Genomic DNA, 72089 nt, shown 5'->3' with positions numbered 1-72089 from the left:
CAACCAATCACATTCTCTACCTCGACGCCAACAACCTGTACGGCTGGGCTATGAGCCAGTATCTACCCACAGGGGGATTCGAATGGGTGCCACAGGAGGTCGATGTTATGAGCATCGCACCAGATTCAAACAAAGGTTATATCCTCGAGGTTGACTTAGAATACCCCAAGGTATTACACACATCACACAACAGCTACCCCCTGGCCCCCGAACATATGAGGGTTAACCCAGACTGGATGTCTGAGTACCAACATAACTTGTTAGGTGGGCGGGTGACAGACGTTGAAAAACTCGTGCCTAACTTAATGAATAAGACCAAGTACATCGTTCACTATCGCAACCTACAGCTGTACCTGTCGTTGGGTATGAGGCTGACCAAAATACACAGGGTGCTCGTGGTGTTCGACCAGAGCCCATGGATGGAGCCCTACATCAGAATGAACACAGACCTCCGAAAGCTTGCCACCAGTGACTTTGAGAAAAACCTCTATAAGCTCATGAACAACTCGGTGTTCGTAAGACTATGGAGAACCTGAGGAAACGCGTGACCGTGAAGCTGGTTCGGTTGAATGAGGAAGACAAGCTCAGGAGACTGATAGCCAGTCCGGCATTCAACCGTGAGCAAGATATTCACCGATGACCTAGTTGCCCTACACATGAAGAAAAGCCACATAAAATTCAACCGGCCTGTTTACGCGGGGATGAGCATCCTCGATTTATCCAACACCTGATGTACGACTTTTACTACAACGAGCTTAAGAAACGAGTACGACGACAGGTGTGAAGTGCTGTACACTGACACGGATTCCCTGCTGATGGAGATTCAAACCAAGGACGGTCACGAGGACATGAAAACACCTCGATTTGTACGACACCAGCGACTACCCCAAGGACCATACCATACACAGCACGGTGAATAAAAAGGTCCTAGGTAAGATGAAGGACGAGTGTGCTGGCACGCCCATAGCCGAGAACATAGGGTTGAGGCCTAAGATGTACTCCATACTGAAAGCCGACAATAGTGAGATCCGGAAGGCTAAGGGTGTTAAGAAGTACGTGGTTAAACAACACATCAAACACGCCAGATTCAAGGAAGCCCTGTTCAAGACCCGTACCTTTAGACATAAAATGAACACACTTAGAAGTGATGGCCATAGGATATACGGGCTGACTATAAACAAGACGTCTCTGTCGCCTATGGACACTAAACGTTGGATAGCTATTGATGGGATAAACACGTACGCGTACGGGCATGAGAAAATTGAACCAAGAACATAGGTATAAATAAATACCCTGTCGGGGCGACATGTCACGGAACCAGAAAAAGTTTGAGGCTATTTACTATAGCCCGCGTGGGTACTGGAAAGGAGCTAGCGCTGTAGATAAGCTGGCTAAAATGGCCCGAGTACCCCCGGAGGAAGCCAAAGCGTGGCTTGAAAAACAAGCCCTGTGGCAGATCTATTTGCCACCACCACGCTACGTGCCTAGAAGGAAGTTCGGTATTAACATACCTAATAGCGTTCACCAGGCAGACCTACTGTTCCTACCCCACGATAAAAGGTACAAGTATGCCTTAACAGTCGTGGATGTAGCCAGTCGCTACAAGGAAGCTGAACCCTTGACCACGAAAGATTCGGTCCAGGTAGCCAGAGGATTCGAACGTATATACAAATGCAGTCCGCTGACGTGGCCAACAGAGCTGCAAGTTGACCCAGGGCGGGAGTTCATGGGTGCCGTGTCACAAATGCTAGCCAAACACGATACAAAGGTCAGATGTGGCACGGCGGGAGCCCATCGCAGCAATAGCCATAGTTGAGAGATTTAATAGGACTTTGGCTGAGCTTATTCGGACATCAGTATGAGAGATGACCACCCCGGAAAAGCGATCGACTGAATGGGTCACGAGGTTACCTAAGGTGGTGTCGGCAATCAACCATGAAGTCACCCGCCTCACCGTAAAAAGCCGGCAGACGCTATCAAACTAAAATCAATAGTTGCACAGTCGGCGCTCCTTTGCGTGGGAAGGAGAAACAGATACCAGACAGGGTCCTAGTGAGGTATCTATACCAGCCGGGGAACACGAGGGTGATAGCCGTAGCGAGCCACCGATCCTATATGGTCAGTCAAAACTTACAACATAGATAAAGTGGACATTAAAGCAGACGAGCCTAACTTGTACTACTTGTGGGATGGGCGGGCAGAGGGTTTGTAAGAGAAGAATTATTGATCGTACCGTACGGCACAGTGTTACCGCATAGTGTCACGTGATCAGGAAAGTGCTAGTTCAGGATAGACCCGTTAAACCGAGATGATTCAGCTATGTCCCCGGTAGCTCAATCGGTTGAGTGGTGCGCCGGCCCATTATGTATAGTTTCGCGGCGAGCTATACATGTGGGTTAAGTATCCGCCTTTGCCTCAGGAGATTCCTTGCAACTTTGTGTGATGTGAGGTGTTTGGTAAGGAATCAAGATCATATCAGTTGGGTAAGCTTAAAGCACTTAGCTGAGAGGGGCACTCTCATGGTGAGAGAAAGGCAGCCGGCACAATTCCCAAGGGGAGGAAGCGCAACATCATCTTTCGATTTCACCCTTGGGGAATTGTGGCTGCCGGGGACATTTTACTACTTTTTAGAACCTTTCTATCTTTCTATGTCATAGCGGCACGTTATACACACTTCAGCCGCGGGAGTTCGTATCCCGCTAGCGTCCCAAACTTTTTTATAGTAGGGGTAATGGTAGCAAGAGCTAAGGGTCCGACCAAAGCCTTATTTGGGGAATAAGGCTTTGTAGAGGCTTTTGTTGGACCTGGTCCCGTACAATCATTCCCTCTACTACTTATGGTGAATGTGCTAACAAAAAGTGGAAGAAAATAACAAAGTTCACCCTGTTGTTATCCTAAATCGCATATGCGTCTGTCCCATTGCCATTATTCTCTCATTTCATTAGTAGCAAACCCAACGACGTTTCTATTCAGTTTCTACATCTAAAATCATTTTAATCATTTAAAAGGAAAATGCACAAAAGACAATTTTCAAATGAAAGATTGTAGCTTTTACATCATCAATATATTTATCGTTTTTCTGTTTGTTTTAATACGATTAACGAAATGAAACAATTTGATTAAAACACAAATATTTAATACCTGAGTTACGAAACACTCGGGATTTACTTGGTGTCACGTGATGCATGAACAGCCATAAATAATCTGGAGAGCATTACAAACCAACACTTACCATCGTTACAGGGTTTGAGATAGGTATATGCATGACGTCACATACATGTTAGACTGACTGACTGAGTTTGGTTTTACGCCGCTTTTAGCAATATTCCAGCAATATCTCGGCGGGGGACACCACAAATGAGCTTCACTCATTGTACCCATGTGGGGATTCGAACCCAGGTCTTCGGCGTGACGAGCCAACGCTTTAACCACTAGACTACCCCACCGCCCCCATACATGTTAGACGGTATTAGGGGTAGCTATATATGCTGTAAGGTATTCCGGGGGATGTTTGTGCACTACAGACACACCTTGGTCAATTCTCCGAGAAAAGCGACTCTGCGCCAGCTTATCTCTTCAGGAATTCAACGTTCGGGTGAACACAAGTAGCATGACTGTGACCACCCCGTTCAACTGTATATGCACTTGAAAGCATGGTTGCATATCGATTTACTCCGTGCAGCGTTATATGTATGCAGGCCTGTCGTGAATCATTAATGACAGAGCATATTCAATCTTTATCAGCACGCCATGAAACTTACGGAAGCCTTCAAGGGTCATACGTTTGTTTTGTGGTGTGTGTTTTTTTTCAATATAAATTTCAAGATACAAAGTTAAAATTATATGATATATGATCTTGATATTTCAAGTTAGAATTCTAGTTAGTTAGTATGTTGAAATATCAAATTAATATCTTGAAAGTTTAAGATGAAATGGTCCTAAACGGCTTTCGTAATTTTCATTTCTTCTTTTCATCAACATATTATCTTGAAATTTCAGATTACACATCTTAAAATGTCTGAAAAAAGAACAAAAATAACGAATGGCCCTCAGAGGCTTCCGTAGGCCTTAGTACCTCCGTATGAAAGAGTGGTTTAGTATGGCAAGTATGTGAAGGCTAAAAACTGCATGGAATGGTGACAGATTCAACGCCGCTTGTAACATAACTTGTACATAACATTCTTCTACAGTGGTTCCGAGGCGGTGGGGTAGAAAAGAGGTTTTGGATTGGAGAAGCAATGAGTGAGCGAGACGTACCAATAAATTTAACATTCTTCTAACAATGTCTCTGCCTTGCGAAACCTGATTTCATGGATGCACGGTAAGTAATGTCACTCCTCAGAAAGGTCACGATCAATTACCAATGGTAACACAGATCAGTATTTTATAGTGTACTGTGGAACTACCACGGTGCTTAATGGAACATCTTGCTGAGTGCGGCGTGTTACTAAACTGACTTAAGGGAACATAGCAGTTGCAGAACATGAACCTATTCAGCATATCAGTGATTACGTTTTGGTCCACATACCTCCTACATACTGACGACGTTTACAATTCTGAAGATAATTGATCCGATTAATTGATTGATCTTCAGTAACCCATGATGGCGGTGGGGTAGCCTAGTGGTTAAAGCGTTGGTTCGTCAGTGCCAAAGAGCCGGGTTCGAATCCCCACAAGTGTACAATGTGTGAAGCCCATTTCTGGTGTTCCCCGCCATGATGTTGCTGGAATATTGCTAAAAGCGGCGTCAAACCAAACTCAGTCAGTCAGTCAGTCAGTAACCCATGCTTGTCGTAAGAGGCGACTAACGGGATCGGGTGGTCATGCCCATGCTGTTGATTACTGGATTCTCTTGTCCAGGCTCAATTATGTACTGACCGCTGCCATATAGCTGGACTATTGCTGAGTGCATGTGCTTTGGAAAAATGCATCATATGCTATAACTGGGGATTACACCTTCTCAGCAAAGAACATATTCTAGGTGAGGTGAGGTGAAATTGGGGTTAACGTCGTGCTTGAGAATATTTCGCTCATATGACGACGTGCATGCGTGTGTATGTGCATGTGCGGCTGCTTGTACTAGCCCAGACTGAAGCTGGTTTTATAGTGCTAGCCCACTGAGATACCATGCCGCAGTGAAGCATGAATACCCCACTCAGACACATTATACTGACTCCGAGCCGACCAGTCCTTGTTGTACCCATTAATGCCGAGCGCCAGGCAGGGACCAACAAGTACCATATTTTAACGTCTTTTTGGTATGACGCAGTCGGGGATCGAACCCACGACCTTCCGTTCACCGGGCGGACGCTCTAACCACTACACCACGGAGGCGGTCACATATTCTAGTACTTTGGTTAGATTGAGTCCCTGTGGGGATTAATACCTTCTCTTTGAATCCCAAATTATAACATATGTGACATTTGGCCACTCTTTAAATGACTTTATATATTCAAAGGGAAAACATAACTGGATGTTTTAGATGGTATTATCTTGATAAAACTCACTTATGTAACACCATTTTGAATACTTGATTATAACAATATCCGTTACGGTTAATTATCTGTTCAGTGAATTTTGCTCATGTGTTTAATATATTAAAAGTTAAATGTGGAACTTTACTTCAAAATTCCAAGAAAGAGCTGCATATTACTGATATAATTGATGATTCATTTAATATTGAGTCTATAACATCATAAAATGTCTCATAAATCAAATTTAATAGGTGAAAAATCCCCAGTGAATTAACTGTCACTTCCACATGTGTGGATAATGATTATGATGGTCTGAAACCTGTAGCAATTCAACGAGAAATACGCGATCTGTAGTTACTCACAGCACTTACAGCACAGCACAGCACAGCACAGCACAGCACAGCAAGCCCTGCACCCCTTCTGTTGGTATTTTCACTGATTATACAGATCCAAATTTTCTGTTGGGGATGAAATTGTCTCCGAAAGTAAATCAAGTGACGTAAAGCCCCTGGCAATTGTTACAGTTGTACAATTAATTATTTCTCAGAAGATAAAGCAGGAATAACAGTTTACATTAGCCAACTGGCATGTTAGATATCAGGGGAGACAGAGCTGTTGATAACTGGCTGTTCAGGAAATGCTGCCTCACGTGCTTTGGTTGTGTTTTACCTTGCCGTGGGTCTCAATGTATAGATTAGATGAGATCAAGGATATGTATGCATTTAGGAAATATGCATCGGAGCAGCAATGTGATAATGATGCTCCATTTACTGAATTCAAGCCATACGGGATCTTGGATTGTTTCAGCAAATGCTTGCAACTTGCTAGTTGTACTCTTGTAAGATATCATCCAAAGAGGGGCGGTGGGGTAGCCTAATGGTTAAAGCGTTGGCTTGTCACGCCGAAGACCCGGGTTCGAATCCCCACGTGGGTGAAGCCCATTTCTGAAGTCCCCCGACGTGATATTGCTGGAATATTGCTAAAAGCGGCGTAAAACCCAGCTCAGTCAGTCAGTCATCCAAAGAAGCTGATCTGCCGAACATCAAAGACTGTGCCATCTGCTAAACCCAAGAACTCAGAGTGACCAAGGTTGGATTTGCCGGAATGTAACAAGTCCGGTAAGGGAATCAATGTGTTGCATCTTAACTAAATGTGAAATATGTAAGGTATACATAGTTATCTGATTCCGAGCTTTAATTAATTGGAGCTGAAGCTTTAACTGGGCAACCAGACTGCAGTGCATCCCTGTGTCGGCGGACGAAGGGTGTCAGGGCAGGCACCGGACCCGACAACAATTGTTTATTTTGGCCCAACCTTCCACTTCGAACATAGTTTTGCACAGACAGCTAGTAAAATTCAATTCATATGGAGTTTGGACGGAAATGATTAGTTCCTTTATCATCTGTTGACACTCCATAGTGTGTGAGGGGTGAGTATCGTTTAGCAATATTCCAGTGTATTTAGCAATAGTCCGGTGTATTTAGCAATATTCCAGCAAAAATACGATGTAGAACACCTGAAATGGGCTTCATACATTGCACCCATGTGGAGAATCGAACCCTGGTCTTCAGCAATACGAGCAAACGCTTTACCCAGAATTGATTGAAGTCAGGTGGTACAGTATGAACACCAAACAACACCAATTATAAAGCAATACATAGTAAGGATTCAAACACAAGGATTATCTTGTCAAGGATGTAGAGAAAGCCTGGGCCTCATGTTTGACATTCAACACCGCACATAAAATACATCAAGGATGTTGACATGCTAAAAGTCGTTTCAAATTCTGAATTGGTTAAGGGGATCAGATGTTGTAGGGGGAAGAGCCATGAGGAGGAGGAGGAGGAGGAGCAGAGGGTAGTTGATGTTTCTGTCTTCTATGTCTCAACTCCCCCCTACAACATTAAGACAATGCTCGTTCACTTGTACAGGTCATTAATCCACTCCCACATATATCCAACTGTTCATATGGACATCAAACCCATTCTTTCATATTCCAGGTTCCCTGTCCCGACCATCTGCAAGAAACCCGGTGCTTTAAGGCCAGGAGTGGTCAAACAAAGTGTGTCCCTTATCGTGCGTGTTTATGATGAATTTCATTGCACAAAACGTCAGAATGTAGGTTCGATGCTAATGTTTTATGAAAGGCCTTACTTTCCGACTCAATGCTTATGTCACAATTACACTACTGGATTCGTGAGCGGATAAATTGATGATTTGTAAACATTAAGCATTAACAGTTTGTTTAAGAATCAGCATCAAAAAGTGATTAAACCAGGTGTATAAGGTGAGCGTTCAGCTCAGCCCAGTACATTCACATGCACAGGTAAGTCCATTGTTACATTCACGTATTTTTTTTAAAAACACGAGAACATGTGGTACATGTCAAAATTAAGGAATTGAGTCGGACGTAATTCTAGTCACTTATGTGTTTAATTACGAATTGCTTTCACATGCTTAGATATTACCTTCAGCCATCACCTTCTTGCTGACAAGCGTGAAGATAATTCATGGTGGACATGCATTAGAAACTTCCAAATTTGACGTATCAGAAGCAAAACTGATGCCAAATGCCATTCCATCTATGAACCCGTATTGTGTGTTCTGGTGATTGTTTCAAGGGAAATTGCTTTTAAAATTAGCGCGTATTTGAGACGAGTGTAACTCTAGACGAAAAATATGATAATATTCTCCGGGGTGAGTGAGTGAGTTTAGTTTTAGTCCGGTTTTGGCAATATTCCAGCAATATCACGTCAAGGGATACCAGGAAAGGGCTTCACCCACGTGAGTTCAGATTGGCATTGTTCCAGTCATGTCATGACTGTGAAAGCTATATCTTAACAAACTCGGATGATCTATATATGTCAAAATAGAACAGTGCAGTAACTAGAATATCACAGATTAACATATAAAACTAGCAAGTACTCATACAACGCTATCTTTACACAGTACTTGCCTTCATTTTTTTACTGGAGCTTTCTGATGAAATAATTAAACATTTTCGTGGTTTTGTTTTAAATCGGTTCTAATATTGTGCTTCCAGACTGACAAGAGAAACTACAGAATAAAGTCAGACTGTTGAAACAAGTAGAAAAGGTTACCGAGTTATTCAACACAACACCACAAGGTAATATTTTGCACTTGCATGCTAAAATACGGCACTGACTTTAAATGTTGCAAGATACAGAGTGAGTGAGTGACTGACTGACTGAGTTTGGTTTCACGTCGCAATATCCCAACAAAATCTCGGTAGGGGACACCACAAATGGGCTTCACACATTGCACCCATGTTGGGATTCGAACTCGGGTCTTTGGCTTGACGAGCAGACACTTTAACCGCTAGGCTACCCCACCGCACATATTTACTGCAAAATGCAAATGTCTGGAAAGTAAAGGTGAGTAAAGAATTTGGAAGGTATGGCAGACAAAACTAACCTACATTGACTCGTTACAAAACAATGATACTGCAAACGATAAATCCTATGTTTATCGTGTATTTTCAATTGGAAGTTAAAAGACGGATTTTTCTACATTGTCTACTAGAAGCTTAGCGTCCATTGAATATTGCAACAACTGACTTCTTTGCTCAGTCTTGAAAATAAATGCTTGGTTGTTGGGTTGGTTTGCTGTTTAATGCAACATTTAGCAAGTTTCCAGCTATATGGCCTGTAGAAAATCGAGACTGGACCAGACAATCCAGTAATCAACAGCATGAGCATCGATCTATGCAACTGGGATACGATGACATGTGTTAACCAAGTCAGCGAGTCTAAAGCGCATGTCGGGGGGTCTGAGGTGTGCATCGAATGATGCCTCTGCTCGAAATCGTTAATTTATACTTGGGTCTGGGAGCAGAATTGGCATATAATGACGCTCAGTTGGCCTGTAACAGAACCTCCATTCTGTATACTACTCGATGTGACGTAAAGCCCAACTCAACTCAATTCAACTCAACTCAGTCTTGTCATTTCAGTCATGCTTATCTTCTCTGTATCAAAATGCGAAAATCCTAACGTCCCTCCCTGCTTGTGGCGTAATTGTGGCGTAATTATTTACTTTTACATAACAATAATTTGAAGCAAACATGTTCCCCATTCCATTATCTACAGTTTGGTACATGAAAAATGAAGTCCATTGTGTTTTCGCAGAGCTGTGAACCCTTTAAAAATGCGTTTTGACAACATTGCCCAACTTTCTAAGGGCAATAACTCCGACACTATTCAAGATGTCGACATGCCTTGAAGGGTTTAGGTAGTCCGAAGTGTGGGCTTTGATACGATATATCGAACATGATTTTACTATATGCCGTTCTGGAGAAGAACATTTTTAAACACAGGCAATGTCAAAACGTGCGGAAATGTGAAAAATCGTAAAGTTTGTGTTTGTGTCGTAATTGTGACGTAATTATTGATTTTTACATAATAATAATGTGAAAGCAAAACATGTTTCCCATTCACTTATATCTACAGGTTGGTACCTTGAACAATGAAATCGATTGTGTTTTCGGAGAGCTGTGACTTTTTTGTAAACCCTATGAAAATGCGTCTTGGAAAAATTTACCAACATCCAAGGGAGATAACTCCAAAGCTGTTCAAGATATCAACATGCCTTGAAGGGTTTAAGTTGTCCGGAGTATGGACTTTCCAACGGCGTATCGAACGCGATTGTACTGTATGCCGTTCTGGAGAAGATCGTTAAACACAGGCACCGTTAACATGCGAAAATCGACCAAAATTTCAGTTTTTTTCAAAATTGCGGACAATCCATCATTGCGGCCAACTTTCGCTATGCGTTGAATCAAAGAAGAGTGATGTTGTCTACATTGAGTGAAAATTTGGTCCATTTATCTCTTATAGTTTGGGAGATATTGAGGTTGAACGATTTTGACATTTTGGGTTATCAACCCTTACCGGAAGCAATACTGGTGTCTGGAGAGGACAGCGTTCTGGTAGTGACGGGGTGCAGGTTACTGGTGTATGGAGAGGACAGTGTACTGGTAGTGACGGGGTGCAGGTTACTGGTGTATGGAGAGGACAGTGTACTGGTAGTGACGGGGTGCAGGTTACTGGTGTCTGGAGAGGACAGTGTTCTGGTAGTGACGGGGTGCAGGTTACTGGTGTATGGAGAGGACAGTGAACTGGTAGTGAAGGGGTGCAGGTTACTGGTGTATGGAGAGGACAGTATATTGGTAGTGACGGGGTGCAGGTTACTGGTGTATGGAGAGGACAATGTTCTGGTAGTGAAGGGGTGCAGGTTACTGGTGTATGGAGTGGTAGAGTGTACTGCTAGTGACGGGGTGCAGGTTACTGGTGTATGGAGGGGACAGTGTACTGGTAGTGACGGGATACAGGTTATTGGTGTATGGAGAGGACAGTGTACTGGTAATGACGGGGGTACAGGTTATTGGTGTATTGAGAGGACAGTGTACTGGTAGTGACGGGGTACAGGGTACTGGTGTATAGAGGTGCACAAAGTACTGGTAGTGACGGGGTACAGGTTACTGCTGTGTGGAGGGGACAGTGTACTGGTAGTGACGGGTGTACAGGTTACTGGTATATAGAGGTGCACAAAGTACTGGTAGTGACGGGGGTACAGGTTACTGGTGTAAGGAGGGGACAGTGTACTGGTAGTGACGGGGATACAGGTTACTGGTGTATGTAGAGGACAGTGTACTGATAGTAACGGGGTACAGGTTACTGGTATATAGAGGTGCACAATGCACTGGTAGTGACGGGGATACAGGTTACTGGTGTAAGGAGGGGACAGTGTACTGGTAGTGACGGTGATACAGGTTACTGGTTTATGGAGGGGATAGTGTACTGGTAGTGACGGGGGTAAAGGTTACTGGTGTATAGAGGGGACAGTGTACTGGTAGTAACGGGGTACAGGTTACTGGTGTAAGGAGGGGACAGAAGTGTACAGAAGTATGGTGTATAGAAGTGTACAAATTACTGGTAGTGACGGGGGTACAGGTTACTATTGTATAGAAGTGTACAAATTACTGGTAGTGACGAGGGTACAGGTCACTGGTGTATAGAAGTGTTCAAATTTCTGGTAGTGACGAGGGTACAGGTTACTGGTGTATAGAAGTGTTCAAATTACTGGTAGTGACTCGGGTACCGGTTACTGGTGTATTGAGAAATACAGTGTACTTGTGTATGAGTGTACTGGTATATGGAGGGGTAGAGCGTACTGGTGTATGGAGGGCTAGGGTGTAGGTGCATGGAGGGCGTATGGAGGGCAGAGTGACCATGATGTATGGAGGAGGTTGAGGAGTGTACACAACCACACAGGTGTATGGAGGGCACAGGCACAGTACAGTGTACTGGTGTATGGAAATGGAGACACAAATTACTGGTAGTGACGTGGGTACAGGTTACCGGTGGCATAGAGGCACAGTACAAAGTGCTGGTAGTGACGGGGCTACAGGCTACTGGTGTAATTGAAGTTCACAAATTACCGTTAGTGACGGGGTACAGGTTACTGGTGTATGGAAGTGTACAAATTACTGGACAGGAGTGACGGGGTCGCAGGTTACTGGTGTATGAAAGTGTACAACCACTGGTAGTACGGAATACAAGCAGGTTACTGGTGTATGGAGAGGACAGTGTACTGGTAGTGATGGGGATACAGGTTGGTGCAGACGTATTGGTGTATGGAGGTACCGACAGTGGCACAGGTTACTGGTGGCGAGGTGTACAAAGCACCGTGGTAGTGACGGGGGTACAGGTTACTGGTAACGGCACAGTGGCAGAGGACAGCAGCAGTACTGGTAGGATGGGGATACAGGTTATTGCGGGACAGGGTACACAGTACAGTGGTAGCACAGTGTACCGGTGGAATGTACGGGGAACACATATACAGTTAGAGGTGTAGAGGTGCACAAATTCACTGAAAGTGACGGGGGTACAGGTTACTGGTAAATATAGAGGTGTACAAATGTACCGGTAGTGACGGGGGCACAGGTTACAGGTGTATGGAGGGACAGGAAGACAGTGTACCGGTGGAAGGCAGGGATGGAATAGTGACGGGGATACAAGTTACTGGTGTATGTAGAGGACAGTGTAATTGGTAGTGATGGGGCACAGGTTACCGGTATATAGGGTGCACAGTGTGGATGGGGAATAGCACGGTATGGAGTGACAGGTACCGGTAGTGATGGGGTACAGGAGGGGACAGTGTACTGGTAGTGTGGTTACGGGCACAGGTTACGGGTGTATAGAGGTGTACAAATTACTGGTAGTGACGGGGGTACAGGTTACTGGTGTATGGAGAGGACAGTGTACTGGTAGTGATGGGGCTACAGGTTATTGGTGTATGGAGAGGACAGTGTACTGGTAGTGACGGGGATACAAGTTACTGGTGTATGGAGAGGACAGTGTACTGGTAGTGATGGGGTACAGGTTACTGGTATATAGGGGTGCACAGTGTACTGGTAGTGACGGGGATACAGGTTACAGGTGTATAGAGGTGTACAAATTACTGGTAGTGACGGGGGTACAGGTTACTGGTATATAGAGGTGCACAAAGTACTGGTAGTGACGGGGGTACAGGTTACTGGTGTAAGGAGGGGGCAGTGTACTGGTAGTGACGGGGATACAGGTTACTGGTGTATGTAGAAGTGACAGTGTACTGGTAGTGACTGGGGTATACAGGTGGTACCTGGATGTACCGGTAGGATGGTATAGGAGCGTTTACAGTAAAAATTGGTAGTGACGGGGATACAGGTTACCGGTGTAAGGAGGGACAGTGTACCGGTATGACGGGGGCACAGGTTACTGGTGTATAGATAATGACAGTGCGCACCGGTAGTAACGGGGCACAGGTTACTGGTGTAAGGAGGGGACAGAAGTGTATAGAAGTGTAGAAATTACTGGTAGTGACGGTGGTACAGGTTACTGGTGAATGGAAGTGTAGAAATTACTGGTAGTGACGGGGGTACAGGTTACTATTGTATAGAAGTGTACAAATTACTGGTAGTGACGAGGGTACAGGTTACTATTGTATAGCAGTGTACAAATTACTGGTAGTGACGGGGGTACAGGTTACTATTGTATAGAAGTGTACAAATTACTGGTAGTAACGAGGGTACAGGTCACTGGAGTATAGAAGTGTTCAAATTTCTGGTAGTGACGGGGGTGCAGGTTACTGGTGTATGGAAGAGTACAAATTACTGGTAGTGACGAGGGTACAGGTTACTGGTGTATAGAAGTGTTCAAATTACTGGTAGTGACTGGGGTACAGTGTACTGATGTATGGAGGGGTAGAGTGTACTGCTGTATGGAGGGGTAGAGTGTACTGGTGTATGGAGGGGTAGAGTGTACTGGTGTTTGGAGGGGTAGAGTGTACTAGTGTATGGAAGTGTACAAGTTACTGGTAGTGACGGGGGTACAGGTTACTGGTGTATGGAAGAATACAAATTACTGGTAGTGACCGGGATACAGGTTACCGGTGTATTGAAGTGTACAAATTACTGGTGTATTGAGGAGTACAGTGTACTGGTGTATGGAGGGGTACAGTGTACTGGTGTATGGAGGAGTAGAGTGTACTGGTGTATGGAGGGGTAGAGTGTACTGCTGTATGGAGGGGTAGAGTGTACTGGTGTTTGGAGGGGTACAAAGACAATATCACATGTTCTTAGTTGTTCTGTAAGATAGTTTGTTCCGTACATAACTCCTCTCACATTCCAGGTGAGTAAGTGGAAAGTGATGAGAAGAAAAGTCAATGGTATAAATGATGTCATGTTCATATTAATCATGTCGACTTATAATCGTTTCCATACCTTTCTTTGCTTGGAACCCATTCTCTGCATCTCACTCCATCTGGCCAAAACTTGCTGTCTTGGGTTATCTTTCTGGCATCATCTTCAGACGCGTTGATACGGATGGTGAAGGTGGGGCTATCGCCCTTCCAGTGTTTGAGAAGCTGGGTGTGGGTGATGTTAACACTTCGTTGTTGTGCATAGTCACAGATGGCATCTTGCACTGTTTCAAATTGTTCATCAACACTGACATATGATAGTACTAGAGTCTTAGTCTTCACTTTAACTGATCCACGAAATGCTCTTTTCCAGCGTGTATCGAAGACAATGCGACGTTGTGTAGTCGCTTTGTTTTGATTGGATATCCTCACTTTCATCTGTGTTAGTACATGATGATTATCTGCTTGTACCTGAATTTGAGGTGTCACGCTTAGTTGGGTATTACTGGCTGGGGAAACAATAGGCGAGTCCGGGTGGAGATCAGAGCGCAAGCTCGGGCTCGGGCTAGCAGGTGATTGGACCATTGTTGCATATGTCGGACTCAGCTTGTCTGTTGACAAGTTCGCATTGTCTGTCGCTGCAATCTTGGTTCGAGTATTTATACAATCTATTTTCCCGTCAATTGTAGTGGCCTTTTTGTTAATTGCTAAGAGTTCATCAGAGATTGTCGTTTCTAGTGAAAGACATGTCAAAAGTATACCGAGAATAAAAAGTTAAGCGCCAGCCTATTTCAAAACTAAGATGTGAGTGAGTGAGTGAGTGAGTGAAGATTTAAAGTCATATCGGCAATATTTCAGCCATATCGTGACAATAACTACTTCTTAATTAATAAAACATACATATAATATATAAAACCCTGTCAACGAAGGACAGTAAAATTACTAGATTATCACAGATTGAGTTAAATCTAGCTAGCATATATTAGAAAATTATTTTTGGACAATACAATGTAAAAATGGGCTATAGACTGCCAACAACAGAAGATAGATCACCATACTAGGGGCCATGGGGACTTTCAGTGCCTTTGCTACCTGCATGGAACCTAGCTTGATTGACACCATCCCCTCAGCCACTGGCGATTGTAGGAAAATTTAGCCGAACATTAAAATAACAATGCTACGTTTAAAAAAAATTGGTATGTTTAGATTTTACTTGAACGTTTTTGGTCTTTCGTACCCTCTCAGGGGGGACAATAATTTTACGATTTTTTAACCCCCTTGGAGGATACAGCCATTAACAATCTAAGTTACTAATCAAAACTACCAATCATTAAAACACACCTATCTACAGAACATAGTAATCAAAATTCTTCAATTAAAGCAATTTCTTTTAAAAAAACAATAATTAAATGGAAATTAACAGTGTTTAAAAGGTCCTTAACGGTTTTCACATTAAAATATCTATCCCTTATGAGGAGAATTTGACAGTCTAGCAAGACATGCTTGACCGTGACTCTGACAGGACCAAAAGCTGGATAGTAAACCATTGAAACAATCGTAAATACAGTAGCAAATACATGCCATGACCGGATTTACGTATGTTTTCAGATATTTCCTAACTTCGGGCATATATTTCATATGAATTTATACCTTTGAAACATATGCTCATCGTACATTTTCGCATGCACAAGCACCTCGTTCATGTATGCCCTGATCGGATTGTCAGGGATTTCCAAACATGAATTTCAAAACAGATACCCCGGTAAATACATGATCATACAGTATTTCCAATGCATTCCTTTGAATTTCAATGGGTGCTGAAATTTCCGATTTCGTTCTAAGTTTACTCGGGTTGGAAACATGTGAATTTACTTAATTGGGGAAACACATGTAAATTTGCAAATTTGCAAATATTTACACACCTTAGATATGTATGTATCATACCGGATTTCAGGGGTATGTATATGAACGGTTCATGCACCTTCATGTTACCTGTGCTCAAGCAAGATGAGCATATGTTTCCATCATTTTCATTTTCACACATTTTAGTACGTTTGAAATCAACGTTCACATGACCTCAATATTCTTATCACCAAAAGAGCCTGACAAAGAAAGCAGTATTACGCAAGCTAACACGCCTTATTAAGCTGCATTCGCTCTTGCTACCAGTATCAGTTACGCCATGTCTGTGGTGTTGGCAAATCTTGTGAGGTGCATGTTTCGAGGGATTAAAAGGTTCAGTGGTGAACAAAGGGCGATGCGTTGCCCCTTTGTCCTCGCAAGTGTCCCTATCTGTCCCGATAGAATAACACTTTGTCTCTTTTGGATCACAGCCAAATACACCACACGTCTGTTCAGCTCGCGCATCACTACCGTAAGGTTCTTTGGCAGTACATAATTGGAATTTTATTGCACTGCATGAGACCTTCCTTAATAGTCTCACAGTGCCTGAACCATGTTATTTCTCCATTCACTCAGCTTTTGCTGTAATAACGCCATACATAAACATTACAGTTATCCACATTTGTTTACTAACCCAAAAGTATACGATAACAAACAATGCCATATCAAAGTATATATTCTGTGAGACATGAAATGAAAAATTGTATTTATCATGTAGCGACTATGACCGGATAGCACAGGCGGGTGCGTTCTCTGAGTATGTCATAGGCATGTTGCCTTTTGTGAAATTCGTCTATATTGTCCTGTTTAAATTGACAATCCATAACTCAAATTGCGAGAAAATATCACGTAAGTAAGTGTGGTGTCGCATTGCTGTAAATTTCCCTGTCTGAGAAGTCATTCTCACAAGATATATATTCCCTTGTTTGGAGAAGATCTATGGCTATTACGCCCCAGTGTTGCTAAACATCTTGTAGGCCTTTAGTCTGACACAGACACAGACTTCGCATGTTCAAGTTCAGATCTGACAGGGGCTGAAAATATCATTTCGACATGAATACAATAGGTCAGTGGGTTATTGTTTTCCTCAGTAAGTGGCGTGCTTTCTACAACATTGGAAACAACTGTATCGTTGTCCTTCTGATATTCCCCCCGAACAGAAGCTCTACCCATTTAGGGTACAATGTGTTAGTTACAGAATTGTAGTGAATAGTCTTAAGACTTTCTACTTTGACCAGGATTCTTCGAACTTGTAACAGTCGTTTGAGAAGATCAAAAGTGCGCAATGTATCTGACGAACGTATATGGAGAACATCCGAAGAACTTTATAAATACAATACTAGAAATACCGGTTATGTTTAAAACGTATCCTCAATCTGATAGCTAGAGGGAATACTGTGAAAGATCGCAGTATGTATCATCACAAACGGGCCAAGATAAAAGTACATGCCATTCACCCCCACATTATATCCCTTTTATAGACACGGGACATTGTTGTTACAGGTAGGGCAAACACTTTCTTCTAAAGGTATCTGCCGGTTTCACGCTACAAACATGTGTTCAGGTTATCGAGAAAGCTACAAAAAATAGCAACGCAAGTTCTCCTCCATCACACCGGAGACCATATAATCTATCATATTGCCTTTGATCACACATATAATTGTATAGATACCCAGTGTTTATTAATAGCGCTGAAGCAACTTATCAAAATTTACGGTCGGCAGTATCATCTGTATTACTCTCTTACATAAGTTGAAATATCACAGGTAATGATAATTGTCATAGTAACGATAATTTGGCATACTATTTATTGTGTTATTCTTTAATCTGCGATTAGAATTTAAATCAGTTTTGAATTGAGCATGTTAAGAAAAGAGAAGCTGTAAAACGAAATGTATTGTGATCGACCCTATAGGCCTTTGTAAAAGCGAGTTTCAAGCCACCTACATAAAGACCTGTTTTTATGGCGTGTGTTGTTATGATTATAAAAAAACCAGCTCGAGCTTACACATGATCTTTGCTAAAAAATAATTTTTCTTCCAATTCTTGCCAAAATTACCTACAAACACGTTCCATTTAAAAAGTGGAAATCCCTCTATGAATCATATTGACCACAGTATTCTTTGATTAAAGCATTACCATGTACAGTAAACAGATTATTCTTCATATAACAACTTTCAGGGATGATTGTTTTCCATCGACATGTATGAGGATGTTTTGTTACAGCCATGATTATATGTGAATCATCACTGAAATGCAGTTGTTTATTTTTCATTTGTTTATCATTTATTTTAGAAAAAAACACACCAAATACTCGATGTATGGTATTGTATCAATGCAGCAGACCTGCGTAAACTATGTCCAACCATATTTGTATATGAGGAAATCACATTTCAATTTCCATGGTGGTAAGACTTCCGTCCGTATCCCCCCTAAATTTTAACGATGAGGAAATCTTTCTTTGAGCGGCATTTTTAGAAGTAGAATATGTCATTCCGTTCAGGTACAATTAACAAAACACGTTAAACTCATCTTTATCAGATGAGAAATATATATTCAGGTGATATGATTTGACTAGAATAAAGTTTTAGGGGGGATACAGGCAAATCTTTCCACAATATTTTGAAGCTATTGAAATCATCAAACGTCAAACGATAACTCTTCAGGTCTCATAAAAAATGAAAGTTGGGCAAGCCCTCAACACCACCTAAATATAAAGCTTTGCAACCCATAGGGCTTACACGAAAAACATGGCTTGCTACGCGCCTGGCAAACGAACGAGAATTGTGTTACAGGCCTCTAACCACTGATTCTCCGTGACCAGGATGCACATGTGACTGAGCGTATGTTGGGACGTCGGTTGTCATACAGACCCTGAAGCAAATATTTACCAAGCCCACGCATTTCTACAAAATGTGACAAGTCTAGATTTCCACAGCTTCAGGAGAAAGTCTCAGGGCTCCTTTTCATTATATTATATTTATTTTTTTACAATGAACGTTTTTTCTGTAAAATATGTTCATATCAGAGACTAGTTGTTAATCTAGTTCTGAAGGGTAGAAGACAAAAGACAAAATGGATACTAGTGCTGTTACATTTTTGTAATTATATATAAACATTCGTCCTTGTCTCGGGATAAATGTATATACTCCACCAAATGTACATTCGGAGGATATCGAAATCTAGGTTAAGTTATTTGAATCATATTTACAATTAAAAGACCAAAACAATGGTTTGTTGTCCAAATTTTTGGTTTTCCATATCTTGTCCCAGTCTGTATTACAGTCGCAGAACGATATTTTTTCCCCTTCCGTCTCCAGGAAAACTTACTGCAGGGTTCGGGTTATAGAGTGCCATACCAAACACCCACAGCTGGCGGGACCAACATCTCCAGTAACATTTACATCTGCCAACGCCTAATTCGCAAGTGGTGAGGCAATAAGCTATTGAGGCTAAGGGTCCTGTGCCATGTTTGTGAAATATCTATGATGCCTTATATGAAGTCTATCATCTAAGCAAGTCTAGCTATGTATGGCTTTAAGGCACTGCTTGAAGAAAGGCTCCTTTAGAATTTTATTTGGAAAATATTAGAATTTCCATCATTCTGGAAAATACATAGACCTACGCTTAGTGTCTGAATATACATAATTTTGATAGTAGCAAGCAAACCCATCTAAAATGAAAAGGAGTCCAAGGGAGACAAGATTCAGTCCGGCCAGCCATGGCAGTTAGATATGTTTACTTTGTAACCCGACCCCTAAAGTGAGTTAGGTTTTCTTGCAGATGTTAACAGACCCTGGACCTGAGGAGACCTAGACTTGCTTCATTTAAGGCTTTAACATTGCAGAGAGGGCTTGGCAGTAAGGAAAATAATGTGGTTCAGGGACTGTGAGACAGACTAGAAAATTCATGGCAACCTACACTTCATTGTGACTATGATTAAGGCATCATTTCAAAACACAAGGGTTATTTCCTTTGCGTTAACTGACAGGCTTTCGGTGTCAAATTATTTGGAACTCCGGCCAAAGGTGATGTTATGCTGTCTGGAAATATGGCCTTTTTGTAATGCTTTGGTTGCACATAATTATAAGTGACTGTTGTACATATGATGTTTTTGAAGGATAATCTCAGCTGACATTTACTTTGCACATGCTTCCCGTAAAAGTTAATTTGCCATATACGTGTCTGTAAGAAAATACTGTAAAGTAATGGGATGGCTGAATTTGACCACCTGAGGTAGTGACCACAGCACTCTGGTTATAATGCATTTTGAGAGGACAGAGCTTGGCAAGATACCAATAACTATGCTTGTCATTTAAACCTTTATCTGATGTTTGTGGAATGTTATCTTATAATTGAAGATACTTCCTGCACCTGTAGCCCCAATATAGATGGTGTTAGTCTGTGAATCTTCCAATTTTTTCAATTGAAATGAAGATCTTTGCCTTTTATCAAAATAATATATTTTCTGTCTTAATTTGCCCGTCTGTTTTATTGTAATTAGCAGTGTCTCCTTGTATAGCATATATAAGAAGTGTACCTAAGGTCAGTTATTTGAACTGTTATGTAATTTCCATTACAAAAAGTATAAACGATATCACCTACTGGAGAAAGGCTTATCAGTACCCCAACACCGACCCACCGCCACCAACCCATACTAGGCCTACCCCATGCCACACCCTCTCCTTCGCACACACACACATTCCCTAACATACATATCGCTCTGGCCCATAGACCCGATATTTAAACCTTTTAAACAGACATCATGTGTATGTCAAGAAAGACACGCACGTTATTAGTGGTGCTCAGTCATGGGTATCACTTCACCATATGTTTCTAATTATCTCAGTACATTATGGCGTGGTCGGACGCGCTAACGAACCCTATGTGACAGTTATATTACAGTACCATTGAAATACATGTTAAAGTAGTGTCAATCTTGTAACACTATATTTACCCATTACCAACCATTTACGCATGTACTAAATATATGACAAACCTAACCCTGGTGATATGAGATTTCAAAGGTATTGAAATGCATGTCCTACAATCACAGCATTTACATATGTTACACATGTCAGGAAACACATGAAAACAATGGCCAGATTTACACACCTGTGGAATACATGTAAATGCAGAGTTGAATGTTCGTTTATTTTAACACCCTTTTAAACGTGTGTAATCTGACGGCCAGATGATACGTAGATTTCAAACGTTGTTCATATGGCCGCCGGATGAAACGAGTATTTCCTGACGTTAGTAAATTTGGGTAATACAGTCATTTTGTGTGGTGTCTGTTATCACAAGGGATACAAAACGGACTATCTTCACTTAGGTATTTGTGAGTATAACATCGTCGCATAATGACCTCTTCAAATATAGACTGACAACCCAAATAGGTGTAACCAATATAGGGTCTAAGGTGTGAAGCTGTGCAAATGTTAGGCTAAAAGAATTGGAAAGACCAATCCATATTTAGAGACGGTTCATCTGGTAACTGATTTAGAGATATCATAACCATTTGTATTTACAATTAAAAGCAATATTATTAAAGATATGGTGACACTAATTTTAAAAGCAAAATAACTATTCTGCTTATACAACACTATTAAACTTAGGTTTCACTTGTTCAAAATGACAATCATATGACCATATAACAGTCATTTCTGATTTTCACTTTTCAAAAGAAGGTAACCTTTTTGTGGAAAACAAAATGCATGTTTTCCAAAAGCGCATATGTCCTGTTTAAACTAAAAGATAATTCCCATAATGGTTTTACTAAAAGTACTAAACCAAATTATGATAGTTGTGTTTTTATTCACAGATTTCTATTCATTAATTCAGATGATCTTAGCAACCATACTGGGTGGTGCTTAATCCTTTTACAATACAAAGCAATTTGACTGGTAATGTGAATTACTACCTGCATACATTAAGGCACGAAAAGCGTATTTCTAGGAACATCCCCTGATTGTTTTGATTAAAACAGAGAGATGCTGGAAATACTTTGTGGGATACACTTAAAGCCTAAAGTTGGAACGTCTGAGATAACAATATAGCAATACAAAATTTGCTTGAATATTTCCAGCGTTTTTTAACAAATAAGCACATTCCTGTTGACACACAGTGGAATACGTAATATGATAGTGATGATGATTTAGACGCTGATATTTTAGATCTTCCAATAACCGAGATGAAGTCTGTTTTCATAAAGTTGAGAAAGAATTAACGTCCTGATATGGACTGGTCTGTTACAGAATTTGTAAAACGTTTTCTTAAAAAAAACTACTATACCAGTAATAACAATTTACAGTATACTACGTTTATAACGAACTCAAAAGGGGCACCAATTGTAGTTAAGTATAGTTTGCTACAAGCATTTTGACTACAATTTGACCGGGGCCAATAAAATAGTTCGTTATTATCCTTTAGTTCGTTATCACCGTGTCATTTACGAAAGTAGTTTAGATTCTTCCAAGAGCTGGTGTCTGGGAGTTGTAGTTCCCTTCATTAAAAGGATCTACAAATGATGTAAACAATCACACAGGCATTAAAGTTTCTAGTATATTTAGCAAAGTCCGCATTTCAATCATCAACACGCATTTAGTGTCTCGACTGCAGAGGAAGTTGGGTTTATGCGTTCGGCAAATGACTGACTGTCTCGAGAGTTTTTACGCCGCTTTTAGCAAATTCCAGCTATCACGCAGAGGGGCTTAAGTTGGGTGCCCATGGGGAATACGTTCGGCAAACCCCACCGCCCTGATGACATGTTTGTGTTACATAGTATTATAGACCGACATAGAAATCGGAAGGAGGAAAGTTATTTGCAGTTCCTTTTCAGATTATGTGGCTTTTATTTGGTTCACACTGTGTTGCCCACAAAATGAGGAAACTGATGTGCAGTATTTACGAAAGGATGCAATCATGTGTTAAGATGAATGGTAACTATACTGATGCATGTACTTGTCATACCAGTGTTCGCCAAGGGTGTGTTCCACGCTCCATTGTATTTTGTGTATTTTTCATGCATGAATAAGCATAATAAAAAAACAGCTGTGATGGTGGTGTTCAGCTTCACCCTAAAATGTTTTTATCATATCTAACTCACTATTTGCTGACGGTATTTGTTTGTAGTCGACTAGCATAGAAAAATATTGAAATATTTGATTTATTGTTTAGAATTAAATTATGAGAACTGGAAACTAAGTTAGAAACCCCAGAGTGTTTGTGTTTAGCAAGGAAAGTAAGCCATCAAGAAAAGAAAAAAAGCTTTTTGAAGGGATGATATTGGATACTGTTACGTCTTACAGATGCATTGAATTTTGCATTTACAAAGACATTATCACTGAATGAACATACTAGTAACTCAGCAAAGGAAGTTAAAATATTTGTTTGAATTTTTCACAATTTTACACATAACGTATCTTTCACACAACGCATTTTTTCAAAATATTTGATACTAACATTTGTCCTCGTCTATTATATGACTTAGCAACTTGTTTCTGTATGAAGTGAAGGCTGTTGAAGTTGTAATGTATATCTGCTTGTAAACAACAATGATATCAAACAATATACTTCAAATGTTATACGTACGTAAGTCCCGAGGCACTCAAAGTACACTTTTAAAAGGTAGCATCTTTGATAAATTGTCATACAATCAGCAGCTGCTGAAGCCATAGTATCAATCCATCTAGGGTCCATGCGGGTAGCAAAGGTACTGTAAGTCCCCATGGTCCCTGTATAGCTAGTATGGTGATCTACCTTCGGTTGTTGGCGATCTATAGCCCGTATTTTTACGTTGTGTTGTCACTAAACAGTTTACTATGTTATATGCTACCTAGCTTTAAATAAAATGTGATTTACTAGTTGTTGTACTGTGCTTTGGGGACAGGATTTTATAACCTTGAAATATATCTATTTTGTTTTTATTGCTGTAAAAAGTTATCTCTTCACCATATGGCTGAAATATTGCCGACGTCACGATAAATCTTAACTCACTCACTCAAATGTCATAATTTACGGTGAATGTGGGAGAGTTCCTATATATTTGTTCGTTATGCAATAATTCTTAAATATCCGAGGGAAATATTAAAGATGACATGTAATAACTTGCCAAGAAATTGTTGCAATTTGTTATATGTTGTTATATATTATGTTATTATATGAAAGCCATGGCGCGCAGAATTGAGTCTACAATGACAAATGTTTATCAAAGTAATGTGTAGATGTGCATGGAATCACTGTGTTCTTGATCATCCAACTCAAAACGAGATGTATTTGCAAAAAGAATCCTTTCTATCTTAGACTATCTTGTTAAGTGTAATTACTATAAACTTTAAATTTCATATGTGTGCAGAGACATACCCTTTTGAAGTATATCGTTGAACATATAAAGTAGCTGTATTACAACTTCATTACAGTACACATAGATTATTGATGGAATTAGGAAACCAACAAACTGTGAAAGGAAAACATGTGCACAATGTATCTTAAATGCAGTTGAATATGCTTAGCACGTGTTTGTCTGCTGTAAATATAATGATTTAAAAAGAAAATATCTGAAAAAGGCTTTTTAGTTTAACCAAATATTCCAAGAATTCGTATTCTTAATATGTTCATCTTATTTTAATGTCCTATGAAACTTTTCAATGTTTATCATGCAGTGTTCACTAGGCAGTATTCTAATGAGTCAGATCCTGCATTTAACTGTGTTTTTAATCCTCTTTTTGAGCATCTATACAATAAAAAGTCTTCTCTTGTTCCGCCTCTTGGACTAACAGTCAAACCTTGCCTTTGTGCTGCTGGCATTGAGCTATTAAATATCTCTCCTTCCCGTTTAGCTTTCTTCTCCTCCTTGGCAATTGGTTAGGCCACCCGTTGACCTAACATTAACCATATTTAAAAAATCAGAAACTAATGAATTACAGTATAAACAAGAATGTAGTCAATTAAGAAATAAATATAATACATAGAAATCCTTATTTACAGATGGGTCTAAAGATGGTGGCGCAGTAGCTTGTGCCACTGTCATTGGCTCCAAAACAATATCTTCTCGATTACCGAATAACAGGTCTGTTTTCACAGCAGAAGCTAACGCAATATTAACAGCCTTAAAATATATCAATAAACACCCTAAATATAAATAATACATAATCTTTTCCGATTCTCTTTCTTGCCTTCAGGCTATCAAAAATCTTTCTTGCAAACATCCACATATAATCGAAATTATTGAATTATATTATGATCTTGCTACTGGCCAATACCACTTCTTGGCATTCCATACTCGGATTACAGGCAGTTCAACAAATCTGTGGCATCACTTACCATCCGTGATCATTAGATGCAAATCTGATGCAAAAGAAGTGGGACATCCAGGTAGGAATCAATAAATTACATGCAATCAAACCAACTATCGGTTATACCTACTTTGGTTGTCAGTCCAGATTGAAGACGTCATTATACGACGATGTCGTATTGGCCACACAACATATACTCATGAGTACCTGTTGAAGGGTGAGGATCCTCCGTTTTGTATCCCTTGTGATGAAAGAATCACGGTCAAGCACAAGAGATATCTATTTCAAATCACGAACTATGAAGGATCTTTTTAGTTATATTAGTTCTCATTCAATTATTGCATGTTTAACTGATTTGTAAATAGATCAATATTTTATGATTGGAAGTGTGAATTAATAACTCAGATTGTTAGTGGATGTATCATCAAGGGGGGTGGGGTGTGTGTAAAGTACTGTAAAATGATAGTCCTCCTGTGAGGATACGTAAGTCCAGAAACATTCAAAGTAAATTGAATCTCTCCGCTGTTTTTACTCGTAGAATATGTGTGTTTTTAAATGTATGGCTAGATTTGTTTACGTTGCTAACGGCTGAGGGGATGGTGTAAATCCAGCTAGGGTCCATGCAGGAAGCTAAGGTACTGTAAGTCCCCATGGTCCCTAGTATGGTGATCTACCTTCAGCCGTTGGCAATCTATAGACTGTTTTTATGTTGTAATGTCATTTATAGTTCCAATATTTTAGATTTAATTGCTAGTTTTAAATGGATATCTGTGATACACTAGTAGTTTTACTGTTCTTCGTCAACAGGTTTTTAAATTTCTAACTTTATTGATCTTTTATTGATCTATAATTATAAAATGTTCTCGTCACGACATGGCTGAAATATTGCCGATGTGACGATAAATCTTAACTCACTCACTCACTAGACAGTACATTACGCTGTTTCCATATTCAGCTTTGTATGCTAGGCCTTTGGCCCAACAGTACATATGTGAATATAGAATTGTAGATACATGTGTAAGATATTGTACCACATCCACACCTTGAAAGTCGCTCTGAAACGTTATGCTAACTGGTCTGTCTCCCTGCCAAGTAACACTGGCAAGATGTCTGTAACAATACAGGTTGATTAAAAGCATCCACCTGACAACGTGTGTTGATTACTTTTAGTCAAAACGGTTCATCAGGCGTTGCTAAAAGTGGCTTACCTTTTCCTCTGAATGTCTGTGCTAATATATTTATATTCCTATCATTTATTGCTGGTTTAATAATTCTTTATAACTTCCGAGTATTCTTAATCATAGCTTGTTAATGCTCATGTAACCGTTTATCGTATACCCATACTGTCATCTTCTGTTGGTGCTGTCAACATATTATGGTGGACTGTCCATCTTATATAAGAACTGTCAACATATATGAATACCATTAATCTTTTAACATGCTGTCGACAAACTTATACGATGCAGCTGTCGTTCAGAGAGCCTGCTCTGGAAAGACTTGACCTTCAACAGATAATTAGCAAATGTGCATTTGCATCACGAAAAAGGATAGATAGCAAAACAAGAGAAGAGACAATATAAACAAAGCAAAACGATAGACAATCACCAATGCAATAACCAAATGATACGTAATATACTAAGCAGCAAAAGAAACGTCAGTTTGGAATTTTCCTTCGCAGAAACGGATAACTGTAAAGTCATTTAATGATATTTTTTGACAACATATCCAACTTTACCTGAGCAAAGTCATTCCTTCCCAAACTCAGAATGGAACCCAGGAAATGGTCTCAAAAACGCAACCTGATCTCGGAGATGGTACAGTGTTCTCCATGTTTTTCATGCAACTCATGCTGCACCTGCTGTTCACAAGGACCAGCCCTATAAAATACACCCCCAAACCTGGTTGAAACCATTCACATTACAACGTCAGCAAGATGCCCCCACACGAGAGCTCAGGGGAACCAGGCGATAGGAAGACTTAAAGCTGGTCACACTGCACAAGCCGTTACCAATCACTTCCAGGTCAACGTTCGGACCATATACAGGCTGCAGCAACGTTTCCGTGCCACCAACACCACAAATGATCGCCCCCGTACTGGCAGACCAAGGGTGACCAAACGACGACAAGACCGCCATGTTGTGCGACAGCATGTACAGAATCCCTTCATGCAGGCATCCGAAACAACACGCCAGACAGTAGGAACACACGGAAGACCAATCAGTACTGATACAGTACGCCGACGTCTTAACAGCGAGAACCTCCATTGCCGTAGACCTTACCGTGGACCTATCCTCACCCCTCGTCATCGGCGTGAACGTCTAATGTTTGCCCTACAACACCACAACTGGCGATACAGACCACGGAGAACTGTTCTGTTCACAGATGAGAGTCGGTAGTGCGTATCAACTGCAGAACAAGAATATGGCGACGACGTGGCCAGCGTTACTCAGACCAATGTGTTATAGGATGGAATAGGCCTGAACTAGAGAGTGGGTCCTTTGGTGTTCAAAAACCTTGGTCCAGGGAGTGGAGACGGCATCACAGCGGTGCGCTACATCGACCAAGCTCTCAGACCCCACGTCATACCACATTTCGCAAGTCACCGGAACACCATTTTCCAGCATGATAACGCCCTGGCCCATACTGCCAGAACTACACGGGACTTCATACGGCAGAACGGTGTCAAGATTTTGCAGTGGCCAGCCTTAGTCCCGATTTAAACCCAGTTGAACATCTTTGGGATGAAATTCAGAGGAGACTGAATCATGTCATACCAAGGCCGAACACAGCCGATTCATTGCGCCAGGCCTTTCTCAGGGTGTGGTTCAAGGTGCCAATGGCCTTCATCAATCGATTGGTGCATTCCATAGACGCTGTGCTGCAGTTATTGCCGCTCGTGGTGGTCACACTAGATACTGAAGTCAAGAGTCTGAATGAACTGCAAACGTTCACATAATGTCTTGGAATTGTGCTGCGTTATTCATTGATGTGTCAAGATAGTGTACACAAAAGATGTTTTGATCCACCTATTATGTCCATTTCTGTAATGATTTGATTAAAGTGACTCTCTAATTTTGAATTCATACTGACGTTATTTTTGCTTTTGCTGCTGAGTATATTAGAGTAACGGTTCATTTGACATTTGAAATGTTCAAGCTATATGAAAAATTCAAGGTAACCTCTTTGCACTGAGCAAGAATACAGAGAGATCAAACATGTCCCGATAGATTTCTACAAAGTTAATATGTGACTTTAAATTTTAACTCACTCACTCACTCACTCACTCACTCAATCATGTCCCAAACCATCCGAGCAGAAGTAAGTCATCAGGTTGTCAAGTGCACGTTTACAGCGCATAATGTTGGGCAAAGCCATGTCCATACAAAACTCCTGGTGAAAGCATACACTTCGTGAAAAACAGGTTACCACTTCATGCAGGCGTTACGCGATCAACCAGGACGTCCTGGGAGGGACATATCAGGATATTACAATCCATATTGAAAGCTGGCGTGCGAAAGAAAATTCAATTGTATTACACCTAACACTGACAAGTGAACAGAGACACATTTGATGTTTCAAGCTTTGATGATTGTCAGTGGCAGTCGTCTATTTTGTTCCCTTCATAATGAATGTGGTGAGAGTTCCGTTGTGTTCATTGTTCAGTCCACAGTGGTATTGCACTCTCTCTATTTCATGTTCTGAATGTATTGGGAGTATTCAACAGAATGCAGCACATATAATACTCCATTGATAATACTGTCACATACACCTAACCACGTTCAACTGTGAAACGCCTTTACACAAATTGTAATGTTGTCTGCGTTGAAATGAAAGCTACTACATGGTATATATTCATTATTCTAATACGAACGATAAAGTTCCAAAATCATTGTCGGGGGTTAGTGAGTGAGATGAGTTTAGCGCCGAGTTCAAGTTTATCATGGCCACGTAATGTAGACAAACGTCCCGGCAATTGTTACTGTGATCTCACAAACAGAAAAAAGTAGGCTGTAATATTTAAATATCTTTCACTAATATGTGAACACCGTATACACTGTTGCTTTTTTGAAAACCTTTCTAAATATTTTACCATTTGTGCTTGAAATAAGGAAACTTTATTTTAACAACATGAAAGAACTCTTAGGCAAGTTTAAAGACAAAGTTCATGTCCGTTGAGATATGGTTCAGTACGGCTCACTAAGAAATACAACCCCATAATTAAAACCAAAACAAACAAAACAAAACAAAAACAAAAGTTGTGTGAAAGATGCTAGAAAGACTTTAAAATTATCTAGGATGAAAATACACAAAACATGTTGTGATACATTTTTACACAGTAAATCATATCGCAAAACATCCGTTCGGGTGAAAACATATAGATGACGAAAAATATTATCTCGTCATGTGTACTGTGCACGTGTATAACACATCACGTTGGACAAAGCTGTATGATGTAAAAGCTCCAGGTGTAAGGTCCTCTACATGAATACATATTATACAATACGCATGTTCTCGACCAGGAAGTTGAAAGCTGAAATACACACTGACTGCGGGTCACTGCTTGTCGAACAGTGGTTCGGAGATACTCGGTGATTCTAGGAGGGACAAGTCAGGATATTTTGATCCACTTGTACAACTTGATGATCTGATGATTCTTAGTGGCACACCATCATGGACAAGAGACTGGAGACTCATTGGATGTTTCTAGCTGCGCTTACTGTCAGTGGTAGGTGTCTGTTCTATTCATTTCACTATTCACGTGTATGTGTGCATAGTTTAGTGCACCTGTGATTCACCCGTGAAGATCCGGGTTAGAAGTGATCTTCAGTAACCCATGCTTGTCGTTAAGAGGCGATTAACGGGATCGAGTGGTCAGGCTCGCTGACTTGGTTGACACATGTCATCGTATGCCAGTTGCGTATATAGATGCTCATACTTTTGATCATTGGATTGTCTGGTCCAGACTCGATTATTCACAGACTGCCGCCACAAAGCTGGAATATTGCTGAGTGCGGCGTAAAACTAAACTCACTTATTCACTACCTGTGATGTAAGCACAGGCAAACAAAGTTGAAGGGAGCTACGTAAATACTGCGAGACAACACAGACGCAGAGAAATGATTAGTCTGAAATTCGAGGGTATCATTGAGGAAGACAGCCACAAGCTGTGCTGTTATATCAGAGAGTGTGTAAGAGTCTTGTAACTAGGTCAGGTGTGCAAGGCCAACAGGATCTGCCCTCCTCGTAGGATCCGATATTATTTCGCAAAGAAATGATGTTTGTTCGTTGTTGACACCGCACAGCAGTGCTCCTGTCATGCGAGGGCCGCTCGTAAACAAACCAGACTGTAAGGTGACAGTGACAAGAACACGATGACACGATAGTGCATTCACTGAGTTTGTTGAAGCATGTAAAGTTTGATTTACAACTGTTATGCCAAGCAGATTCCTGTTATTATGTAGCCCAAATATTGCATTGTAGGTGATATATGTTACTGAGTTTATAAACAATTCTGAAACATACCTTTTAAACAATGAACTTGTTGTTTACATTTAGACACGACCACGTTAGATATCTTTTATACCAGCTTGAATATTTCACATGATATGTTGAATTGGAAATTCGTATTCTCTCCCAAAAAGATACGCACGGTAAACTTTGACGAATTTAATCAGCTACTTAAAGGAGAATACTAACGAAAACAAAACTGTTCATAGATGTAAAGGCATTCTAAAGGTCCCCTTCCGTGCAAAAGATTGAACAAAACAGTTTGTAAAATCACAATAAACACACAAAAAACGTACTCGTATTTCCGCCTATTACGGAAACACCCGACAGTTAATGGACCGCATCCGTGGTGTAGTGGTTAGAGCGTCCGCCCGGAGAGCGGACGGTCGCGGGTTCGATCCCCGACCGCGTCATACCAACATACGTTAAAATATGGTACTTGTTGGTCCCTGCCTGGCGCTCGGCATTAATGGGTACAACAACGACTGGTCGTCTCGGAGTCACTATAATGTGTTTGAGTGGGATATTCATGCTTCACTGCGGCATGGTATCTCCGTGGGCTAGCACTATAAAACCAGCTTTAGTCTGGGCTAGTACAAGCAGCCGACCATACACATACACACGCATGCACGTCGTCATATGAGCTAAATATTCTCAAGTATGACGTTAAACCCAATTTCACCTCAGCCCACCCGACAGTTAATGAGCAGAGGGGGTTTCTCTCTCATGATTTTACCTCACAACTTAACAGTGTCCATGGATTCTGAAGCAATACAAGATGATCCTGGTGTCATTGCTGAAATGCATGTTAGACCGTATCAATACGATACGATTTTACATCTTGCAAGACAATCTTCCAGTGAAGATGAAAAAGTATCAAACGAAACGGAGGCACCGCTTGATGTCAGAATAATTGTAAAAATAGACTACATAATTTATCAGGAATATTTTTTGTCAGCAAAATTTCATACAGTCCAACCAGAACACATACCCCTATGAATAAACGACCAGTCCCAAAGGAAATATGTTTTTGAAATGTGATTGCAGTTCCTTTTTTCTGTCAAATGGGTGACTGCAGGGTGATTATGCTTCAGATAGGGGAAAACATAAATTATCTGCTACAAAATTACACTGGAATTATTTTGTTGCCGCGGATTGTTTTTACTCTCCTGTGGCAATAAATATGTTGATTGTTAACAGGTATAGCATATAAAAAAGTGAAGGCGTGCGTTCCCAGTTGAGCATCTGTTGTGGTCACCATGAAACAAACACACACACACCCCTCCCCCTCCCACCCCGAAATGCTCTACCGTTACGGCATGGATTGAATAACCCTTTGAGTTCGATCTGCTAGTATTCTGGCCCATTCTGTTCCATTTGGCCCATTTGCAATGCCAACGGCAGTTGATCTAACGACGTCTGGGGTGCCGGTTGACGTTTGCGTACGGGTCAGCGGAGGTCATCTCATAAAGACTGAGGACTGGCGATTTTGGAAGGCCATTGAAGCACTGTAACTTTCTCATTCTGAAGACACTGGGTAGTGACATGTCTTGTGCGAAGCCTGACATTATCTTGCTCGAAGAACTTGTTGGTACGGGGTCACTGATCGGAACCATGTGAATCCTTAAGATTTGGTCTCTGTCTCTTCTGCGTGTAGGAGGGCCAAAATAGGTTCTTCTGGCTAGAAGTTCAGCTTCTCGTAAACGATTACAAAGGGTTTGCGCTGACAAGCAGACACTGCAATTGAAGTTGTAGTTGCTGTGACATGTTGCATTGAGGTGAAGAGTCGGCCTGTCGATTTTTAGATTTGCCCATAGGAACAGCCTATTTTTTTACTATGACTAAACTACTAATTTTAGATATGACTCAAGCATTATTATAGATTAAGGCTGTCAAGAACATGTTACGGCTCCACCAAACACGTCTTGGGGTGTTGTTATATAAACGTGAGTCACGGAATGCATGTGGAGAAGTTACACCTGGTGTCGAGTGGACAAGACGGGGGATGGGGTGAGCTGGAAAGGTGTTCCGCTCCTGCTTGCTGAGGTCATACAGATGATCACAGGAACCACACGTGCAGTCGGATGGACTGAGATGTGACGGTGATAGTCAATTGGATGAACTGAGTGTATAGTGGAGGGTGAACAGTGGGATGGACTGAGATGTGACGGTGATAGTCAATTGGATGAACTGAGTGTATAGTGGAGGGTGAACAGTCGGATGGACTGAGATGTGACGGTGATAGTCAATTGGATGAACTGAGTGTATAGTGGAGGGTGAACAGTGGGATGGACTGATATGGTGATGGTGCTCAGTCTGGTGCACTGAGTGGTCAAGTGGGAAAATTATGGACAGTCGGATTGACTGTCGGATTGACTGAAATGTAGTGCTATCACGAGGATGATTGCACTTGGCTGGTGAATTTTAGACAACTGCAGAGTACGTAAAAGGAAGCATCAAAATAAATTAGTTATGAAATAGGTATGTGTGCACGTGTAGTGTGATTGTTGTAACAGGGTATAATTTTAGAGGGGTGTGAATAAATTGTTCTTTTAATCCTTGTTCTGTTTTGTTGTGGTTTTTGACGAAGGTAATGGGTATGTAAAGCCCCCATCTGAAAGATATTCTCAGCTCAGTCTTTGGCTATAATGGTGTGATTTATCATTACCTTTGGCTTATATACCAAGTGGTTGAACTAGTGTTATGGATTATATACCAAGTGGGATACCTATCGGATAACACTATTGGATATCTAGTGTAAACAACATAAACACCAAGCTAAGAGTCCACTCAAAGGCAGATTACCACCATTGTAGTTCATATAATATCCATATGATGGCCCAGTGAATCACACAACCACTTTATGTTAGTATATCCCCATGCTAACATCGTATTCATCCAGAGGAAAGTAAGTAAACAATCTATTATTTCCAAAGTGTTCATGTTTTTAGGGTGGGACAAGTAACTCATTCATGTTAAAATACAGATTGATTATGACTGCATCCCACAATGAACAGTTGCCAATCCATGGCTCCTTTATTGTAAATATGCAAAAATAATATAAACACACCATACCTACTAAAACATATAACAGCAATAAAAACTACTTTGTTTGATGAACAATAATCCCTCTCCACGTTGGTGTTGTTTGATGACAGATGTGTTGTCACGAATCATAATCATTCTACTATTAAATCGTAAGTTAGTCCCACATCTCATCACTACTTCCCTAATACATCGTTATTGTATACAATATTTCAGATCAGTGGATAACCATACTAGGAGTGTCGGTGTCCCTTGCTGTTTGACAAATTATATATCAACTATTGAAATGTGATATTCAAATGTAATCATGCTCCAACCTTGAGAGTCCATGAAAAAACACATTGTAAATTCCCTCAGATTCCGACGTACTTCAAGCCTATATTATAACCTCATGCTTTTGTGATTAAATTAATTGATTAACCAACAACTAAGCATATGATTAAAAATAAGCGTTTATCAAAGAAAGCTCCAAAACATATTGTCCAACCCACCCTTCACAGCGCTGTTTTCATAACTGATACATGCGGTAGCCCCTCTTAAACTTAAACAAGGCCCTTTTCGCATGATTGGGTCACTATCTGTAGCCGAGGAGTGTAAGGTTCTGTTTTGAATGCCCCTGTGTGGACCCGGGGCATAATATATGTCCACAGCACCTCACTGCTGGTTGTAAGATGGGAAACCTGTTTGCCGTGGGGTTGCGCTGCTGTGTCGGTGGAGGACGGGAGTCTGGTAGGGCACTGGTTCCAGGAATAACGTTCCTTTGCCCAACACATCACTTCGGCCCTTACTTCACCTAGACGGGTGGTAGAATGGACCCGGTGTAACAGGCCAAACTTTCCCCTTTGCCAAACTTTCCCCGGGGAAACTTTGGCCTAGGCCAAACTTTTCCCCCTTATTTTAATCTTCCCTGGGGAAAGTTTGGCCTAGGCCAACCTTTCCCCACCCTTGAATCAACTTTAAAAGGCTACTTGTTTCAAACCCTTATTCTTATATCAAAAGAGGAGATTCTGGCCAAGCTAGGCTATTTCTTCCCAAAACTTGTTTTCATATTTATGTTCGTCTTGAAGAAGTTGGAAACAAAAACAAGACATAGCTATTCACGTGAGCACATTGATAAGATATTCATGTGGATAACATGATTTGGACAGGGGAACAACTAATGCAATGTGTCTTCACAAAAATGGCTCTTGATATAAGAGCAAGGGTGGGAAGAAGTGGCCTAGCAAGGCCAGAATCGTCCCCTTTTGATGTAAAAACAAGGGTGAATAAGCTTAACAAATTAAACAGTTGTGATGGTTGTGTTCAGCTTCACCCTGAAACGTTTATATGATATCTAACTCACTATTTGCTGACGGTATATTTATGTAGTCGTCTAGCATAAAATGTTTGCAATATTTAATTTATTGTTTAGAATTATATCATGAGAACTGGAAACTAAGTTAGAAAACCTCAGAGTGTTTGTGTTGAGCAAAGGAAAAAAGCCATCAAGAAAAGAAAAATAGCTTTTTGAAGGGAAGATATTGAATACTGTTACATGTTACAAATGCATTGAATTTTGCATTTACAAAGAAATTACTATTAAATGAACATGCACAGGAAGTTAATATATATGTTGGCATTTCACATAAAAACGTATCTTTCACACATTAGATTTTTCAAAATATTTGATACTAAAAGTTGTCCTCTTCTATTAAATGACTTAGCAACTTCTTTCTCTATGAACTGAAAGCTGAAAGCTGTACATACATTCTCTGACAAACGATGTCCTGATGCCAAACAATGTACATCCAATGTTACAATTTACGGTGAATGTGGTGGAGTCCCTATATATTTTTCATTATGCAAAAAAGTATAAAATATTCGATGGAAATATTAAAGATGGCATGTAATACCTTGCCTAGAAATTGTTGCAACTTGTTATATGTTACTAGATATGATGTTTTATGAAAGCCATGGCGCGCAAAATTGAGATTACAAAGACAAATCTTTATCAAAGTAATGTGTAGATATGCAAAGCATCGCCACTGAGTTCCTGATCATCCAACTCCTCCTGGAAAGTGCAGTTACTATAAACTATAAAATCCATATTTGTGCAGAACAATACCTTTTGACATAAGTCGTCGAAAATATATTACGATTTCATTAGGGTTCACATAGATCATGGATGGATTTAGGAAACCAACAAACTGTGAAAAGAAAACATGTACACAAAGTAGCTCAAATATAATTCAAGATGAGTATAATTTGCTTGTCTGCTGAATTAATTTCAGGATAAAATATCTGAAAATTTAAGTTTATCCAGATATTCCAAGCATTTGTATCCGTAATATGTTAATGTCCTTTGAAACTTTTCAGTGTTTATCATGCAGTGCTCACTAGACAGTACATTACACTGTTTCCATATATTGCTTTGTATGTTGGGCATGTGGCCCCACAGTACATATGTGAATATACAATTAAATATACATGTGTAAGATATTGTGCCACATCCAAATCTTGAAAGTCGCTCTGAAACGTCATACTAATTGATCTGTCTCGACAGACAAGTAACATTGGCAAGATGTCTGTAACAATAAGGTTGATTGGAGGTTAAAGCATCCACCTCACCACCGGTTGATATGTGGATTTCTTTCAGTCAAAACTGTTCATCGATCAGGCATTGCTAGAAGTGGCTTACCTTTTCCTCTGAAGGGTTGTGCTAATATATTCTATTCCTGTCACTTATTGCTGGTTTAATAAACAAATGTCTTTATAACTTCCGAATATTCTTAAGCATATGCATAGCTTATTTAATGCTCATGTAACCGTTTATCGTATACCCATATTGTCATCTTCTGTTGGTACTGTCAACATATTATGGTAGACTGTCCATCTTATATCAGAACTGTCAACATATACGGTACCATCAATCTTCTACACATGCTGTCGACATGAACATATACACATGCGATCGACAACTTATACGATACAGCTATCGCTCAGATAGCCTGCTCTGAGAAATCTGGGCTTCTGCTAATCTGATACATTACTTCAACAGACAATTAGCAATACAAAATGCGTATTTGCATCATGATGAAGGATATATTTAAAACAAAAGCAAAACAAGAGAAGAGACAAAATAAACAAGACAAAACGAAAGAAACGAAAGTATCACCATTACATTAACAAAATGATACGTAATAATAAAGTAACCTCTGCCATTTGAAAATGTTCATACTGTGTGAAAGATTCAAGGTAAAGTCTTTGCAATCAGCAAGAATACAAAGACATCAAATAATGTCATGATACATTTCTACAAAGTTAATCGTGTCCCAAACCATCCGAGCAGAAGTAAGTTATCAGGTTGTCAAGTGCACTGTACACGTTTACAGCGCATAATGTGGGCAAAGCCAATGCAAAACTCCTGGTTAAAGCGTACACTTCGTGAAAAACAGGTTGCCACTTCATGCATGTTTTACGCGATCGACCAGGACGTCCTGGGAGGGACATATCAGGATATTTCAATCCATATTGAAAGCTGGCGTGCGAACGAAAATTCAATTGTATTACACCTAACACTGACAAGTGAACAGAGATACATTTGATGTTTCAAGCTTGATGATTTTCAGTGGCAGTCGTCTATTCGACTTTCCCAAAAAAGTGTTGTTATCTCCCTTTACATAATATTTTAGAATTATCTCCCCTGAACGTTGTCTTCTTCCGGTGAGTAGTTTCATCAAAATGGCGGAGAAAAGTGACGTTAGCATTGTTGCGAGTGATGTAAATTTTGATTCAATGAACATGAAAGAACTTAGAACATACTTAAGAGACAGAAACCAAAAGGTAACAGGAGTTAAGGATCAACTCATAGCTCGTGCAAAAGGTGCACATGCACTGAAATTACAGAAAAATACTTCTGTGGTTTGACAATCTAACGCTTCTGGTACCCACGGTATTTCTTTGTCAATAACATCAAAGCTTGTACGCCGAGTGGTTATCAGATGCCTGATCCTTTTTCATTAATTACTGGATGGAGCGATGATCTAGAGTTGCTGCCATTATTCACAGAGAGGGACATATACAATCACCTGGTATTGAGCACCCATCGAACTGTGGACAGTAAACCCATGAAAGCTATTCGTCAACTCAAGGCAGCGATATTTTATGAAAACAGGCACGTCCACAGCATAGCTGTTCACGGTATATCTGACGACTGTGACCATCTGTTTGTCAGATGTTTAGTTATACCATCTCTACCAACAACAGATAAGAAGAGTAATCCTGACCATCACGTCTGGGTCTGTCTGTCTAAAGTAACAGGCCATATCAACTCTGCTTACTGTACCTGTGCAGCTGGGTAAGTTTTCAGAGTATTTCAGATAAACATGAATCACTTTACAGTTCCCTGATAGTTTGTGATAGTATTGATCTTTCCTCTCAGAGTTGTCAGAATGTGTTTGAAAATTATGCTGAAACTATCAAAGTTACTGAAGAAGAGTCAACAATTATTGAGAGCATTACTAGGGGACAACAGAAGCAGGAGAATTGGAAGGAGGCAAGGAAAGAGAGGATAACAAGTTCTGATTTTGGCAGCGTTTGTCTACGGAGATCCACTACTGAACCAGATAGACTTGTCCACCATGTTCTGGGTTAGGGTAAAGATTTTTCATCAGTTCATACGAGATGGGGCACTTCCCATGAGCCAGCTGCTCGACAACTATATGTTCTCAGGATGACTAAAGTCCATCCTAATGTTAGGGTAACACAGTGTGGACTCATTGTAAATCCACAGTATCCCTATTTGGGAGCTAGTCCTGATGGCCTGGTGTCTTGTGTTGACTGTGTAAAGTGCTGTTCATCATATGGACTACTTGAGATCAAATGTCCCTCGACACTCAGGGATCTTAAACCACAAGAGGCTGCTTCACAAACGGATTTCTTTTGCAAATTGGATGAAAATATGAACTTGAAACTTAAAGAAAATCACCCTATTACTTTCAAGTTCAAGGTCAAATGGCTATTGCACAGAGAATGGTGTGACTTTGTAGTTTGGACACTGAAGGGTATTTCAATTCAGAGAATTGCATTTGATAAATTGTGAAATGGGAGGAAATGTTCAAAACTGAAACGTTTTTATGTGACAGCAATTGTGCCAGAACTCTTCTCCAGACGAGTGCATCGTGGACTTAAACTGTATTAATTATCTTCACAAGTATTACACCAAGTGACTTATTACTGATTGAAAGTATTTGAAAATATTCTCAAATCATGATATTGGAATAATTACCATCATGTAACAACTTTCATATTCATATTCATATATTGTTCCAACGGAATTTTTAGAATTTCACATTATGCAGAACTACATAATAGTACATATATCGTCAATAGAACATACATCACCAGTGACAAAATTGAGTTTTTAGTCAAAGGGCGGATAACTCCAGTGATTACCGTAAAGGGACATCGAAAACCTTCATTATTTCAAATATAATGCTGCAAAAAGATAAGAAAAGTTGATGATATAAATTGATGTATGAATTTATTTCTTTTAACATTTGTTGGAGTATAAAGCCTTTATTAAAGGCCTTTGATGATATTTGGTCGTACATTTGTACATTGTTTATGAATGATGAAACTTGTCATAATTTGCACCACTTGTACATTGTTCTGCCTCAATTTGTACATAAATGAAACTTTTCAGTAAATAAAACTATATGTCATTTGTACAATTAACATAATAAAAGATGAAGTTACTTTTACATGAGCTTGTTGGAAATAAGATAGATTATAATTACTGAAAGAGTTCAGTTATCCCTACATTAAGAAAAATGAGTGAGTTTAGTTTTACACCGCTTTTAGCAATATTCCAGTAAAATTCACAGCAGGGAACACCATTAATGGGCTTCACACTTTCTACCCATGTGGGGACCCGAAACCAGGGGGTCTTCGGCGTGACGAGAAAACACTTTAACTTCTAGGTTACCCATCACCCCATGAAAAGCAAGCATTCAGTCATTTCTTGGGAATGAAAAATATCATCTCAGACTAGATTGATTACACTATCAATTATAATCCCAGTATTCATAATAAACACCTTATCTTGCAAATAATCAAGCATTTTCATCAAACACTTGTACATCAATTGTATCAGAATCCTGGTTATGGGGGTACACAAAGGTGGTAGTAATGTTGTCAATGCATTGCAGATTTTCCATATTTTGTTCACAGAATTGGAAATAGTTATGGGAATGATACCTTGTAATATTCTGATTTTTTTTACTCTTTCCATGTGTCTCTCTACATGGATTCTCAAATTTGCAATTCGTCTAGTTTTCTGAATTTCTTCCAATGTCAATTGCTTTCTTTTACGTTTTAATGGAGGGATGATTAAGTGTAATCCTTTAGGGGTAGTTAAGTCAGATATTAGAAATCCTTTATCAGCCATTACTGCATCTCCAAACTCACACAGTGTTTAATATACCTGATTCTGTAGTAATCTGTCTGTCACTTATAGCTCCAGACCATAAATCTGACACAAAACTGACTACACCATTAGGAGTAATGCCAATTAAACCTTTTAATGTAATATGGCTTTTATAGTGACTATACACTATATTCGACAAGAACACATTGTTTCAAATCAATGCTAAAGACACTGACACTTCCATTTCATCAGCTTCGCAAACTGAAACTGCACCAGACACAGCAACTACTTCTGAACCAGTCACTGACCCTGACTGTCTTCCTGAACTGAAAATGAACAGAAAAATGAGTTCAAAAGAAAGAAAACAGCGGAAACAGGAGGCACGGTCCCTTAAACATATTGAGGCATCTTCCCCCATACTGACCCCTGTGCAGTTAAGGAGTTTTTCTTAAATAATGATTTATGCATTTTCAATGATGGATCTACCACTTATTTACACCCTGCAACTGGTACTTATTCCTGTCTGGACCTATCAGTTGTAACTTCTAATTTACTAAGCGAATTTGAGTGGTCTGTCCATGACGACCTTTCAGGTAGTGATCATTTTCCTACCGTTTTCAAATCTGTTACACCATCTGATGTTCCTCCGTCAACAAGATGGAATTTCACTAAAGCTGACTGGGCTCACTATAAAACTCTTTGTTCTAAACATCTAACACCTGATGTTTTTGTTGATGCTCCTGACTCTATACAACGCTTCTCCGATGAGCTGCACAAAATTGCTGATGAATGCATTCCGAAGTCCTCTCCAAATCCTCACATACGTAAGCCATGGTTTACTGTTGATTGCAAACAGGCTAGGAAGGCACGGAAGAAGGCTGAACAACATTTCCGTCGCCATCCAATGGTCCATAACTTCAATAACTATAAAGTATTAAATGCTAAAGCCCGGCGTACCTTTAAACAAAATAAACGCCAGTCTTGGCAAAGGTATGTTTCAAAGATAAATTCCCGTACGCCGATGTCAAAGGTGTGGAACATGATCCACAAAATTAAAGGTAAGGGTACCAAATCAAGCATACATCATCTCAAAACTGGAGATCAATTGTTAACAGATACATCTGATATCGCAAACAAACTGGGTGAAACACTTCAAAAACATTCTTCCTCGTCTAACTATGTTCCTAAATTTCAAAAATACCAACAACAGCGGAAAAAGAACAAAATCAATTTTCATTCGGATAATGGGGAAGATTATAATGAAATCTTTTCTATTCATGAGCTTCATACTGCTCTTGAACAAGCGCACGATACTGCAACAGGAGCTGATAACATTCAATATCAGCTCCTGAAACACTTACCGGAATCCTGTTTAGAGACACTACTGAATATGTTTGATGACATTTGGACATCTCGCAAATTTCCTTCCTCCTGGCGTGATGCCATTTTTGTACCAATACCTAAACCTGGACGTGATCATACGGATCCCTCTAATTATAGGCCCATTTCTTTGACTAGCTGCGTTTGCAAAACTATGGAACGCATGGTCAATAACAGATTAACGTGGTACTTAGAATCAAATAAATTAATCACAAATATTCAATGTGGTTTTCGTAAAAATCGCAGTACCATTGACCATTTAGTTCGATTGGAGACATTCGTAAAGAATGCCATTATTAACAGGCAACATGCAGTGTCAATATTTTTCGATTTAGAGAAAGCTTATGACACAACATGGAAGCACGGCATTTTAACAGATTTACATGATTTTGGTTTACGAGGCCGTTTGCCTCAGTTTATGTCCGAGTTTTTAACTGACAGGCAATTTCAAGTCCGCGTGGGTTCTACCCTGTCTGACCACTATGAGCAGGATCAGGGTGTCCCACAAGGTAGTATTTTGTCTGTCACATTGTTTAGTGTTAAGATCAACAGTTTATCAAAGGTCTTAAGTGATTCAATCGATGGGTCACTTTTTGTGGATGATTTTAATATTTCTTGTCGTGGTAAAAGTATGCATACTATTGAACGGCAACTGCAGTTGTGTTTAAACAAAATAGATAAATGGTGTCTTGAAAACGGCTTTAAATTTTCTAAATCCAAAACTAATTGTATCCATTTTCGTAGAAAATATAAACCACATAAAAACCCTGAACTGTCTCTAAATGGCTCTCCCATTAAAGTCGTTAAGGAAGCCAAGTTCTTGGGTTTAATTTTTGACTCGCATCTAACTTTTCTTCCCCATAGCAAGTCCCTAAAAACTAAATGCTTGAAGGCACTTGATTTGTTGAAAGTCGTTTCCAATTCTAAGTGGGGAGGGGATCAAGCTACCCTCCTACAATTATATCGATCATTGGTACGTTCCAAACTTGATTATGGCTCCATCGTTTATGGTGGAGCCTGCAAAAGTAATCTAAAACTTTTAGATTCTGTCCACCACCAAGGTCTACTACTATGTCTTGGTTCCTTTAGAACTTCACCTGTTGACAGCCTCTACATCGAAGCTGATGAGCCATCTCTTACACAACGCCGTATCAAATTAACTTTACAGTATATTACAAAACTTTATTCAAATGAGTCAAACCCTGCATATAACTGTGTCTTTAATCCCCTATATGCAGAACTGTATAACAAGAAGCCTTCTCTTGTTCCGCCTCATGGTATAAGAGTGAAACCTTTCCTTTCTGCTGCCGGCATTGAGCTGGAAAATATAGCTCCTTCATGTCTTTTTTCTTCTCCTCCTTGGTAACTGGTTAGGCCCGAAGTTGACCTAGCTCTGACAAAGTTTAAGAAATCTGAAACTAATGAATTACAGTATAAACAAGAATATAATCAACTAAAAACTAAATATAATACACACAAATCCTTATTTACAGATGGGTCCAAGGACGGTGGCGCAGTGGCATGTGCCACTGTCATTGGATCCAGAACAATATCTTCTAGAATACCTGATAACAGCTCTATATTTACAGCAGAAGCAAACGCCATCTTAACAGCTCTTACATATATTCAAAGACATCCCAAACATAAACAATATATACTATTTTCTGACTCTCTTTCTTGCCTTCAGGCTATTAAAAATATCTCTTGCAAACATCCACTTTTAATTGAAATAATCGAATTATATAATGAGCTTGCTACTGGCCAATGCGACATCGTCTTTTGTTGGTTACCCAGCCACGTTGGCATTTCTGGGAACACGATGGCTGATATTGCTGCTAAGGCAGCACTCAACAAATCTGTGACACCACCTTTTATCCCATACTCTGATTTTAAAGCTGTCATCAGATCTTATATCCGCGATCTAATGCAAAGGAAGTGGGACTCCCAAGCAGGTATCAATAAATTACATGAAATATAACCCTACATTGGTTACACCTACTTGGGTTGTCAGTCCAGATTAGAAGAGGTCATCATACGACGATGTCTTATTGGCCACACAAGATATACACATGCATATTTGCTTAAAGGTGAGGATCCTCCGTTTTGTATCCCTTGTGATGAAAGAATCACGGTTAAGTATGTCTTGCTTGACTGCATTGAATATTCCATCACAAGGGATAACTATTTCAAATCACGAACTATGAAGGATCTTTTTAATATTGTCAGTTCTCATTTAATTATTGCATTTTTAAAAGATGTGTTACTTGATTTGTAAATAGACAACTATTTTATTATTGGTAGTTTAGATTAGTAACAGAGATTGTTAGTGGCTGTACCCTTAAAGGGGGTTAAAGTCCTGTAAAATTACTGTCCTCCTGAGAGGCTACGTAAGTCCCAAAATTTTCAAAGTCAATTTAAACTTACCAGGATTTTTAAACGTAGTATTGTTGTTATTTTAATTTTGGCTTATATTTCTTACAATCGCCAGCACCTGAAGGGATGGTGCAAATCCAACTAGGGTCCATGCAGGTAGCAAAGGTACTGTAAGTCCCCTTGGTCCCTGGTATGGTGATCTACCTTCAGTTGTTGGCGATCTATAGCCTGTTTTTATATTGTATTGTCCAAATAGTGCTATTAGTTTTAACTTTCCACACTAGTTTTAGTTGTAATTGTGATATTCTAGTTGTTTTACTGTCCTTCGTCGACAGGTTTTTATAACGTACATATATTCTATTTCAATGTCATATGTTCTTATTTCACTTTTTATTGTATAAATTGTTTTCGTCATGATATGGCTGAGATATTGCCAACGTGACGTTAAATATTAACTCAATCACCCATTCTACACTTGGGCACCGGTAATCGAAAAGGGCGACAATATGACGCATTGTCGCGTGTCGCATTTCAGTCAGTATGTTATAACACATACTATTCTCAATATTTTAACAAAGCGCGACACGGGACAATGTCACAACGCGACATTTCATCAAAATGTCACGTTGTCGCCTTTGTCGTGTTGTCGTATTGTCACGTTTTAGTCATTTTTTAGTTTTTTTACACATCTTAGATAGACATATTTTCACCTTGAAAATTGTCGCTATGTCGCATTGTCGCCCTTTGGAGGAATAGAAAAAAAATCATATTTAACACGACAGTCGACATCGTGGCAATGCGGCAAATATTACAAACTACTTAAAAGTTGAAACTTTTCACGTCAGCGTGCATTACATTTTCCGAAGATGTGTAAATTGTCCTGTGCATTTGTAAATTGCCCTGTGCATTTTGTAATGACAATCTTCTCTCTCTCGCTGTAAAGAAGTGTTTGTGTCAATGCTGTTTCATAATGACAAATCATCATATATTTTCAGTGTTTGGCCAGACACTCCGACTGGTGTCCCCACTGGGCAACGGAATTGGGAGACTTGAGGTGTACTATAACCGAACGTGGGGCACTGTGTGTGACGATTCCTTTGGTGCCTATGAAGCTAAAGTAGCCTGCAGACAGCTAGGACTATAGTAAGACACATGTTTAAAATATACAGTTATCGTTATTCTCGGGATATCGCCAACCACAATATGTAGTCAAGGCAAAACACACTTATGGGAAATTATTGTCGAGTATTAAAGTAGCTTGTTTGCAGAAAAAAATAATGGCGGAATAAAACATATTAACTCATGTTAGCTAAACAGAACGAGACAATAATTTGATCGTATTTGTAGGATACACTAGGATATACTAGGTTACCGTGTTAAACATAATGGTACCACAGTAGGACACCTTTTAATGACTGTAAGTATATGATGAGCCAATACTTAAGACACAATAAAACAAGACTAACATGTATGGGATGCGTTGGTGAGGTAATTGCGATAATAGTTGGGCATCATGTAAAAGTAGTGTCTTTTGTGAGTATTGACGCAAGTTAGGTAACTGACATAGCCCGCGATTCATCATTTGCAGAGAATTCCAATGACCTTGTACTGCTACGTTTGATTTAAACAGATAATATTTCCGTTTAGCAAAAGCGGACTTACACCAAGAGCGATTGGAAATTTCGGTTTTGGAGGAGGGAGGATATGGTTGGATGGCTTGGATTGCTCGGGTTCCGAATCATCTTTGGCCAGCTGTTCACACAATACATGGGGCGTCCACGATTGTCAACACAGTGAAGATGTTGGCGTCATATGTGATCCAAGTAAGTTGTCACACTGACAAATGTTTACTTGGATATCACAGGCATTGTTCATAGCTTTTATCATGCATGGTCACTGTTTAAGCATGCTCATAAAGAAGAAGAAAATTATCGAGACCGTACCCCGCAAGAGAAAACAGTTCTCAGCTACTGTCGGAGCAGGGTTCGCTCTGCAGAAAGTAAAGGTATGAAAAGGTCTATGATTCCAATTCGAATCCTAGATTCGCCCTGATGAATTAAAGGCCACCTAACCTCACAGTCTGGTCAGCTGGATGTGTCAATCAAGTTATCAACAGCACGAGCATCGATCTGCGCAGTGGGGGGGGGAACCGATGACATGTGTCAACCAAATCAGCGAGTCTGACCACCTGATACGACAAGCATGAGTTACTGACGCACAAACTTCAGATACATGTATCTTTCTTTGGACTTCAACACAGTTGCGACATTTTAATCACCCTTTGTATTTGTAGGGTAGATCATGTGACCCAGACAAAATGTAGTGAACATGTTGTTTGTATCGCCGGCGTGATCATCTCCAGGGCATGAGTGGTTAGCAGTAGTGACGCAATGCCGCTTGAAATACAATTTTGTAATCAGAAGAACTATCTGCTGAAAACAGAGAACGATGCCGTCAATATCAGGGGTATGTGTTTATGAACGAATCAATGGCGTTGGGATGGTCACTTATACAGTTTCCGGAGTCAAACCAACAGGTAAAAACTACACATGTGTCCAAATAATGTCTTTATGATGTCTTCCTCAGAGGTTACAAAGGCAAGACTTGTCTCCACCACCAACACACCAGGAGAGGAGTGCTGGAGCTGTACTATGGTGGACAGTGGGGACGAGTCTACTACTTTGGGTTCGGAGTTGAAGATGCAACAGTAGCCTGCAGAATGTTGGGACACAACACGTGAGAAATATAATGAGATTGCATTGTATCCAAGAATTGTTTGATATTTCTTCTGTTAAAATTTAGTCTACACATGTACTGTTATTATACTGTATTTGAAATAATTAAGCGTATCATACGTAAGTATTTTTTCACAAATATCAAGATACAGACATTGACACACATTTGATAATGTTTTCAATGACCCCAACAAATGTTTTGAAACAATTTTACACGCTCTACTTGGTATCTAGCATTGGGGCCAACGCCAGCTCATCTCCAAACACCGGCAGTGACTCACGGCGTGTTCTCCCTGAAATAACCCGTTGTCGTGGAACTGAATTCTCCCTCAATGAATGTGCTCACACCCCTGCATCGATTACCACTTCGTCAAGTGTAGTCCGAATAGTGTGTCCGCCTGGTAAGTTAATTTTTGTTGTTGTACAAACCGTGATGAAGACGTGCAATCACGTGCGTCTCTCTACCTCCTCTTGCATTGTTTGTTCCAGATAATCTTGAAATACGCTTGAATTCGACAAGTCAAGGGCGGGGCCGCGTAGAAGTAGTTCACAACAATGTCTGGGGAACAGTCTGTAGAGGGTCGTCGTTTTCCTCAAAGGAAGCACAGGTTGTTTGCAAAATGGCAAATCTTCCTTGGTAACTGAATTTTCTCATCATTAAACCTTCGTTAAGAGCACTAGTCTTATTAATATTCTAAATTTACTTTGAATGTTTTAAAGTGTCAAAACATGTCCTGCGTGACATTAGTTTAAGGACCTATACCAAGACGGTAAATGTATACTAAAGTACATGACATTGTATCTATTTTGTTCAACATATTTTTTCCACTGGAAACGGAATGCCAAAGACTGGTCATGTGTCTCTGTACAGCACAATGGTGTCGTGTAGTCATATTTGAAATATTCAAGAGCATCAAACACAAATATTATATTTGGTGGTGAAACATGAAAGGTTGAACATGTCCCCATATGCTGTTTGTAAAACCTACGTAAGTATGATGTATGGGCAGTCAATATTCTTCTTCTAATAAAAGCTTCAAAACGATCTCCGTAATCTTCCCATTGGTTGGTATATTATATTGTTTCAAGTCCGTTCTGGCTAGGTCATAAGGAAGTTCTAGTGTATCAGTACCAGATAGTGATAATACCACATAGTGGGGATACCAGGTGTTCGTAGCACCATTCACAAAACAGTTCAAAGGCAATTCAATGGTTGAACCTGAAACCGTCCGTGGATACATGGATGTCGCAACATTTCTATGGGTCAGTTTAATCTCTTTTGAGTCAAATTTCGGAAAGCGCATTTAACGTTGAAACTCATAGCCCTCAACAACGAACGTTTGAGCAAGCTTCAACTGTACGATACAGTCATCAGAAATTTGAGATTTTATTTGTGGGATCAAGGTTCAACATGTGTTTTTCTATTGTCAACATTCACCTTATTATCTAAATAAGCAGATTTGGAAATGAAAGTGGCGACCAATTAATAAAGGTGTTTGCTATCATCTTTAGCAATCTTTAGGGTTTTCTGTTTTAGGACCACAGCCTCTGTCACAACGTCTTATGGTCCCGGAGAAGGTCTTATTGGGATGAGTAACGTCGACTGTTTGGGGTCAGAGACCTCCCTAGACGAGTGTCTCCACTCAGGATGGGGAACAGCACCAGGCTGTTCTCACAGTAGTGATGTCGGAGTTGTATGTGGTGGAAGTTAGTATGACACAGATGTGATGTCAGTTTAAATGTCGTGGAGGTGGGTACGCTGCATTAGTAGCGCAATTATTGGTTGGAGTAGGGATGGGGTGGTGGTACGAATTTAAAATGTCCTGCCTGTAGAAATGTATAGCGAATCTGTATCTGAATTCCTGTTTTATCAGATAATTTGCGGATTGTTTACTATGGCATATGTTTCAGATACTGTAAGTATCCACCTGGAACCGCCAGGTAGTGTCCTCAGCGTCCTTCTCGGTCAAGTGATCAGCGTCAAGTGTGTGGTCGATTACTCTAACACTACAGTCACGGTGTTCAGGTGGACACACAGCGGACGTTCCGACAGTGGACAAACATTCAGTAAAACAATAACATCCAAGTCTGACTCGGGCACGCTGACATGCAGTGTCCAGAATGTGATGGCCTCCACTCGAATCAACGTACTGTGTAAGCGTTCCATGGAATAAAGTCATTGGAGTAATACTATACTATGATCATAAGGAAGAATAGATAAGTGGAGACAAGTAATAGGTGTTACTTCTCAGATATGCATTCAAGTATGTTTTAAGTTTGGTTCAAGGCTACTTTGAACAGATTGTGTGCTTCATGTGAAATGAAAGCCCATAGAGGTAGGTCAACGAGCCTGGGTATGATGCTGAGAAATCCGTTAACAGACTTATTGTTCACATTGAAGTCAAACCACGATCATAGGTGTCTGGGAGGTCTTGTAGGCTTACAGCCCAGAGATCCAGTTTGGCCACCTGTTTGATCACCAAGAAGTGCCATATGCTCATTTTTACTTCATTTAATGCTGTCAATCTAGATTTACATTCTGTTTTATATTTAGTAAATAAGAACCATGTAAAACAATACATTTGCCAGCGTATACCCAGGGAACTCGCGAAATGCTTGCTATAATTCAAAATGGAGTTATGTGGAATTGTTTTGGTGACACTGAAGTTTATCATTTCTAACTTTCACTCAGTCAAAGCCAGACGGGTTTCTTCGCTCAACATTATTATAGTTTGTTCAATATATCCTGTCTTTGAATGACACTTAGAAGTCACACCTATGAGGAATTGAAGCTTATGGATGTCATCATACTATGTTGAACACAACGTTTACGAGTATATTCATATTCCTCCATGAGATGAATGATTAATGATAAATGACTCACCTTACGAAGGAGTACGCATATTCTCTGAAACATTGTGTTTCTCGTAATAGAGAACTTGACATCAATAAAATTCTCTCCCTTCTAAATACATTGTAACATGTCATTTCGTTTTACAAATTCTGCTTGATGTGATATTGCATCATGCATTATGTACAAAGTCAACATTTGATCCTACTTGTCCCCAGACCCTCCGGAAGTACATCTGGAACCGAGAGATGACAGCATTGATGTTGGTGTCGGTGAAGACCTCCGTGTGCAGTGTGTCGTGGATGATGCCAACCCTAGTGTCAACACATTCAGGTGGTCACACAACGGACGAACAAGTGCTGGGTTGACCTTCCTCAAACGTAACGTAACCAAGTCTGACCAAGGACAACTGACCTGTACTGCTGACAACGGACACTGGATGACACCAGGACGGGCAGATGCAACTGTTAATGTCAGATGTAAGGACAACTGTTAACTTTATATAATTGCTTCCTTGATTCGTATTGGGGAATTAGTTTTGCGAGGACACACTGAGAAAAATCAAAATTATCGTTCAAGTATATAATTGCACATGTATTGCAAAGCTGTCCTTAACGCCCTGACGTCACATCAGTGCTAAATACTGAAGGTAACGTTATGTTAGCCCTTGTTTGTTACATCAGTTTGTTCACATGTTACATTGACTGGCTTGGTTCCAGTGAAGGTAAATGGTGAACTCACAATGTTCCCTTTTACTGAAAGCACCGTGAAGGTCCGGGTTAGAATGTGTCTTCAGTAACCCATGCTTGTCGTAAGAGGCGACTAACGTGGTCGGGTGGTCAGGCTCGCTGACTTGGTTGACATATGTCATCGGTTCCCAATTGCGCAGATCGATGTTCATGCTGTTGATCACTGGATTGTCTGGTCCAGACTCGATTATTTACAGACCACCGCCATGTAGCTGGAATAGTGTTAAGTGCGGCGTAAAACTCAACTCACTCACTCACTTTTACTGAAAGATTATGGGATTCACAATAACTTACTTTCTTTACACAATCAGTGACCATCAAATGCAGTTGATTTTCAAATTACAGTATAATGCACTTGGCACAAATAGTAAGTTTAGTCTCCAAAATAATTAACTATTCTCAGCAAAACTCTCCATAAGGCTGTATGATACAAGAGCGTCATACGACGCTTGCTTAGAAGTTGTTCAATCAAGGTTACCACATTCAAAGTCTCACTAAAGTGAGTGAGTTAATATTTAACGTCACATCGGCAATATCTCAGCCATATCGTGACGAAACCAATTTATACAATTAAGAATGAAAACATTTTGGAGAGTAAAACCTGTCGACGATAGACAGTAAAAATACTATAATATCACATATATGAACATAAAACTAGCATGTCAAACTAAAAGATTTTAATTAAAGAAGACAAAATACAATATAAAACACGGGCTATAGATCGTCACCAACTGAAGGTAGATCACCATACTAGGAACCATGGGGACTTACATTACTTTTGCTACCTGCATGGACCCTAGCTGGATTTACACCATCCCTTCAGCCGCTGGCGATGTAGGAAGACTTACCCGAAAGTTAAAATAACAGAAATACTACGATTAAATTGTATGGCTGTGCGGAATAGTCTCACTAAAGCTGCCAATTGTTTTTATGGTAGACAGGTGGGGGGATGTGCTTTTCTCGAATGCTTGGTAGCATCACTGTTTCGATAGTGATTCGTAAACACATGCTCATAATATATGGAATTGTGCAGTTGTACAGTCGACCCTGCATTTGCAAGACATTTCTAATGGATGTGGTTTTCACACTTATATTTATATATCATCCGATGGATTCTTTTTACAGGGAATAAATGTCTTATGATATTGTGCATTGTATACTGTGAATGTTTGATGCTGTCGTTCTTTTTCAAACCTTGTGTCTGACATAAGATCCACCGGATATCCACCTGTCAACAAGGCAAGATGTTATCAGTGTCATGGCTGGGCATGTCGTTGAAGTTGAATGTGTCGTTGAAGATGCAAACCCTGCCGTCACCTCCTACATATGGCGTCACAACGGCGATATCAGTTACGGGCAGACGTTTCTTAAACACGTGTCATCTTCTGATTCGGGGAACCTATCGTGCTCTGCTACCAATAGACAAGGGACATCAACTGTACAAACAGGCATCGAAGTCTGTGAGTAGCCCCAATATCGCTGACATGTGTTCTGCCTAGACGTTGGCAAAACGGACTTTGTGGTTAATGTTTTACATGATGATTGGACAGCTTATCATCTATGTTAAAACAGAGTACAGTTCCTTAGAAGAAATATGAAATATATATTCGCAAAGAATATATACGTAAGAAATACAGTTCGCTCTACCATCGTGCATAGTGCAATAAAGCACACTTTCGCCTTGAATTATTATAGTTAAACGTTAACGTTATACTAGTTCAGGGCGAAAGTGTGCTTTATTACACTATACATGGTGGTAGAGAACTGTATTTCTTTCTAGGATGCCAAATTAAATGCTTCATCTTAGACTAATTACAATTAATCTAAGGCGGAAAACAAACGACTGTGTCGGTGACCTAAATCACGACTCCTCGTCCATGGCTAACTGACGCGTTGTTCTATTGATTTGTCTGCCCCCTACGTTAAGACGAACGTTACTAGAAAAAAACAAATGATGAACAGTTTGATGACTGGTTTACGTTCGGGTTAAATGTCTTCTCTAAATTATTTTAATTATATCTGTGATTAACGTATATCATATGGGCCAATATGAACATCACATTTCTACTACCAACGTAAGTATAGATCAGTACATCCATATGAAGATTACAAGTCATGCGACATTCCACGGATGCATTGTGGGAATGTAAACACACGTGAACACGTTGCCGTGTCGCTGGTAAATTCTGAGTCGAACTGAGACATGTTATCCGTCGTAAAACATAAACGTAATGTTTCCACCAGTGATGTTAGCCGGGTGAAGCAACTGCAAACAAAGAAACGGGATGCAACGGAGTAGTTTACTGAAGGAGGCTATACGAGGCGATGACCACTGACATGCATCGTGACGTCGGTTACATTGTGACGTAATGCCAAAGTGTTCGATTACGAGGGGGCAGACTAGAATGGCGCTGTAACGCCAATACATTATGACGTAATGCAAAGAGTGTACATCATCGTCTGATAATGTACTGTGCGTCTTTGATAGTTCACCGAAGCTTCTTAGAATGTACAATATAAGCATGTGTCAAAAATCATGAATGTCCCTTGACCCGCCAGAGGTACATCTGGAACCAATCAATGGCACTGTGGTTGTCGTGGTCGGTGAAGACTGTGTGTACACTGTGTAGAACACGTCAACCCTTGTAAAACATCTGAGGCAAATCTTCTCATACATCTTCAAATAGAGTGCATTCATTTCTTCATTTTGATAATCTGTTCTTTCTGTTCTGCCACAGTGCAAGCTTACTCTTTGATCGGGGACAATGAGTATCCAGTGTCGGTCATAGCAACAGGATCTGGCCTGGTCATCCTCCTCCTCATCATCATCATCCTCATCATCATCATTATCTACCAGAGGAGGAGAATGAAGACTGCAAAACGTAAGTGTATTTGTGGTATAACTTGATACCGTCAGTTATGAAATATGCACATAGCTGGACACACATATGACTACCTTACATTGCCTTAAATGATTACTTTACATTAATATCAACTATACTATGTATAACATCCGAGTACCTCTTAAATGACAGTAAATTCTATTGTAAAATAGTATTTAGAATAGTATTGCTCTGAATATGACATTGACAACTGCGTTTTTATTCCAGCTATTGAGAATCCACAGAGGTAGGTGTATTTTTACTGGGGGAATTGTTTACCCAATAGTTAGCTTGTGTAACTGGTAAACATACCTAGTTATGGTGATAATATGCTAAAAACGGAACATGACGTGGAGCCAGATAGCCCTTTCTACTGTTTATTCCCCACTAAATTAAAGTTACGGCCCAACATTTGAATATTTTGCATATGTATTTAAAATTAAATTTTAAAAGGCTATTTAAAAAAGTATAAAACTGTATTTGATATAAATCACAAAAGCTTACTTGTCAGTTAGTAGAGACCTTTGTCTATTGTACAGTTATACAACTTTGTGAACTTCTTAAGTGGCAGTTGGTGGGATGAAGAGTATCACCTTGTATGGATTGACCTCTTTTTGATTGCTATGGACACAAGGTGTAGATGTTTAATAACGGTATTAATACCTACATCTCGCATCCATTGCAATAAAGGAATTGTCAATCCATGTAAAGTGCTCATCTTAAAACTCACAAAAGGGCAATGTAGAGTAACGAACCATATATTTGAATTAATATATTCCAATGTTTGATAAACAAGAATGTGATTACATGGTTCCATTAGAGCACAGATTGTAAAATATTCCCATTTGATTTTGCATGTGTACTAGAACTGCACAGACCACCAGGACAGATGTTGGAGGGAGCCAGCAGATTTACGAGACCATGGAACTGCCAAGTGGGGGTATAGCACCATTTTATATAGTGAAACCTGTCTGAACCGGCAGCCCACGGGACCGAAATAAAATGCCGGTTTAGACAGGATGCCGGATTAGACAGTGACGATCGTGTTCGAACATGGCTGCCATTTACACTCGCCAATCTCTTTATTCCTGATTATCTAGCGTGCCGAGATGAGTGTAATGGATTAAGGGACCCAGATTGGACTGCTCATACCCATGCCGGCTTAGAGCGTTTGATTCACCACGCAGTCACTACGTCCTGGTTATCTAGCGTAACAAGAGGATTAATTAGTGTATTGGACTATGGGACCTTCATTGGACTGCTCATACCCATGCTGGTTTAGACAGTGTTAATTACAGTAAAAATTGCTTGTTGGGACCGGAATGTCGTGCCGGAATACGGAATAGACAAATGTCAGATTAGACAATGTTTTAATCATCATAATATCGTTGTAAAATGGCGGGACCAAAATTGTATGCCGGTTTTTGCTGTGTGCCGGATTAGACATGTGTCGGTATTGGCAGGTTTCACTGTATATGTTTCGGAAGATGATCGTTCTGTTAAGCCAAATTAAGTGAAGACTTTTAGACAGAGCAATATGTCAGCTTTGGCAATCAATTTGTCTGGTATTTTGGCCTTTGGCAAATGACTTGTTACATGTTCCAGGTGCTGATAATACATACTGCGCACTTGGAATGACCCAAGTGAGAGGTAATGAACATGGCTTTGTAAATATGCAGATATCTTACGCCGGCGTCTGCAATCGATCAGCTATATAAAGACAGGCACACAACGTTAAAAGAAAAAGAAAGCAATGCATGAAATACTTATATGACATTGCTGATTGTGTTAAACGTGGAATGCAGACCCCAAATAGCAAATGGATGGGCTAACATGTCTTGGATGTTGTTTATGAATTCTACTACCCGTGAAGATCCGGGCTAGAATTGGTTCTCAACAGCCCATGCTTGTCCTCAGAGGCGACTAACGGGATCAGATTGTCAGGCTCTCTGGCTTGGTATTGCCGATGTGACGATAAATATTAACTCACTCACTCACTCTGACTTGCTTGACACATGTCATCGTATCAAATTGCGTAGATCACTGCTCATGCTATTGATCACCGGAATGTCTGGTCCAGACTATTATTTACAGACCGCTACCATAGCGCTGGAATATTGCTGAGTGCGGGGTTAAACAACAATCAAATAAAAAAACAACACCTGATTATTTTAACATAGAATGCAGAACTCAGGTAACAGTAGCTGGACCATCTAAACTTGAAGCCTGCAGTGCCTACGAATTCTACACAGTAGCCTTGAAATGAAGTCATAACCCAAGCAACAAGATAAACGACCCAATAGGCAAACAGGGATATGGAATGTTTAGAAGTAAAACTCGTTCATTATGACAGGACTTGCGCGTCACATTACGGTACAGCAATGTTTAACTACCTCAATTACTCTTCCTTGTCATAACAAATTAAAACCTCTGTTCTGAAGCTTAAATCCTTTCACAATAACGAACTACCACTAAACGAAGTTTAAGGAATTTTAAGATTAAAACCTGCTTTTCAGATACCAATTTGTGTTCCTTCTATCTGTCCTCGTGCCGTTGACAAAGTATACATGAGCTTTTCTGCCAAATCAAGCAGACTGTCCTACAATTCTATGTAATTTATTCTGAAATAACACAATGTTCCAGATGACGATCCCATTTACATCTATGGCAACCTTGGATTTGAAGATGAAGCAAACACACGCCAAGAGACTGGTAAACTGTTGCTGGTTTCAAACACACTAATCAGATATTAAAGTTAATCGGGGTCCTCCTTTCACGGGGCTTTTCTGAGGATTAATCATATTTAAGTGGTAATAGGAGGCCTATATCAATTAGTCAGAATTCCAACACAAGCAGAATGATGGAAATAGGCCGTCGTGACGATAAAGATTCTGCAATTATCATAACTACTTAAAGTTAGTTTGAGTTTGCGTGTCTACACACAAGGGTATCATAGGTTTATCACACGAAAATAACATACGATCAGACCTGTGTTAAGCTACGTGCGACCATCAGCTGAACATCATGGTGTCCGATGTTATGCTGGGGCTCTCGATAGAGAAAAGCAATCAACTCCACACCTTCCAGGAATATGTTTTCTTCTGTGCCACGACGACACACTTTATGACATGCAGCTCATATCCACATGTATTATACTATATTAATAACTATCTTCACTGTGGGGTAAATCTGTAAAGATCCATGCTTGTCGATAGAGGCGACTAACGGGGTCACGTGGTCGTGCTGTCTGTCTTGGTTGACACATGTCATCACATCCCAATTGCTTAGATCGACGCTGGTCCCTTTGATCCCTGGCTTGTCTGGCCAGAACACGATTACAACCATTTAGCTGGAATATTGATTAGTACGTTAAACAACAGCAGCAGCAACAACAAAACAACAAAAACAACAAGAGACTGTTGGGTCACACCTCGAATGACAGCCTTTGCCCCTATCACCCGGAGTGCTCAATCACACTTTGATATTTGGCTAAATCTTGTTTTGCCTGACATTGGAGACGCACACAGTGTCAGCCAACCTAGTGTCTAGAAGATGATACACAAACAAATCATGTATTGGGTAAGCATTTTAATTTGAATCTCAGTGTATGCTGCAATTTTGTATGTTCACAGGAACTGCTTCGGGCCAATCCTACGGTGACATCCAGCTTGAAACGAGCAATAACATACGAAAACAAAGAGGTACTAAGACGTTGATAAAGACACCACATAGTTGTGCGGAGTCGTACAAAATGCACATGGACTATGTAGGGTGCATATTTACTCAACACAGCTATGCTTTACCATCTGATCTGGTTGGGGGCGGCGGGATAGCCTCAAGATTAAAGCATTTGCATAGGCCTGGATTCGATTCCCACATGGGTTAGAATGTGTGAAGTCTATTTTTGGTATCCCCCAATATGATATTGCTGGAATATTGCTCGAAGCGACATAAAACGAAACTAACATCCTCACTCACCCTGGTTTTCATGATATCAGTGATGAAAACTGGTGGCCCAGAGGTCTAAAGAAACGCAACACGCACAGCTGCCTCACTCTGCGGGTTGAGCTTAATTTACTATAATTATGGTTCCTGGTTCATAGTAATTTAGAGTTCAGTAATGTACAACATTAAAACTGCCTGTGCAGCAAGGCTATAGACCGTCAAGTTCCAGATATGTCCAAGATGTCATCCTCCGCATCTCGACATCTTCTGCATCTCGACACCCTTTCAGGGATTGTGTGTTTCACAAATGATGTTCACAGATGTAGTAATACACGATGGTTTGGAATTCACTTCTCACACTCAGCTGTTGCTGAACTGACTTGAATCACTGTTTATGTGCGCACACTCTTTGTCAATAACCTTCTCAGTAGAAGCTGTTCTAGACTCTTTCATGTTACTTATGGTTTAATGTCCTGTTTGTTAGTGGTGCCTAATCCTCCTCAGCACATGGTCCTGCTTATCAGTGGTACATGATACTGTTATGAGTGATACATAGCCATGTTTATCAGTGGTTCATATACCTGTTTGTAAGTAAGTGGTACATATTCCTTTTTATTAGCGGTACATGGTCCTATTTGTCAGTGGTACATGATCATATTTATCGGCGGTACATAGTATATTCTATCAGTGGTACATAGCTATGTGAGTGAGTGATACGTATCCCTGGTAATCAGTGGTTACATGCCTTATACCAACCAATTCCGTTCCGGATTTTTATGATAAACTTATTTGCACTGATAAACATCCAAACATTTGTAATAAATGGCAGCTTTTATTTCCTGAAAGTGATTTTGATTGGAAAAATTGATTTACAGTATAAAGAAAGGGATTACAAGATACAAAGCTTATTGACTTTCAACATAGATTTCTACAACGTATTATTTATACAAAAAGGAATTGGTCAAAATGAAAAAGTTGATAACAGTTAGACACAAACCTTTTGGATAAACCTACAAATTTGGCTCAACAATGTTTATCTCATCCATTGATAGTATCTAAAAACATGATTTGGTTTGGTACTCCACATGAAAATGGAATACTAAATCACATCATCATTGCGTAGAGACATATTCACATATGCAGTATTAAAAATATGCTTCCAAATCTAACTTTATATATAAAAACTCTAAAAAATATTCTTTGTGGAAAATCATTTTTCAACCTGTTTAACAGCGGTATGGTCCTGTTTAACAGTTCTATATATAAGTTATCAGTGTTCCTGTTTAACAGTTCTATATAAGTCCTGTTTATCAGCGGTACATGGTCCTGTTTAACAGTTCTATATAAGTCCTGTTTATCAGTGGTACATGGTCCTGTTTAACAGTTCTATATAAGTCTTGTGCATCAGTGGTACATGGTCCTGTTTAAACAGTTCTATATAAGTCCTGTTTATCAGTGGTACATGGTCCTGTTTAACAGTCCTCTATATAAGTCCTGTTTATCAGTGGTACATGGTCCTGTTTAACAGTTCTATATAAGTCCTGTTTATCAGCGGTACATTGTCCTGTTTAACAGGTTCTATATAAATCCTGTTTATCAGTGGTACATGTATATCCGTGCTGTAAAACAACATGATGTCCTTATCTGTATTTATCCTTTTTTACCCCAGCAAAAGACAAGAAAGTAAAACCAACCAAAGCACAGAAAGACGACGACGGTAAGTTGGCCTCTGACTTGTAGCTATTACTTTAATAGCATCAGAACTGAGAACAAGCCAGTTATAAAATTTGTTGTTTCAGCCGCACACTAAAATATTCGAATGAGATGACGGCGGTCAGATAAATTACATCACCGAGCCTGACCACCAGATCCACTTGGGATCCGCAAGCCCCTGTCTCACAGTTCCCTGAACCACATTATTGTCTTTACTACCTAGCCCTCCATAAAGCCCTATATGGAGCATGTCTAGATTTCCTTAGGTTATGAATTTCCCATCTCACTTGGGTTCTTTTTCAATTTAAATGGGTTTATTTTTTACTATCAATATATATAGTCTGAGACTAAGCGTTAGTTTAGGGATTCGCATGCATCGTTCGGCATCTGTTTTAATCCGGAATCACATATTGTGGTTTGAGATAAAATGCTTTAACTTTCACAAAGCACCTGTGAGTCTTTACGATACTACAAATAATACATTAATTATACATGCATAAAGGATGTTAATATGATTAATAAATGGGTTTTAACATAAATAATAGTAGTTTGTCACATGTTGAAACACCGATGGTTACCCATATGTATGTTACCTATATGTTTCACTGCAAGCGAGTTGATAGCCCATATTTAATAACTGAATTAGAAACGTATGGTCAAATTGCTATGACTACCTAATCATTTAGGAGTTAAACTTAATATGTTTGAAAATTAGATAAATGTAAAACCGAATTGATACTCTCTAAAAGGAAGCAAACATATGCTTTACACACCAGGATGGTTATCTGTAAATCTTGTACAAAGGATATTTATTGGGTTTTTTTAAAGTTGCTTGTTAACGGTTGGGCAATTGAGTTTGAATATTCTTGTAATAGAAGGTAATGTGATAGTGAGGTTCCTTAATAATTGTGAAGGAAAATTTTATATAATTGTATTTTTCGAGTTTTAATAAATGTTTTATTATTAACATTTCCATCAGTCATGTTGGTGGCCAAGCTGAAGTAGTACGACAGTGTTGTGTGCGTGCGCTGTGAAGCAGTCATAAAATCAGACGCATTTTCAATCCAAAGTGATAGTTCATTCATTTATTGATGTATTGATTGTCCATTCAAATTCCAGTATTTGACTTAGTCATGGTAGAGTAAAAGATCTCTTTGTACAATGCCCTGTCAATATATTGTCTTCAAAATATTACTTAAAATAATTTACTTTACAACTTAATGAAATGTATGTGACATTCATGGAAGTCGGAAGGGAGTTAAGTTGTAGACACAATGGCGGATCACCATTATCACTGACTTACATCTTTTTCCTTCGCAGAGCCAACCTATCAAAACACCGTCGTCAGGAACTAGTCGTTTTCATGACTATAGATACCGATATCATCACGAGACCTGGGCACATATCTGCATCAATCGTCAGGAACTAGGATACTGACATCCTCACGTGACCTGGCCACATATCTGCATCAACGATTAGAATTTACTATAATGTATGTTAGCATGTGCATGCCCATCTGCTATGTTTGCCATAGTTGGCCCGATGCCTATAAAACTAGCCCCATCACTGCAGTTTGGCTGTACCTACTTGGCTTCTCTCCCGTTAATCTCACATAGTCGCCATCTTATTGTTATCATTGATCATGAAATCTGACATTATATTGATTTCTTGTATGTACTTTTATATGGTGACTCCTACTCTAAATGATGACTCATTACTCTATATGATGATTCATTACTCTATATGGTGACTCATTACTCTATATGATGACTCATTACTCTATATGATGACTCATTACTCTATATGATGACTCTTTACTCACCTGACGATCGCCAAGAAGTAGTTAAAGACAATTTAACATGCTCATATCCCAAGTAAATGTCCAACAATGACCTTATACGTAGCAATTCTTCTTTGTTTTTATCATTTTCAAAAACACACAACGGTGACGACAGTTGTTAGATTTTTACTTAGCAATCACTAGACTTCGCTTTTTTTCCTTAGAGGGCAAACCTTTTATCATATGTAATATGCTTTGTATGTATGATATGTACCGTTTCCTAGGCAACGCAAATGGTAGTCTAGATCACCTATTTTCAGTACCACTGCGACAATTGGCTCACTTGTCACATTTCCATCCAGATTTCTATGTACTTAACTGAGAAAGTGTAATCTTAAATATAACCAATGTAGCATTTCGAAACCTTCTAAAAAGCATATTTGTCTCCTGAAAGACAAGAACTCTTTCGTTTAGTTGTCCGCAGTATTTTGTGAAAGTGTATCGCTCTGAAACATGATTCCACTTGATGTCTCACTGACAAAAAAACATTGACTTAACATAGGTCCAACACAGGTTGGTTGGTAAAGCAAACGTTCAACACAAGAAGCCATGTTCGATTTTCCATAATGGTTTGTCAGGATGTTGGTACACCTGGCAACCTCTCCTTCATTTCATATACTCATATTCTTCCACTTAAATGTCACACAGTACCCTCGGTCAACAGTAATACTTCACAACGTCATTTTAGTCACTTTCCACAGCAGTTTTCAATGTAATGAGGTACATAACAAAGTTACCATTCTACTCGTGTTTTACCCTTTGCTAACTGTTATCCATCTCCATGATATATGTGTATGACATCATGAAAAGGTGCAACCTCTTTAGTGATCCGATTGTTTAGTGAGATTGCATCGCTCTGAAATATGATGTAACTGATCTCTCTATTGACATGCCCCCGCCCCCAAAAAAGATATATATATATATATATATATATATATATATATATAAATAAATAAATATATATATATAAAAAATAAAAAATAAAATAACAAAAAATAAAAAAAAATATATGAACACGAGGTCTCATACAGGTTGAATGGATGTTAAACCATTTACCGTTATGATTTCGTACAGACATAACGGTCTGTCAGATGTCCCAGGAAGTGGCTGCACCTTTATTTATCAAATATACTTTTATTTCATTCCTCAAACATTATTATTGGATTAATAAAAAATAATTTCTTTTAACGTTTGTTTGTTTGTTAACGTTACAATATTTCAGCTACATGGAGGCGGTCAGTAAATAACCGAGTCTGTACCAGACAGTCCAGAGATTTAAATCCTGAGCATCGATTATGAACAATTGGAATATTATGACCTGTATCAGTCAAGTCAGCGAGCCGGACCTACCCAATCCCGTCAGTAAAGCATGTGTTGCTGAAGACCACCACCAACCCGCATCTGTCAATATATACGATGTCCTGTATCAGTCAAGTCAGCGAGCCGGACCTACCCAATCCCGTCTGTAAAGCATGGGTTGCTGAAGACCACCTCTAACCCGCATCTGTCAATATATACGATGTCCCACCCTCGTTTGACACATGCCATCAATACACAGGATGTCCTGTTTGTTTTCCACACATGGTGTCAATATATACGATGACCTGTATCAGTCAAGTCAGCGAGCCGGACCTACCCAATCCCGTCAGTAAAGCATGGGTTGCTGAAGACCACCTCTAACCCGCATCTGTCAATATATAAGATGTCCCACCCATCTTTGACACATGCCATCAATATACAGGATGTCCATCCAATATACGATGTACAGGATGTCCCTATTCGTTTTTCGACACATGGTGTCAATATATACGATGTACCACCCATCTTCCACATATACCGTCAATACATACGATGTCCTATACCATCTTATGCGATGCCACAGACCATATCCGTCAATATATCAATACATACGTGCCCTATCCATCTTCGACACATAGTGTCAATATATACGATGTCTTCCACCACCCATCTTCCACATATCTTCCACCGTGTCAATACATACGATGTCCTACCCCCATCTTCCACATAAACCGTCAATACATACGATGCCCTATCCATCTTCGACACATAGTGTCAATATATACGATGTACCACCCATCTTCCACAAAATGAATCCACATAGTCCGTCAATATATATACTATGTGCCCACATATCTTCCACATAAATCTTCCCATCAATACATACGATGCCCATCCCATCTTTGATATAGTGTCAATATATACGATGTATCTTTGACCCATCTTCCATCTTCCACGTAAACCGTCAATACATACGATGCCCTATCCCATCTTCGACACATAGTGTCAATATATACGATGTACCACCCATCTTCCACATAAACCGTCAATACATACGATGCCCTATCCCATCTTTGACACATAGTGTCAATATATACGATGTACCACCCATCTTCCATCAAACCGTCAATACATACGTGCCCTATCCCATCTTTGACACATAGTGTCAATATATACGATGTACCACCCATCTTCCACATAAACCGTCAATACATACGATGTCCTATCCCATCTTATCCATCGTCACATAGTGTCAATATATACGATGTCCCACCCATCTTCCACACCGTCCTGCACATTCTCCCCATTTTACAGATTATCTTGTTAATGATGTCCCACTTTCTTCACGCGGGCACATTCTCCTATTTACAGATTATCAACAAGCAGATAGAACACAACAAGAAAATGTGTGTTTTGGGGAACGAATTACAGTCCATGACAAAGACTATTTAGAAACATCAGTGATGGACAAATGAAAAACACCTGAAACGAACTAGGACGAAATATTATTATGCTGAAAAGAAATTCCTCGATATTCGTAATAAGATAATTAATTACAGTTAATTACTGTACTGGGTTAACAAAAGGAGTAGTATTTTGCTATCTTCGTTTTTTCGTACCTAACGAATTAAAAACGTTCGTCTTTTAAATAGAAGCGACAAAACCCTTTACACATTCATAAGAAATCTCTGCCAAGGGCAGAGTCGGTTGTACAATTGTAACTTTATCAGCAGCAGATAATTGTTTCAGCAGTATTGCAGGTGTATGATGTTGTTTCTAAACAAAAATCGGATCTGCACCAGACAAGCCAGTGATTGTCACCATGCGATACGATGACAGAGCATGTGTTTATGAATCACTTTGAGGTAGCGATGATGCCAGGTGTTCGCTAAAAGGTGAGCTTATCCTGCTCCACCGGTGGCACCCGTCATAAACATATGCTACGTCTAGTCATTTGTTCACCTGAAATAATTCGGGAAGGTATAGTATAAGTCAAAATAGGGAATTGCATCGGACATCATTTTTGTCACTGATGCATCAAATTTGGAAACTTCCTCCACATTTCTATCATAAAACTTCTTGAAAGCTTTACTGACGCCTTGAATGTTGTAATCGTGATCACACAACTTCTAAGCCAGAGCGGCATGACGCTCTTTGAAATCCTGATAAAAAGATCACGCTTGATTGTATCTTAAAAGTTGTGAATTGTGAACTAATTCTTATGTGCGCTTTATCATTTCTGATTTGAAATAGCTTAACGGTAAGAATGTTGGATTATGTTCATTCAGTATGGCTTCATGGGGATGTTTCTAATCGTAGATCGATGCTCATGATGTTGATCACTGGATTGTCTGGCCCAGAGTCGCTTATTTACAGACCGCCGCCATATAGCTGGAATATTGCTGAGTGCGGCCTCAAATAACAAACAAACAAACCAAACTTATATCTAAATATACGTCAGTTCTGTATGCTGATGTCAACAGGAAAAGATCAGCTTCTTCACGACTTGGTTACGTCAACACAAACAATGGAAACGTAAAATCGCATGTACCATTCACCCATTAGTATAATTTTACTTTTCCTATGGGCCTTCCGTATACAGTTCAGAAATATTCACATGCTACACTATCAGTGTGATAAAAGGCTGTATAAATCCTACTGAAACCTAAGGAACAACAACGAGGAACTCGGAGAAACACTGCAGGTACTCACAAATGACTTTAAAATATACTCATGCCAATAATGGTTGCCACCCCCCTCCTCACCCCACCCCCCCACACACCTCACACACCCACCCCACACCCCCTCTCCAATTAAAAAAATTGAAGGGGGTGACAACCATTATTGGCATGAGTATTTTTCTCAAACTATGCCTTCGCGTAGCCGTCCTGCCATACCCCTGGTGGAAGCTGAAAATGATTGATATAGGTGTAGGAGGGTAGCTTGATCTCCTCCCACTTTGAATTAGACACGACTTTCAATAAATCAAGTGCCTTCAGCCATTTAGTTTTTAGGGATTTAATATGCAGAAGAAAAGTTAATGGGAGTCGAAAATCAGACCTAAGAACTTGGCCTCCTTGACAACTTTGATGGGTATGCCGTTTAAAAACAGTTGTGGGCCTTAATGTAGTTTATATTTACGGCAGAAATGTATGCAATTAGTTTTTATTTCGAAAATTTAAAGCCGTTTTCAAGACACCATTTATTGATGTTATTTAAACACAACTGCAATTGCCGTTCAATAGTATGCATATTCTTACGGCGACAAGAAATATTAAAATCATCCACAAAAAGTGATCCATCGATCAAATCATTTAAAACCTTGGATAAACTGTTGATATTAATACTAAATAATGTTACAGACAAAAACTGCCTTGTGGGACACCCTGATCCTGATTATTAATGGTCAGACAGGGTAGAACTCACTCGGATTTGAAATTGCCTGTCGGTTAAAAAATGTGAAATAAAAAGAGGTAAACGACCCCTCAAACCAAAATCATGTAAATCCTTCAAAATGCCATGCTTCCAGGTTGTATCGTATGCTTTCTCGAGATCAAAGAATATCGATACGGCATGTTGTTTATTTACTATTGCATTTTGTACGAAGGATTCTAGTCGTACCAAATGATCATTGGTACTACGACTTCTCCTGAAACCACATTGAATATTGGTTATAAGGTTATTGGTTTCAAGATACCATGTTAATCTATTGTTTACCATTCGTTCCATAGTTTTACAGACACAACTTGTTAAAGAGATTGGTCTGTAATTAGACGGATCAGTATCATCTCGGCCAGGTTTTGGAATAGGGACTACAATGGCATTGAGCCACGAAGTTGGGAAATTCCCTGAAGTCCATATTTGATCAAAAATTTCTAAAAGGATTTCTAAACATGATTCGAGCATTAGTGTCCTACTTTAGGCCCGGTCCATTTATTCTTCTGTTGCACCTAGCAAAAAATGATTAAGAAAAACCGCGTTACCATTCTTTAGCTACTTTTAAGATCCTACTTATTCATGGAAATCTCTGTTTTAGTGCGAGGTTCCTTTAGATAAGTGTCCATATGTATCGTTTAATGTGATTATTGGCTTATTCCTACATCCTAAATTATAACCTTATATCCTCGGGAATCGGTATAGTTTGCCTAGGCAATACATCTGGCCTGTTCGTCAAGAAGATTAAAAAAACCCAAATATTTGTGTTACATATATGTAACCAGTGACTAAGTCGAAGAAATATGCTTATGAAAATTATTTCAGTTATCGTGGAAGGCACCAGTGTGGAGACAACTGGAAAGTACATTACTGTTGGCAGCTCAGGGCCTCAATCAGTCAACTTTTTGTTGTTCTGGGTCGGTTTTTGACAAACTCATTTCTTGACCTCCTTTGTTTGTATTATGAGAACCACGGCTTCCTGATGCGATTTTACTTTCCAATGTTTTTCAGCCTTTTCATTTGGTAAATGCATGCAATAACAATAAGTGCAAGAACACAAATGAATACTGGTAGTCCTACTATAGCAAGTCCCAGGGTGAGGTCTGTTGGCGATGATTCAGTAGTAGAAGTGGTACTTTTGGGTGTTGTCGACCCCTCAGATGGCGATGGCGATGGCGATGGCGATGGCGATGGCGATGGTGAGCTTGTTTGCATGCTGCTGTTAGAATTGTTGGTACTTGTTTCTTAAATAGAAAAATGGAAATACGAAAGCACTACTCTGTAACAAGTTCTCAACTAAACGACATCAGTTACACTCGAAAGTAATTTGACGCATTTTCAACAAAGGTGATTGAGAAGTATGCTAAAAGAATGCGTTGTACTTTTTGTATGAAACACAGCCAACAGAAATAAAAAACTGGGATTAATTCAAAGGTTTTCCTTAAGAAACAGCTTTCAAAAATGGTTTAAGTTTGAGTAGTTGAATAATTGTATGTTATTTTCCAGAGTGCACCATGCCATGCGATTTTGAAGATACGGTTTTGTTTCAAATGAAGTTTCCAAGATATGAGATATTTATAGAATAAATACTCCCTCACTGGGAAATATCAAGGTTCGGATTACTTATATCAAAGTATGCTTAATTACCAGCCAAAGTCAAAATACATTGATACATTTTAAAACTACATTGAATCTGACGATGAAGTTCTTTTCCCACGACGGACACATTGCTGTGTCCTCATTCTAACTTTAAGACACCCAGGGACGTGTGAAGGCATTAGCTGTCGACATGGAAGATTTAACTTCTGAAAACATGCTTATTGTTATATCTCTGTACAAAGTAAATATTCAGGTTACCTAGAACAGATAGATCAGGATGTTAAGGTATCAGCTAAAGTTGTGTTGGAGGACAGTAAGTACCTACCTGTCGACCCAGGTGTTGTAGTTGTTGTAGCAGCTACAGAGGGAACATTGTATCCTTTTTAGGTTGAGAGAATATTTGTGGAAATCGGTTGTAATTACGAGAGGGTAGAAAGGTGAGTGAAAAGCATTTTAGGTCGATTTCAAAAGGGATTGAGATAAGACACCATTACAGCAATGTTCCTGGAACGTTAAAATAATATAATATCACTAGAATGGAGGCCAAATTCATCATCACGCCTTATATCGTCTTTCTGGTGGCACTTAGAGCCTTTATTGAAATCTCAGCATGTATTGTGCAGACATTGCTCTTGTCCACTGATTTGAATGTTGTCAAAGAAGATAATAATATCAGACTCGATATTTGTAACCGAGGCGTCCAATTTCGAAATTCGTTACACATTCTGAAATGTAATAATGTTGAATGTTGTCACATCAATCAACCTTTTTGGCACAAAGAATGGATTTAAATTTTGAAATCGTTTTAGAATTATGCTCGATGGTTCTTTAAATGATTTTCCCTGTATAAACATCTTACATTGATAGTATTACGATAGAGGACCGACCTGTGAGCTTGGAAACTCCACCGCAAGTAAGAGGTTTGCTGCTGCTATCACATCTGAATATGACACTGACGTCTCCAAAGCGGTCAGATGTGACGTTGAAGGAGTGGTGCTGGACAGTGTCTGTGATGTTGTTCGTTGTCTGGTTTTGTAACAAGACGTCTGTGACGCTGCCAGTTGTGAGATCAAACCCAGCTTGTTGAGAACAGTAGTACCCTCTGAGGTCCATTGTCAGGGTGAGGTTTGTACCAAGTTCTAGAGCGTTGGTGCCTGTGTCACTGCTTATGTTGCACTGTGGTGGACCTGATGCAGTAGATGAATAATATCAATTGTAATGAAAAGGAAAGTTTCAAATGGATGAATGACTGAATGAATGAATGAATGAGAAATAAACATGGCATCTGAAGAAAAAATATTATTCATCAGAAAGGATTACTGTACATTAATACCAAGAATATAAATAGAGAAAATAAATGATTCAAGCACTATGTTTTAAATACGAATAACTAGTGATGACCAACCAGAAATGCAAACTCACTTTTTAACAACCTTTGAACTCCACGACAGCTCAGATTATAACTAGTGTCGTCACACATAAACCTCACTCTGACGTCGCCAAGACTTGAAAGGTTTATACTGACGGTTTGGTTAATAACGTCGGAAGTGATGTGACTGACGTTGTGGTTCACCTTCAGCGTCTCCAAGACAGCACCAGTAATAAGACTCAAGCCAGTTAGTTCGGAACAATAGTAGTCGGTCACATTCACTGTGAGTAGCAGGGTCGTGTCAAGGTCAAGAGCGTCAGTGGCTCCATCGCTGCTAACGGTACATTCGGGAGTTTCTGTTGATGGAAAATATGCTCAACGTTATCATACTCCAAACTGACATTATGAATTTGGTCAGGAGCAGATTGACATATAGCCAATTTATTCGTTAACTGTCAAACATTCACATGCACATATTACATCTGCAACATATGAACCGCACCTTCAATCGTAACCCATGTTTACATTTCGAGAAGTATTTGTCCTCGACATTTACCTATGGTACGGCTACATGCATATTTTCGGACGTCGTTAACAATATATATTCAACGTGCGGTTGCATACCATGTTCTTCGTTATATGTTCAGACAAAGTCATCTACCAGACAAAAGACGTGGAACGTTAAGCTGGTGCATGTGGGTAACTTTACTATTCACCCTTAGGGTATTCACGATACGAGCACTTACAGAATGACGGCATTTTATAAGTTGTACGCTTCTCTCGAGGGTAATACGGTCTGATGTACGCCTCTTTGTAGCATTGACACCCGAGCCGGTAGGCGAGGGATGACATTGCTACAAAGAGGCGTACATCAGTACCGTATTACCGAGGGAGAAGCATACAACGTATTTATCTTACCGACATGTGTTAAATGTACAAGATATCGTTTTATTTAGTTAAAGATCGCTACCGACTATATGACATAAAACTGCTACAAAAATTGTTAATAATGTTTAAGTTGAGTGTGCAAACCACTCAATGTACAAAAAAAATTAAACAAAGCAGTGAAAGTCGGTAAAAAAAATCTGTACAAAGTGAACATATTAACAGCTGATCGAACGGTTTTCGAACTCCGGGCACGGCATTCGTCATATTATTACGTCATACGATTGTTAGCGCTTCAGCTTTTCGGCGGAGAGCTTGGCGGTTACCGTGGTAGTGGGTAATATTTTTCCAGTTGTCACCCTTTTTAAAGCGTCATTGACCAATGAAAGTAAAGTATTTTACATGAAGGTAAGATAAAAGGCAATATTTCCACGTTTGTCCATGAACAGTCAAGTCACTTCCACTGCAAATGTGTGCCTTAAGTCTACTCTGGGGCATCCTTTGGACTTAAGATTAAATTTGGTTTTAGACTTTAGATGTTGTCACAGATTGAGCTTCGTGATCCCCGATTGAAGACACGCGTTTGTCTGAAGTTTAAATTTTAAGAATTAAGATGCCTTATGAACTTTAGACAGCTTCATGATCCCGAGGCTAATCCAAGATCACTTTATTTTTAACACCGCAACTTGCACTATTCCAACTGTCTATATAACGTTCAATGACTAGACAGCCATATTATTACGTGAACATCGATCAAGTCAGTTGGGATACTAACAAGTAAGGAGAATCACAAAGTCCGACCTCCGAGCCTATTTATCCGATCATAGGTTGCATGGAACCTGTTCTTTTATCAAAAAAGGTTTATGGCTAGATCAAGTAAATGTAACGTGTTCATGGCCAGATCTATTGATCTATACTATTTCGAAGTGCATTGTGTAAGTACTCACTTGCTACCGTCAGCTTACACACGTCCACAAAAACACCCGGGTCCTTTGCGTCCACTATGCTCCAAGTCCCTGCATCTATCTTCTCAACACTTTCGATGGTGAGTGCAGAAGGTGTATCGTTGGTTGCTTTATATCCTTCCACAGGGCTGCAGCTGGGGTTGCAGATGACGACATTACGGTCATCACTTGGTCGAACCCATACAAATCCTGTATAGTTGCTTCTGTCACCTACAATAGTGTAGCTCGTTCCAAATAGACCAACACCACCCGGACATGTGGAATCTATTTGAGCAGCACCTGGAACATGAGTTGGTGTAGAGATTGCTCGTGAATGAAACATAATATTCCGTTGTAGGTGTTAATGATGTAACAGAGCCATCTACTGTAGATGATTGTAGGAATATAATGTTTGGCTGAAAATTTGTCGTCGAAATAAAGTTACCTGCTTTAGAAAAATATGTACCATAAGTTTATTCCTAAAAAGTTCGAAAAGAGTCCTGAATAAATCTTACTTCCAAAATTCTGGAATTAAGCTGGAGTTCCTTGAATTCATTTTCGAGTGTCTGGGACACAAACTATAAATTTAGGTGTAAGGAGGAATGTTCATTGCAGTCTTTTGAAACCAGGGACATTTTCCTACTATTTACTAGGTGATTCTTACATTTACCTAGAAGATACATTCCTTCCACGTTATCCCACACCTGCGTAGATGATAGTTTGTTTCACATAGTTGATACTTTACTTCCACGATAATGATACTTTACATCAACGCAGAAGATACTTCACGTCTATGAAGATGATACTTTACTTCACCTAACAGGTGCTTTACTTCTACGTAGACGATGCGTTACCTATAAGTAGATGATACTTCAACTAAAGGCAAATGATACTTATATCAAATAATTAAATTTTAAAATCTTGATAAGCCCTACCTCCTAATGCCACAAGATGTTTAAGTGTATAGTGTCGACTTAGCAAAGCAAAATATCGATTTTATTGTTATGGCGTCCGACATTGCTGGCCTGGAAATTTTAATTGCAAGGAGGCATTATCGCAATATAAAATATTGGGTTTTGATGACATGAAGCACGTGGCGAGTGGATGAAAGCATGTGTAAGTACTGAAGCAATTCTACATATCCTAACGTTATCTGTGGATATAGGTGTCCCTGCCGTTGTAGATGTGGAAACTGCACTTGTTGTCATTGAAATATCTGAATGGAATCAACGAAAAGCATGTACTAAAAAATGATAATAAGTTAACGTTTGCCAATCTTTTGTTCATTTTGTAATGCATTAGAATTTATAAAACACTTCCGGCGGTGTCGCCAATATCATTTAGTTGACTAACTATCCCCTTCATGGCTACCTTACACAAAATGACCTCATCACCACGAGAATGAACTGGGATCTTCAATCAGAAACACAGTAATTTGGCTTCTTGATGTATACAATGTATATAATTAAATTTACACATATTCGAGCAGATCACATTAAGTCACAAAGCAGACTTTGTTGCCACATTACTTCTCTACTGCTAAACATTGCGATAAAGGTTACTGGAGACCGAACTATTGACTGTGCCAATACCTAATTTATACCGAATATATTGTAAGCAAACTATACAAAAACACAACTACCAACGAAACATGCAAAAAGAATGAAAGCGCAACATTGGAACTAGCACAAAACTCATTACCATTTAGACATAATTTTCTGAGAACTGGCGAAGAACCTGTTGGTAAATTAATTATTCT

The 72089-nt window shown here is 39.6% G+C and overlaps 2 protein-coding genes across 10 annotated transcripts in view; one reads left to right on the top strand and one right to left on the bottom strand.

Annotated features, from left to right (window-relative positions):
• Positions 1-12095: 12095 nt before the first annotated feature.
• On the top strand, positions 12096-60533 carry LOC124273291. The gene is made up of 18 exons (XM_046708527.1): positions 12096-12246; positions 45080-45227; positions 45990-46067; positions 46671-46820; positions 47054-47220; positions 47309-47456; positions 48357-48526; positions 48731-48973; positions 49889-50149; positions 51631-51879; positions 53158-53301; positions 53530-53548; positions 54168-54241; positions 54907-54951; positions 55945-56013; positions 56934-57002; positions 58916-58963; positions 60280-60533. The coding sequence occupies exons 1-18, from the start codon at positions 12096-12098 to the stop codon at positions 60312-60314; spliced, it is 2268 nt and encodes a 755-aa protein (XP_046564483.1). The 3' UTR covers positions 60315-60533.
• A 5804-nt stretch (positions 60534-66337) lies between these two features.
• LOC124273293 (mucin-5AC-like) overlaps positions 66338-72089 on the bottom strand; it is a 16106-nt gene continuing 10354 nt past the window's right edge. For 2 of the 9 annotated variants that reach the window (XM_046708529.1, XM_046708528.1), the window contains exons 3-8: positions 71484-71546; positions 70334-70630; positions 68555-68857; positions 68020-68319; positions 67458-67511; positions 66338-66777 (exon numbers count right to left, since the gene is read on the bottom strand). In XM_046708529.1, coding sequence (XP_046564485.1) covers positions 66524-66777; positions 67458-67511; positions 68020-68319; positions 68555-68857; positions 70334-70630; positions 71484-71546 — 1271 coding nt within the window. In that variant the 3' untranslated portion in view covers positions 66338-66523. The other 7 variants (XM_046708533.1, XM_046708532.1, XM_046708530.1 and 4 more) reach the window with 6 other exon arrangements.

This window comes from Haliotis rubra, unplaced genomic scaffold (genome assembly GCF_003918875.1).
Source record: "Haliotis rubra isolate DU_JTF1 unplaced genomic scaffold, ASM391887v1 Scf1791, whole genome shotgun sequence".
Classification (NCBI taxonomy): domain Eukaryota; kingdom Metazoa; phylum Mollusca; class Gastropoda; order Lepetellida; family Haliotidae; genus Haliotis; species Haliotis rubra.
This window is presented reverse-complemented; position numbering and strand designations above follow the sequence as displayed.

Coding starts and splice junctions, on each gene's coding strand:
- LOC124273291 (XM_046708527.1), top strand. CDS start 12,096: ATGGGGATACAGGTTGGTGCAGACGTATTGGTGTATGGAGGTACCGAC. Junction 47,457..48,356: donor AAAATGGCAAATCTTCCTTG/GTAACTGAATTT, acceptor TTTCTGTTTTAG/GACCACAGCCTCTGTCACAA. Junction 54,242..54,906: donor CATGGAACTGCCAAGTGGGG/GTATAGCACCAT, acceptor TACATGTTCCAG/GTGCTGATAATACATACTGC.